The 55767-nt window shown below is 51.6% G+C and overlaps 5 non-coding genes across 5 annotated transcripts; all 5 read right to left on the bottom strand.

Annotated features, from left to right (window-relative positions):
* Nucleotides 1-18451: 18451 nt before the first annotated feature.
* TRNAT-AGU lies at nucleotides 18452-18528 on the bottom strand. The gene has a single exon. It is a non-coding gene; the product is annotated as a tRNA-Thr (tRNA).
* Nucleotides 18529-25851: 7323 nt separating this feature from the next.
* On the bottom strand, nucleotides 25852-25924 carry TRNAK-CUU. Its single transcript has one exon. It is a non-coding gene; the product is annotated as a tRNA-Lys (tRNA).
* A 12609-nt stretch (nucleotides 25925-38533) lies between these two features.
* TRNAD-GUC lies at nucleotides 38534-38605 on the bottom strand. The gene has a single exon. It is a non-coding gene; the product is annotated as a tRNA-Asp (tRNA).
* A 1172-nt stretch (nucleotides 38606-39777) lies between these two features.
* On the bottom strand, nucleotides 39778-39849 carry TRNAD-GUC. The gene has a single exon. It is a non-coding gene; the product is annotated as a tRNA-Asp (tRNA).
* Nucleotides 39850-51152: 11303 nt separating this feature from the next.
* Nucleotides 51153-51224, bottom strand: TRNAQ-UUG. The gene has a single exon. It is a non-coding gene; the product is annotated as a tRNA-Gln (tRNA).
* Nucleotides 51225-55767: the final 4543 nt, after the last annotated feature.

Here is a 55767-nt window from a genome sequence, read left to right on the forward strand (position 1 = left end):
GAGGGGGGCAGACAAGGGGCGGTAAGTGGGAGGGGGAGGATAGAGGGTGGGGCCTGGGTGTTTGGGGACCCCAATGTGGCCCTCGGGGTAGAAAGTTTGCCCATCCCAGCCCTTGATCCTTTCCATGGTCTCACTGTACAGCTGATGGGCCATCAAACAGCCTAGACAGCGCTGATGCCAATATGTCTCACCAGAAACACTGCACAAGTCTGGAAATACAGATCTACTCTACAAATCTATAACTCACAAAACAAAGGTGATATAAACATAGAAACAAAATTCTCATACTTGGAAAAGCAGAACATTTTCACTGACACTTTACATGGCATATCTAGCACGAGTCATTTCAATTGTATCAAATTGGTATTGATAATAAACAAAATAATATAAAATGTCTCACAATTCCATACAGTGTCACACTTGGTAAAGCAGTGAATTCCCAGGACCAGCTCCCCCGGTCCTTGAAGATGCTGAACACTGTACTTATGATGTATTGAAATACCCACATATCTGCTGGGAACACACACAGACAGACACTGTGTCAGTCTGTACCCCTATGTTCACTCTTCTAGAGAATTATGATCAATTTTGTACACAGAATGGCATTTTGAAAACACATAATCTACTGAATATTATCCTGTTAAAATATGTAGCAACACTGTATGTAAAGATGTGAGATTTTACTGTATGATATTACTGAAAAAGTTACAATTCCGGGGAACACCCACAGACCAGTTCCTCGGAGACAGCAAGACAAACAGTTGGTCAAACAGCCATTCTGCGGCAGGGGGAAGGTGTGAAGACATTTACATTCCATCAGAGGGACACTTGAAGCTCATATCAACAACAGACAGCCTGGCACCATGACTCAGCTGAGAACTGAAGTTGTTTCTAGTAGAAAAGGACTGAATTATAAAAAGAGGTGAGGAAAATACTTGAGATTCTCTCTCTCCCCTTCCCCTCTGCTCATGACAACTCCTGCAGAACTGAACTTGGGCAGCAGGGGCGGGTTAGGGGGGCAGCGGGGGCGAGGGGACCACAGGGGAGGGGGGAGCCTCCCCGGCCGGGAGCTCATGGGCCGGGCAGGCTGGGCCCATGGGTCGGAGGTGACCTGCGGGCCGTAGTTTACCCACCCCTGACTTACCGGTTAGTTTGTGTTTTATCTTGCATTTCTTTTGTAAACAATTCTGACTTTTATGCCTCGTTACCTGTAGTCACTTAAAATCTTTTTTTTGGTAATTAACAATTTCGTTTTATTGTTTTATCCAACTAATGTGTTTGGATTAAAGTGTGTTGGAAACTGCATTTGGGATGTAGCGGGATGGACCCCCGCTCCTGCCCTGAAGGGTTAAAAACAGCCCTGGGAGGAGGCTGTGGCTGGAGAAAGCAGCTTTTAGGCTGAGCTGATTGGGGGAAGTGGCTGCAGCTGGGGCCAGGCCCCAAACAGACTCAGCTGGCCCAATAAAGGCAGAGAAGCCAGGGGCAGATAGAGTCTCTCTCTGTTTGTAGAAGGAGATGGGCCTGGCTGCAGGGAGCTGGACACAGGGTACCTGAGTGGAGCAGGGCTGGGGAAAGGCAGAGGAGCTGGGGAGCTCCAGCTTGGAAAGCCCCAGGCTGTGGCCTAGCAGAAGGCAATAGGTACTGGGGGGTTGCAGAGGGCAGCCCAGCGGTAGGCAAAGGCAGCAGGTCCAAACCCTCCTTGCCAGTGATGAGGGGCTGATCCTGCAGCCTGCCCCAGGGGGTGGGGCTAGACGATGACTGGCCTTATACTGAGCCCAGGTGGGAATAGTGGGTGGGAGTTCCCTGGGGAGGGGAGACCCTAAGACTGAGGGGTTACTGCCAGAGGGCAGCACCCCAGGTAAAAGGGGCACCAGGTCCAGGGAGGGACACGGGGGGCCAGAGGACAGGCAGATCACCGGCCTGCAGAGGGTGCGCCGGAGCTGGAATGAGCTAATTCCCAGAAGTCACCAGCAGGGGGTGCCGCAGGGATGAGTCCACTCATCTACATGGGATAACAAGGCTGGCGCATGTCATTTTCCACTGATGAAATGACAGACTTCATATGAGCTTGCCTTGTTCAGTAGTGTGCTGGACAGGGAAAGATGCACATTTCTGGGGGAAGTCTGGGGTTTTCCTGTGCTGCACTGTAACTCATGAGTCGCTGACTAGCAGCACTAAATACTGTGTAGCTGGGAGCGAGTTACATGCTGGAGACTGTGTGTAAACTGCCCAGGAGTGGCTGCTCTCACAGTAAAACAGTGTAAAAGTCACCCCAGCTTGGGAAACTGAGGGGACACAGCTGTTCAACACTCCAGGTTGCACTGTGGTTAATGTCACAGACACTCAATTTCAAAGAGGCTCCCAAAACACAGAGAAAGTAAATCCATGTCCCAGAAATCCAAGACTCCAGAGAGAGGGCAAGTCTCCCTGGCACTGCTTCTTGCTGACGGAGAGGTCCAGAGACAATGAGAGAGTCCTGGGGAAGCTGGGGACAGTAACCATGGGCTGGTGGGGTTCAGTGGAGAAAGGGAACAGGAAGGGCAGGAATATCACTGAATGCAGGATCTCAGCAGTACTAGATGTCAGGATAGCACATAGTGCAGCCCATTGGAAAACATAATCCTAACTAGACATATAAAATGATGAGGTCTAAATTAGCTGTTTCCACTCAAGAGAGAGATCTTGGAGTCATGGATAGTTCTCTGAAAACATCCACTCAATGTGCAGCGGCAGTCAAAAAGCAAACGGAATGTTGGGAATCATTAAGCAAAGGATAGAAAAGACAGAAAATATCATATTGCCTGTATATAAATCTAAGGTATGCCCACATCTCGAATACGGCTGTAGGAGCTGGATTTTATAATGTACTGTGAGAATTTAATGTATGATTTGATTTCATCCTGTCAGCCACCCTGTTTGAATAGCATAAAGGAATGACGGACCAGAACAATCCTCCTGACTGATTGTGGTCACCTTTTGTTTTAGGATAAGTTACACTGTCTACTCTGGTTTCCTCTATGTATTACAAATTACGCACTCTAGTTAAATCTACATGTCTTTGTTTTAAGGTTTAGTAAATAAGAGACAGGATTCTCGATTGTGTCTATGTTAAGTAGATTAGAGAAACATTGAAGGCAAGGTTTCATTTGCAATGCCTTTTTGCTAGATATAAAATACTACTGTTTGTATTCTCAGTGGGTTTGTGTGAATGAGGATGTATGCATCAGGAAAAGAGAAGGTGTAAAGGCCATTGTTATAGCCAGAGATAAGGAAGAAGGAGTCAAGAGACTTAAAGGACATCAAAGAATCATCAACGCGCATCCATAATGAAGGGCAGATTGATGACCTGAGGTAAAGGCTGGCACCCCTGAGGACAATTGATTAAATCAGAACAAAGGACAGGCTGACCCTCTCGGAGGTGCACTGGAATGTTTACACCAGTTAAGAAGTAACCGATCACAAACTGACACGGCAAAATCCATAGACTTTAACAAAGGAAAAAACCCTATAAGAACCAGGGTGCTTGGCCATGGGAGTTTGGGTTCATCTTGCCACACTCCCGGAGGATTGGATTGCGACCGACAAGAGCCCAGCCCCACACTCGTGCTCAGTGTAATTGGCCATTAGATTGACTCGAGCTACAACAGACTGGTAACTATGAACATCCCTGGCAGAGAGAGAGAGATATATGCTAACTGTTGTATTCTCAATAAATGCTGTGTATTTACCTTCCTCTATAAAGATCCTGTGTGCTTTGTAGGAGCATAACACTGCATGCAGACGTGGTCGCCCCATCTCAAAGAAGTTTACTTATGCAAACAGGAGATATTTGACACTGTGCAATACTGATCCTGTGTACTGCAGCAGGGGAGGGTCTGTGGCAGTGTGTGGGTCATTGGCATATTGGGGTGATGCAGAGAGAGGACAGAGCAGAGGTGGCATTGTGGGGCTGGCGTGAACCGTATCTCTTAATTTCCCCTTGCAAGAACTGAGGGGACAGGAATCCTTACCCAGCGAGGTCACATTCTCATAGTTCTCCTGCATGACGTCTCTGTAGAGGGCTCTCTGAGCAGAGTCCAGCAGAGTCCACTCTTCCCTGGAGAAATACACAGCCACCTCCTCAAAGGTCACTGGCCCCTGAAAGAGCAAGGGTCCAATACTCAGTACATGATGCCCCACTCCCACTATTTGTGGGGGAGAGAAGCCAATCAAATGCAAGCTCTGGGTGGATCACAGTCAGAGTCCCACCTCCACCCCACTCAGAGCATCCTGGAAACACCAAGTTAAGGGGATGAAGCGAAAGCCCCTTGTCTCTCCCAGCAGATCCATCACATGCCTACTAGCCACAGACCGATACAGGAGATGGAGCCCCTAGCAGGGACCAGGGAGAGCTCCCTGGTAGGAAGCCCAACACCCTCCTCATTTGAGGAGCTGGATATGAAGGGAGGGGAAACTCCGCTAAACCTCACTGATGGGTGCTCCCTTCATATCTCACAGCAGCCGCTGGTTAGTCAGGTCAGGCTCCAGCACTGAGAGTCTGGTCAGTTTTTTTCTGTTTCACAAATTAGGGTATTTCCACCACCTAATCTCATGGGTCTGTTCCTAGAATCTAGGCCACTTATTAAACAACTCCCAGCAGGTTTATCTCAAGCTGTCCTCCTCCCTTCCCCACCCTGTGCATTTCCTGCCCGGCTCCAACCTCCAAACCAGACTGTGCAAACCTTCCCATCTCCAGTGTATTTGCTGTCCCTCTCCCTCCTGCAAGAACCCACCAGCAACCACCCAATAATCCCTACCTGAACAGGCTCCTCCACAGCCATTTCTCTCCCCTGTCCCATGGCAGGATGGGATGAGCTGGAGCGAAACATGGACGTCATTCTGCAGCCTGGGAGGGTGAGAAGGGCAGTTGTGGGGGTTTCAGAACAGGCTTTAGTTAATTTCACAGGATGATTCTCCCAGGCCCTTTCCCTGCACACAGACATCCTAGATTCTGCCATCCTGGGAAAATGCTCAATCTCTTTATTACAGTGTGGAGCTGGCCCCTCCTGCAGGGCTAAGCCCACAGAGAGATTTTTAACCTCCCTTCTCACCCTCCCAGGCTGCAGAATGACGTCCATGTTTCGCTCCAGCTCATCCCATCCTGCCATGGGACAGGGGAGAGAAATGGCTGCAGAGGAGGCTGTTCAGGTAGGGATTATCGGGGGGTTGCTGGTGGGTTCCTGCAGGAGGGAGAGGGACAGCAAATACACCGGAGATGGGAAGATTTGCACAGTCTGGTTTGGAGCGGGGCAGGAAATGCACAGGGTGGGGAAGGGAGGAGGACAGCTTGTGACATTCCTGCTGGGGGGAGTTTAATAAATGGCCCAGATTCTAGTAACAGACCCATGAGATTAGGAGGTGGAAATACCCCAATTTGTGAAACAGAAAATAACCCTCCTACATCGGGCTAGGAAAAATGACCAGACTCTCAGTGCTGTAGCCTGACCTGACTAACCAGCGGCTGCTGTGAGATATGATGGGGGCACCCACCAGTGAGGTTTAGGGGAGATTCCCCTGCCTTCATACCCTGGTCCTCACGATGAGGAGGGTGTTGGGTTTCCTACCAGGGAGCTCTCCCTGGTCCCTGCTAGGGGCTCCATCTCCTGTATCGGTCTGTGGCTAGTAGGCATGTGATGGATCTGCTGGGAGAGACAAGGGGCTTTCGCTTCATCCCCTTAACTTGGTGTTTCCAGGATGCTCTGAGTGGGGTGGAGGTGGGACTCTGACTGTGATCCACCCAGAGCTTGCATTTGATTGGCTTCTCTCCCCCACAAATAGTGGGAGTGGGGCATCATGTACTGAGTATTGGACCCTTGCTCTTTCAGGGGCCAGTGACCTTTGAGGAGGTGGCTGTGTATTTCTCCAGGGAAGAGTGGACTCTGCTGGACTCTGCTCAGAGAGCCCTCTACAGAGACGTCATGCAGGAGAACTATGAGAATGTGACCTCGCTGGGTAAGGATTCCTGTCCCCTCAGTTCTTGCAAGGGGAAATTAAGAGATACGGTTCACGCCAGCCCCACAATGCCACCTCTGCTCTGTCCTCTCTCTGCATCACCCCAATATGCCAATGACCCACACACTGCCACAGACCCTCCCCTGCTGCAGTACACAGGATCAGTATTGCACAGTGTCAAATATCTCCTGTTTGCATAAGTAAACTTCTTTGAGATGGGGCGACCACGTCTGCATGCAGTGTTATGCTCCTACAAAGCACACAGGATCTTTATAGCGGAAGGTAAATACACAGCATTTATTGAGAATACAGCAGTTAGCATATATCTCTCTCTCTCACACACACACACACACCCCTCCCTCTGCCAGAGCTGTTCATAGTTACCAGTCTGTTGTAGCTCGAGTCAATCTAATGGCCAATTACACTGAGCACGAGTGTGGGGCTGGGCTCTTGTCGGTCGCAATCCAATCCTCCGGGAGTGTGGCAAGATGAACCCAAACTCCCATGGCCAAGCACCCTGGTTCTTATAGGGTTTTTTCCTTTGTTAAAGTCTATGGATTTTGCCGTGTCAGTTTGTGATCGGTTACTTCTTAACTGGTGTAAACATTCCAGTGCACCTCCGAGAGGGTCAGCCTGTCCTTTGTTCTGATTTAATCAATTGTCCTCAGGGGTGCCAGCCTTTACCTCAGGTCATCAATCTGCCCTTCATTATGGATGCGCGTTGATGATTCTTTGATGTCCTTTAAGTCTCTTGACTCCTTCCTTGACTCTGGCTATAACAATGGCCTTTACACCTTCTCTTTTCCTGATGCAAACATCCTCATTCACACAAACCCACTGAGAATACAAACAGTAGTATTTTATATGGAGCAAAAAGGCATTGCAAATGAAACCTTGCCTTCAATGTTTCTCTAATCTACTTAACATAGACACAATAGAGAATCCTGTCTCTTATTTACTAAACCTTAAAACAAAGACATGTAGATTTAACTAGAGTGCGTAATTTGTAATACATAGAGGAAACCAGAGTAGACAGTGTAACTTATCCTAAAACAAAAGGTGACCATAATCAGTCAGAAGGATTGTTCTGGTCTGTCATTCCTTTCTGCTATTCAAACAGGGTGGCTGACAGGATGAAATCAAATCGTACATTAAATTCTCCCAGTACATTATAAAATCCAGCTCCTACAGCCTATTCGAGATGTGGGCGTACCATAGATTTATATACAGGCAATATGATATTTTCTGTCTTTTCTATCCCTTGCTTAATGATTCCCAACATTCCATTCACTTTTTGACTGCCGCTGCACATTGAGTGGATGTTTTCGGAGAACTATCCATAGTGACTCCAAGATCTCTCTCTTGAGTGGAAACAGCTAATTTAGACCCCATCATTTTATATGTCTAGTTGGGATGATGTTTTCCAATGGGCTGCACTATGTGCTATCCTGACATCTAGTACTGCTGAGATCCTGCATTCAGTACTATCCCTGCCCTTCCTGTTCCCTTTCTCCACTGAACCCCACCAGCCCATGGTTACCGTCCCCAGCTTCCCCAGGACTTTCTCATTGTCTCTGGACCTCTCCGTCAGCAAGAAGCAGTGGCAGGGAGACTTGCCCTCTCTCTGGAGTCTTGGATTTCTGGGACATGGATTTACTTTCTCTGTGTTTTGGGAGCCTCTTTGAAATTGAGTGTCTGTGACATTAACCACAGTGCATTCTGGAGTGTTGAACAGCTGTGTCCCCTCAGTTTCCCAAGCTGGGGTGACTTTTACACTGTTTTACTGTGAGAGCAGCCACTCCTGGGCAGTTATCACACAGTCTCCAGCATGTAACTCGCTCCCAGCTACACAGTATTGAGTGCTGCTAGTCAGCGACTCATGAGTTACAGTGCAGCACAGGAAAACCCCAGACTTCCCCCAGAAATGTGCATCTTTCCCTGTCCAGCACACTACTGAACAAAGCAAGCTCATATGAAGTCTGTCATTTCATCAGTGGAAAATGACATGCGCCAGCCTTGTTATCCCATGTAGATGAGTGGACTCATCCCTGCGGCACCCCCTGCTGGTGACTTCTGGGAATTAGCTCATTCCAGCTCCGGCGCACCCTCTGCAGGCCGGTGATCCGCCTGTCCTCTGGCCCCCCATGTCCCTCCCTGGACCTGGTGCCCCTTTTACCTGGGGTGCTGCCCTCTGGCAGTAACCCCTCAGTCTTAGGGTCTCCCCTCCCCAGGGAACTCCCACCCTCTGTTCCCACCTCGGCTCAGTATAAGGCCAGTCATCGTCTAGCCCCACACCCTGGGGCAGGCTGCAGTATCAGCCCCTCAACACTGGCAAGGAGGGTTTGGACCTGCTGCCTTTGCCTACCGCTGGGCTGCCCTCTGCAACCCCCCAGTGCCTATTGCCTTCTGCTAGGCCGCAGCCTGGGGCTTTCCAGGCTGGAGCTCCCCAGCTCCTCTGCCTTTCCCCAGCCCTGCTCCACTCAGGTACCCTGTGTCCAGCTCCCTGCAGCTGGGCCCATCTCCCACTACAAACAGAGAGACTCTATCTGCCCCTGGCTTCTCTGCCTTTATTGGGCCAGCTGAGTCTGTTTGGGGCCTGGCCCCAGCTGCAGCCACTTCCCCCAATCAGCCCAGCCTAAAAGCTGCTTTCTCCAGCCACAGCCCCCTCCCAGGGCTGTTTTTAACCCTTCAGGGCAGGAGCGGGGGTCCATCCCGCTACATCCCAAATGCAGTTTCCAACACACTTTAATCCAAACACACTAGTTGGATAAAACAGTAAAACAAGATTGTTAATTACCAAAAAAAAAGATTTTAAGTGACTACAGGTAACAAGTCATAAAAGTCAGAATTGTTTACAAAAGAAATGCAAGATAAACCACAAATAAATTTGTTAGTCTCTAAGGTGCCACAAGTACTCCTGTTCTTTTTACAAACTAACGTGTAAGTCAGGGGTGGGTAAACTACGGCCTGCAGGCCACATCCAGCCCGCAGGCCCAGCCTGCTCGGCCCCTGAGCTTCCGGCCGGGGAGGCTCCCCCGTCCCCTCCTCTCCCCTGCTGTCCCCTCGCCCCCGCTGTCCCCCTGCAGCCTCAACATGCCGCGCCACCAGCACTCTGGCCCACGGCTCCTGGGCAGTGCTGCAGCGGTGGGGCTGCGAGCTCCTACTGTTCTGAGTGACATGGTAAGGGGGCTGGTCTGCGCGCTCCTGAGGGACCTCGTGTCTAGCTCCGGCAGGCCGCGTGGCTGTGGTAAGGGGACCAGGGCCAGGGGGTTGGATAAGGGGCAGAGAGTCCTGGGGGGCAGTCAGGGGACAGGGAGCAGGGGACGGTTGGGCGGGCAGTCAGGGGATGGAGAACTGGGGGGTTTGATAGGCGTAGGAGTCCCTGGGTCTGTCAGGGGGCGGGGGTGTGGATATGGGTTCATATCCGGGACCCCACCCCCTACCCAACCCCGCTGCTATCTGTCTCTTGACTGCCCTGACCTCTATCCACCCCCCTGCCCACTGACAGACCCCTGGGACTCCCACACCTATCCAACCCCCGTCCCCCCAGAACCTCCGCCCCATTCAACTGTCCCCTGACTGCCCCCCGGGACTCCCTGCCCCTTATCCAATGCCCTCACCTCCTTACCATGCTGCTCAGAGCAGCGTGTCTGGCAGCCACGTGGACCATGCAGAGCCAGACACACTGCTCCGCAGGAGCGCACAGCCCCGCCCCGCAGGAGCGCTGCCCGCGCGGTGGCGTGGCTGCGGGGGAGAGGCTATCCTCCCCAGCCAGGAGCTCAGGCACTGGGTAGGACGGTCCTGTGGGCTGGATGTGGCCCGTGGGCTGTAATTTGCCCATCCCTGATCAAGGGCATAAACCTATTGAGTCAGCAAGACATGCAGGGGTATGTCTGTGTGCTGAGACTTCCGAGGCTTTTCCATGCCCTGTGCTGTGAAGCTTGTGTTTGGGACACAGGAAGTACAAGCCACATGGCAAAAGGAATATAAAGGGCAGCTGCATCATCTCCATTTTGTCTTCAATCCCTCTTCCTGCCTCTGGAGCAACTTCTCTACAACTTGAAGCCTTGAACAAAGGACTGAATGACCCATCCAACCTGTGGATGTGTTCCAGACAGACTTTCAAGCCAGCAACTCACCAATAGTGCTAAGAACCTGATATATAGATTTCTGAATGCATCTCACTGCTTTCCCATTTAACAACTTTTTTCGTGTCCTGTCTTGTCTTTCCATGCTAAAGGACTGGCTGGCAGTGTGGTCTTTTGGGTAAGATCCAAACCTATAGTGATCTTGTAATGTGGCTGACCCTTTGGGGTCAGAAAAACATTTTGTATATGAGCAGAGTTTTTAAATAACCTCTCACTGTACTGGACCTAGGTGCTGATTCGGAGTCGGAGAACTGGAATGCAATAAAAGGGGTTGTGTGATTTCTTTTTTCAGCTTCTCGATAACCCGTGTGTGGGATCAGAAGCACAGTTTGTTACTGGTCGGTGAGTTTAACTTCAGTGTTAACCACCAGTTTTGGGAGCATCTGCTCTCCCTTTTTCAGCCTGCCCTAACCCTGGCATTTTCAGTGTGGACTGCCCCAGGCACACCAGCTCACACTAAGTGCTGAAGTTAAATTAATAGTGTGGGTTTTTTTTATGACAGTCTTATGAAATCAAGTGACCTCCTTTGTTTTCTTTCATCTGAGCAGGGTTTCCAATTTCCCAACCTGATGTGATCTCCCAGCTGGAACAAAGGGAAGAGCCCTGGGTCCCAGACCTCCAGCGTTCAGAAGAAAGAGAGATCCTGAGAGCTCCCTGCACAGGTGAGGAAACATGAAACCAACTCAGAATCTGTAAGTGCCTGAAGGAAACATCTGGGATGCCCTACAATGCCCTTGGAAGGTGTCTCAGTTCAATATTGTCCCTAGCAGGGGTCGTATCCTTAGGGTAAATATAGCTCATGGCTTCCTGTAGACCCTAGCAGACACCAGACAGTAGCTTCCTCCTTTCCCCCCATGAATTTGGATGGGATGTGAAGCCTGAATTGATCCCCTCCTCTCTCCTGTTTGGGGGAAGAACTTGGGGGAGTTCAGTTCCTGATTTTTATTTGACCTCTCTCCAGTACTTGTATTGGTTTGGCCTTCCCCTTTCCATCCCTGTTTGAGGTTTCTGTCTCTATCACAGCAGGTGACGCAATGGTATGTGAGAAAGAGGAGCAGAATTCTCAGCAGGAAAATGTTGAGCAAGTGGATAAACACAGAGAATTATCACAAAGATCGAAAAGGAATGTGTCCTGGAGTCATAAGCAGAGAAAATCCTGTCAGATTCAGCACAGACCAGAAAGAGAGCAGGGAAAGCGGCCAGGGGAGAAAGTGGGTAAATGTATTTCCTGTCAGGAAACTCAGAAGGACCTCAAGGAAACCACAACACAACAGGAAATCCTCAGCAGAAAGAGAAAAAATACATGCACTGAGTTTGGGGAAGACGTATGTGATTACTCCATCCTTATAAAGCATCACAGAATCCACACAGGGAAGAGGCCCTATGAATGCACTGAGTGTGGAAAATGCTTCCCTAGCAGCTCAGGCCTTTCTAAACATCAGAGAATTCACACAGGGGAGAGGCCCTATGAATGCAGTGAGTGTGGGAAAAGCTTCAATTGCAGCTCAAACCTTTTTACCCATCAGAGAATCCACACAGGGGAGAGGCCATATGAATGCGGTGAGTGTGGAAAATGCTTCACTAGCAGCTCAGGCCTTTCTAAACATCAGAGAATCCACACAGGGGAGAGGCCCTATGAATGCAGTGAGTGTGGGAAAAACTTCAATTGCAGCTCAAACCTTCTTACCCATCAGAGAATCCACACAGGGAAGAGACCCTATGAATGCGGTGAGTGTGGAAAATGCTTCACTAGCAGCTCAGGCCTTTATCAACATAAGAGAATCCACATAGGGGAGAGGCCCTATGAATGCAGTGAGTGTGGGAAAACCTTCAGTCGCAGTTCAAACCTTCTTACCCATCAGAGAATCCACACAGGGGAGAGGCCCTATGAATGCAGTGAGTGTGGAAAATGTTTCACTAGCAGCTCAGCCCTTTCTCAACATCAGAGAATCCACACAGGGGAGAGGCCCTATGAATGCAGTGAGTGTGGGAAAAACTTCACTCGCAGCTCAAACCTTTCTAAACATCAGAGAATCCACACTGGTGGGGGACCCTATAAATGCAGTGAGTGCGGGAAAACCTTCTGTGGGCACTTCGCCCATGTTAGTCATCAGAGAATCTGCAAGGGAGATCAACAACATAAACACCTCTAGGGCTATCAATACTTTTTTTCTCTAATAATTTTCCTGATTCCCACATAGTAACTTTTAAAGCTGTTTGAACTGTTTGCAGCATGGTTATCCCTCAGTTTGACCAGATGAGGGACCCATTTTTGCCTTTTGCAGTTTTCCCTGTTTTGAGGTGGACCCATTTGTCCTTTCTATCAACTCCATTATCCCATGAGTAATTCAAGTGTGCCCTTCCTATCAGGAACCAGGGAGCATCACATTTATACTATTCTTCCTATTTCAAAGTTATTGTTAGTCACCAGTGATACAGATTGTATCATTGCCACTTGTTCTCACGTTGCTCTGGGTTGTGCTGAAGAGCAGATATAATGGGAATTTTTCAAATTATAGTTAAATGAAGAGGAGCAGGGGCAGGGAAAAAAAGTGTAATTTCAGCCTCTGTGACACTGGAAGGAGATGGGGAGACTCAGAGATTCCCTCCTTCCCCATCACTGCAGAACTGTTACCTTTTGTCTGAGCCACGCAGAGGTTATCATCACATTCTATCCATCCACTTCTCAAAGTGTCCTGTGAGGAACTGTTCTCAGCTGTCTGTGCTTGGAGATGATGCTTTTACTTCTTTAATCCTATATCAGAGTCGCTATGATTGAAGATGAAAGTGTTAAAGACCTCGAAGGGGAATTCAAATGGATCCCAAACACAGTGTGCTCATTGGGAGTTTAAATCCCAGGTTCCATCTATTGGTAAAGCCACTTCTGGCAAGGTGTGAGTGGTTTTGTCCCTAATTATAGCAATGCTTGGATACTAAAAATTTTGTAAATAACATAACTGGCTATTGAGACAGTGCTGAGTGAAGTATGTTTGAATGGATCAGAGGAGAATGTGATGGGAGAATCTCTTGTCCTGATTCTGAATAATCAGATGTAACCTGCTCTGGAATTTCACTTCACACTTTCATTGCCATGTATTCTAGCTCTCTGTGATGTGGGTTTCTATCTTTCCTGAAGGCTGTTTGGTCACTCAGTTGGATAGTAGTTCAGTTTGATAGGATGTAGTGCAGATTTATTGGAGAATTTAAGACAAATGACTATTTGCTAAAGTCATCATTTCTCACTTCAGCTTTGCTTTTTCCCCATCCCTGCATGATGTCATGGAGAAGGTTGAAGTGCAGTTCTGTCAGCATTAGAGAACTCTCCAATTTACTGGACAGGCTAACAAAGAAACAGCAGTGATTTAAAATCTCTACTCAGAAATGGTTAACAACAGCAGAACCCCAACTAACTGAAGGAAGTGCATATGATCACAGTGCAGTTCAATTGTTTAAGTCAATATTGTCCCAGATGTTCTGGGGAGAAAATTCCATGCTAAGTGATTTTTGAACTAGGCACAATGCCCAGGTATTTGGTTCCAAAGCCTTTGTAACCCAGGCCCTACAGAAGTTCTTTCCTAGCTAATCTTATTGTATCGGAGATGCTGCCCTTCATGATGCAGAAGTTCAGAAAATAGAAGTGGAGTTTTGTTGAATTTATCCTTTGTAGGTGCTAAAAATGTATATCGAATCAAATCAGTTTTGGAAATCTAATAGCTGCAGAAAAATAGCTATTTTTGAATAGAAACTCCAACTCTGGTCACTAATGAAGATTGTGATCCAGCCCTGTATCCAGTCCCTTGCCTGGAACTGTGCCACCAAATTAAAGAAAAGCTGGGCATGTTTTGGTAAGCCTCCATGTTTTGGTAAGCCTCACTAACACTGCTGAGATTTGGAGAGGTTTTGTAAAGGATTCTACTTCGGAGAAGTGTAAATTTACCCTAACCAAGACCAAGGATTTGGAAAGAGCTGGGGCTGAAAGAGTCCACATCCAGTTCTTGGTTTCCACCCCAGTAAAGGAAGCTATGGTGACCAATGACCCAAGGAAAATTGTTTGTACAACTCCATTTCCTAGTTCAGTGTCACTGATTACAGTTCCAAAGGATGCCAGGTTACATTGAGAACAATCATCCTTTACCATTTGGATCCAAAGAGAGAGAGCTTCAAAGGACATTCCTTCCCCGTGGATCCCAAACTGGCTACCTGATTGGGTAACAAGGACTTCAAGGCTGTAGAAATGATGGTAACCAATGAGGCAATGAATGTATCAGGCTCCAATTTCAGACTTCCGGATACTCGCATGTTGAGTTCTGATTCTATGGTTTTGTGTCTGATGCTATGGCTACACAATAAAGCTGATGTTGGTGCAGCTGCACCAATGTAGCTGCGCTGCTGTAGCGCTGTTATTACAGATGCTTTCAGCCAATGGGAGAGATTTCTCCCATCGGACTCGATTAGTCCAACCCTCGCAAGCTGCAGTGGCTCTTTTGGCAGGAGAAGTTCTGCTGCTGATGTATCACTATCTACACAGGGGGTTAGGGCTGTGTAACTACATTTCTCAGTGGTGTGGATTTTTCACACATCTGAGTAATATAGTTAACCGATAAATGTCTTTAGTGTAGACCAGACAGTTCTCTCTTGTGTTTTATGCATTTACATCACTTCTCCTCTATCTTCTCTCACTTTGAAAGATTAAAAGTGTGACACGAGAGGTATTTTTCCTCATGATGCAAAGATTCCCACATAGGAGACCCCTTCCACCAACACATACTGCAGAAGATCCTGAGATATATGAACTCACAGAAGTGGTTGGGACAAACCACAACTTGAGCCAAGGTTCAGTTGTTGGCAATGGGCATTAGAAGAAAACTAACATATATGATAAGAATTTGTGATGTTTGAATATGTTTTTATCATCTATTAAAATGAGATTATTGGTGAAGTTATTGGTTAAAGAAGAAGAGACTAAATGTGTGATAATCTGAAGTATTTTGGAAAACTGAAAGTTGTTTTGTTTTGTTAGTCGTACAGGAAATGGTGGCTAATCTTGAAAAGTTAATTTGATTTAATTTACCCCCTGTAGTATAAAGAGTTCTGGTAGAAAACCTCACTCCAAAGGTTGGGGTGGGAGAATGTGTGAGAAAGTGTGTATAAGAGAATATTGGCCCAGTATAGATTTTAGTATTTTGTGTTTTCAAATAGAATTTATTTTGTTTAGTTTCTAAGTCAATTTCTATTCAAAGGAAAGCTACTCGAGGTGACAAGTTGTATAAATTTTTACCAGCTTAGACTGTAAGGGTCACTGTCTTCCCCACTTCTCTAATTTGCAAAGGAAAGGCCTGACATCTGTCACAGGATGTGTCCAGCAGGTAGGACAGCTGCACTCATCAACCATCAATATAAAGAATAAGACTGAAATCCATTGCCTTTCAGGTCAATAAGCCAGCTAAAGGCTGGTCGATGTAGAAAAGCTCTGTTGGCAGAGCCACATCTCTCAGGGGTGTGAAAAGTCCTCTCCACTGAGAGAAGTCGTTAATGTGACCTGAGCCCCAGTGTAGACAGTGTTACGTTGTCAGAAGAATATTTCCAGTGTTTGAAGTGTAGACACAGCCTTAACATCAATTCCAATTTTGACCCATCTCCCTATGTGTGTGAGAGTTACTCGTATGGAGGGCTGAGCCAGCTGTCCGATCACCCGGTTCCTCAACTGTAGCTACAGCTCTGAGTGCCCATGAATGCAAAGACTGAGAGAAATTGAGAGTTCCAGCCATTGTCATTTTAGTATCTTATTGTTCCTCTCTCTGTTTTTTGTGCTGGCCTTTCTATTCTATCAGGGTGTGACTGTTTAGCTCAGAGCATCTGTGACAAAAGCTCATTGGTGCCAATTGGCAAAGGGTCACTGTTCTTCACAAGCAACTCCTGTGTCAGACCTGACAAACTCCCCACAGCTAAGACACTGCTTTTATAATATTTATCCAGGAAGCATAGCTGTGAGATCTCTACTGAAAGCTTGTAAATTATTGATACTCCTACTCACTGCGAGAGGTGTGTCCAAGTCATAGTTAAGGGGTAATGTAAGTACATGGAAAATTATGCCCATATGGTATTGTTGTGAAAGTGAGTCACCCCAATCATAGGTCTTGGTGGGGACGGCCCATTCCAGTGGGAGGGAATTGGCACCTCTCCCTTGCTAGCCAGTTATGTGATGTATTGCTCCATTTTCAGCCTTTGCACCAACCCAGAAAAGCCAATAGAAAACCATCAAAGACAAATTATAGACATCAAAACCCTGTGGAAGTGACAAGGACAATATGAGACTGAGGAGATCGTCCTTTCTGTGAATAAAGACAAAAGACTGATTCAGTTCATAACAGGGTGGAGAAAAACACTCTGGGTCCATTCACCAAGGAGATTCCTAATGACCAGTGGCGCTTCATGAAAGGCAGGGCGGTGGCGCCTAGGGACTAGCAATCAGTGAAATTGACTGAAGTGTGAGGTGAGAATCTACTTAGATAGGAAAGGTAACTATTAAAAAGTGTAGGTTGCATTTTCTGATTTTGTTTAGTTGGTAACAGTTGGTTTCCAGCACTCACATTTGTTAGAGATTTAAACAATCAGTTGTTAAATAAATTTCTGCTTGTTTGATAACTATACTCAAGTGCGGTGTGAGATACAGTAGCAGTGGTCCACAGTAAAACTAGTAACCTGGAATATACCATTGCTTTGGGCAGAGAGAATCTGGGATTTCTCTGAGTATCTGGTGATCCGGGCTGGACCCCAGCGGGGGACACATTGAAGGAAGTCAGGGGTTAGGGTGGCTGCTGTAGCTCAGAGGAGGGTCCTTGAGTGCCTGATGGGCTGGGTGAGTTTGGTCACTAACATCCAGCTGCCAAATGCAAAACTCCCTCTTCCTAGTGGAAGGTGGCAACAAGGAAACTCACAGCCCTCAGCTCCCTGAGAAGGGTCACAATGTGTCTCTATGTTGATTCACCTGTCAAATTCACACAGGGAAAGCTCCCTATAGTATAAAACTCTGCCATATGAAATCATGGAACATGTGCTCTTCACTCTGTGAAAGCATGTGAAGAATCCAAGCACTGGAGGACAGGGTTTGGGTCCAGAGTGACCTAGACAAATTGGAGGATTGGGCCAAAAGAAATCTGAGGAGGTTCAACAAGGAGAAGTGCAGAGTCTTGCACTTAGGAAGGAAGAATCCCCTGCACTGCTACAGCCTGGGGACCGACTGGCTAAGCAACAGTTCTGCAGAAAAGGACCTGGGGATTACAGTGGATGAGAAGCTGGATATGAGTCAACAGTCCCCTTGTTGCCAAGAAGGCTAATACCAGATTGGGCTGCATTAGTAGAAGCATTGCCAGCAGCTTGAGGGAAGTGTGTTCATTTCAAACCTGCAGCTTATTCATTTCATTTGGTGACCCCTCCTAGTTCTTGTGTTATGAGAAGGAGTAAATAATACTCCCTTCCTTGGTCCTTTAAAAGATATCATGTGACCCCCCTCCTCCTTGTGTCTCATGTCTTGGGACCAACATGGATACAACAACACCGCAAACAACAAGGTTCAAAGTCAATGCACATGGGAGAAGCATCTTGTGTTTCATTCCTTATGTCCTAGTCCCATCGTGTGACCATTTCCTTTTCTTCCTTTCTGGTAAAAGCTTTGGTGTTTTGCACAGAAACATTATTTCCCCAGGAGAGACCCAGGAGCGAGGGCTGCATTCCTGTACCAAACAGTCACTAGAAGGGGGCAGACAAAGGCCTTTAGGATGAGGCGTCCGTCACTGTCAAAAAATCATCTCCCTCCTGTGGTTCTGTGGGCAGCAGGAGCAGCCGCAGCACAGTGGCCCCCGGCAGCACTCCTGGGGCAGCAGCTGGAGTGGCAGCAGGTTGTTAGGGCTTCTCCCCTGGTAGCGGGTGCTCATTATCCATCAAGTAAATCAAAACCCTTCCACCTGCAAGTGGATTTAGCCCAGGACCCTCAGAGTCAGCAGCTCTTACACCCCCCACTGAGCTCTCTGGTCAGGTGTCCTAGCGCCGGAAGCCTCCTGTTTAGATCCTCAAATAGCATTTTTGCACCGGGGGGGGGGCTGAAATTTTGGACTGGACATTGTAGCTCCACCGTTATTTTATTGAATTGCTTCAAAACAGCAAGTCAAGGAAGTCCCCTAAGTGCCAGGCTCTCTGCCATGGAAACAGCTGCCCCTGATCTCCAGGAGTCTGTGCGTTCCACCCAACAAAGTACAAACCTCTGCACTGAAGGGGGGGTCAGACAGTGACGGTAACACAAATCTTCCAACTATTAATCCAACCACTGGGAGTTGAACCCAGGATCTCCTGTTTACTAGACAGGTGCTTTAACCAGCTAAGCCATAGTGCCTTCCCCACCAAGCCATTTGCAACCACTCCACTTGATGGTCCAAGACTACACCTTCAAATTCCAAAGTAAAAATGTTCCCCATTTCCCTCAAGACTTGCAGACCTCGAGCAGGCTCAGTGCACAGAAAGCCACAGCTGAGCTGACAGAGGGCTTCTGACATGCGCTTCTCCCACAAGCTGCTGTGATCAGATACTGATTAGTGCTCTGTGTTTCAGTCACAGCAGCTTCACCTCAACTCTGAGTCATGGTAACCTTTCCATCAGCTCCAGATTTACCACTTAACACTTTCCAAGACTAAGCTGCAAGGAAGGGTCTCTGTGTCTTGAACAAGCACTTACAAGGATTGTGCAGTGAGGTCTTTTCTTTTCATTAGAAGAAATAAAAGAGAGGAGCCTGACAGAAAAGCCAGGTTCAGCAAGGAAGAACTAGCAGGTCAAGCCAGGATCTCCTGGTGAGTAGGAAGGCTCTTCAGCCAGCTCTTCCCAAAGATCACTATCCAGAGGCCACTTCCCACAGAGTCCAGTTATGGTTACAGACCCATCCTGAAATTAGAGCAGGATATTTTAAAGCTTATTCTCACAGTACAGTAACACAATTCAGCCATGTCGGCACAGAGGAGAAAACACTCCTTCATTTCACAGTTATTGCTACTGATCTCACTGACAAACTTCCTTTTCTTGGGGCTGCTCCCAGCACTTAGGGAGTTTTTCCTCTTCTCCCTTCCAGCTGTGGTTATGGGACTGCAGCAGCTCCCCGGATGGCCAGCTTTGCTCTTTCACTTACATCCTTCACTTCTTTGGCTGAAGCTGTGTTTGCCACCAGTTTAATCCATGGCTGAGACCTCAGGTACCAGCAGCTAGTTACAAAGGCTCAATTCCCATCACCATCAGTGGGAGGTTATCCAGGGCTGCAGGATTTGGCCCATGGACAGTCAAGGTGCTACAGCAGCTACATTCTTACGTGGTGAGTCCTGCAGCCTATTACCAAACTGCTCTGCCATAGTCTGCAGGGGGCCTGACTTTTTGAGAATCTGGCAGAAGAGAGAACCTGGAGCAGAGAAGGAAAATGTCCTCAGCAGTCACAGCTGGCAGGAGCAGCAAAGACTGAGTATCAGACACACTTTTTCACCAGGACAATAAATGTGCACAACCCCCTGATATATTGTCAATTCACGCCCACACCCAAGGAAGCCCTATTCTGCTCTATTACACTCTCATGGGATGAGAGGGAAGGTCCTCTCATGGGTAAATAACTGATTACAAGGTAGGAATAAATGGTCAGTTTTCAAAATGCAGTGGTGCCCCCCAGGGGGTCTGGGACAAGTACTATTCAACATATTCATAAATGATCTGGAAAAAGGGATAAACAGCGAGGTGGCTAAATTTGCAGATGATCCAAAACTACTCAGGAAAGTTAAGTCCAAAGCAGCCTGCGAAGAGTTACTAAAAGAGCTCACAAAACTGGGTGAAAGGGCAACAAAATGACAGATTTGTTGATAAATGCAAAGTGATGCACATTGGAAAACATAATCCCAACTATACATATAAAATGACGAGGCCAAAAATAGCTGTTGCCACTCAAGTGAGGGATTTTGGAGTCACTGCGGATAGTTCTCTGAGAACATCCACTCAATGTGCAACGACGGTCAAAAAAGCAAAGAGAATCTTGGGAATCATTAAGAAAGGGATAGAGAATAAGACAGAAAATATCATATTGCTTATGGCCCTGTAATAGTCCGGTACGGGGGCCGGGCCCTCTCAGGGGCCTCCGGGAGCCAGGCCGCCTCACTACACAGCCCCAAATCAGTCCTCGGGTTCTGAAGGTCTCGGGTTCTGCCCCTCAGGCAGGGGCTAAACAAAGGCACACGGTCACTGCGATGCCCCAGCCCTCGGTCAGGGCTGGGCAGCAAACCAGTTCTAAGCTCCAGTTCTTGCAGCCGGAGCTGAGCAAACACCAAGTCAATAAGCCCTAACCCTAGCTCCGGGCGGGGCAGCACACCAGAGTCCAGGGGCTCAGATCCTGTCTGCAGGCTGAGCACCCATACAGTCAATACGCTAAGCCCCGGCCCTCAATCAGGGCGGGGCACCAAACACTTAGTGCTAGGTTTAGGGCTCCGGTCCTTGCCCCAGGGGTGGGGCAGTAGCACTAGTCTCAGAGCTCAGGTCCTTACTTTAGGAGCTGAGCAGTAATAACCAAATCAGGAAGCCCAGGCCCTTAGTCAGGGCGGGGCAACACACAAGAGTCCAGGGGGGCTCAGGTCCTTGCAGCAGGAGCTGAGCCCTAACAAAGTCAGGAAGCCCAGGCCCTTAGTCAGGGCGGGGCAGCAACACAGCAGTTCTAGGCTCAGGTCCTTACAGCAGGGGCTGAGCAGCAATGTTAGTTCAGGGCTCAGGTCCTTACAGCAGGGGCTGAGCAGCAATGATAGTTCAGGGCTCAGGTCCTTACAGCAGGGGCTGAGCAGCAATGATAGTTCAGGGCTCAGGTCCTTACAGCAGGGGCTGAGCAGCAATGATAGTCTGTAAGCCCAAGCCCTAGGTCAGGGCGGGGCAGCAACCAATAGTTCAAGGGGCTCAGGTCCTCGGGCAGGAGCTGAGCAACAGCAGGTGCGTGCAGGCTTCTATGCCTGAACGCTGGTGTGAAGGGGAGACTGCCACCCGTAAGTGGGGTGGCAGGGGGGACACAGGCCCACTCACTCCACTGTGTCCCAGCCCGGGGCCCTACCAGCGGCAGTCAGTCTGCTGCTGTGTCGGTGGGGTCCTGACCGAAACACACCGACATCGGCTCTTCCTCTGTCGTAGCCAGACTGGGGTCAGCTACCCCCGGGCTACTTCCCGTCTCCCCCTCCATGGGTACCTGCTCATCGCGGGGCTCGGCAGCGGGGTCCCACACCATGGGCTCCTCGGCGTGCTGAGGGCTGTCTAGGTCGGGCCGCTCCTCCGGACTCGGGTCAAGGGGCCGCTCGGGCCGCTCCTCGGGGTACCGGGCTCGGGGCAGGCTCGGCCAGTCCACCTCGGGGTACCTGGCTCGAGGGAGGCTCGGGCAGTCCACGTCCGGATACCTGGCTCGAGGGAGGCTCGGTCCGTCTGTGTCCGGGTACCTGGCTTGAGGGAGGCTCGGTCCGTCTGTGTCAGGGTACCTGGCTCGGGGCAGGCTCGGTCCGGCAGGAGCCCGAGTAGGAGCCTCTGTTCTCTCCGGCCGCTGGGCTCCAACTGAGCGCTGGGGCCGGGCTTTTATACTTCCTGTCCCGCCCCTTGGCTTCCGGGGGGCGGGAACAGGTGGCGGCAGCTCCGCCCACTGGGGTGGCTGCTCTGGTTCCTCTCTCTCAGGGGCCGCCGGGAGCCAGGCCGCCTCACTACAGGCCCCCCACATGCATTGGCCTCCCCTCAGGCAGGGGACTTATAGGCCCTTCTGCTAGTTGGCGTTGGCAGCAGCAAGGGCTGGGTTCAGTGTTTAGGGGAGGAGAGCAGCAGAGAGGGAGGAGGAGAAAGAGTCCCGAGAGGGAAGCAATGAGAGCAGAGTGCAAACCAACCAGCTTAGGGTCTCACAGGAGTCCTGAAATAACAGTAGCTCCAGGTCCCATCAGGGCTGCCCGGGGGGGGGAGTAAGTGGGGCAATTTGCCCTGGGTCCTGCAGGGGCCCCCACAAGAGTTTTTCAGGGCTCCTGGAGTGGGGTCCTTCACTAACTCCGGGGGCTCCAGAAAACTCTCGTGGGGCCCAGACCCCCAGAAATTCTTCCGCTCCAGGTCTTCGGTGGCAATTCAGCAGCGGGGAGTCCTTCCGCTCCGGGACCCACCACCGAAGTGCCCCAAAGTAATTTTATTCAAATTTCCTGAATCGAGGTCATACATTCAATGTTATGTCCCCACTAAAGCATGTGAATTCGGGGAAGTGCGTCCACAGTACCGAGGCTAGCATGGAGTGGCGGAGCATTGCACTGTGGTAGCTATCCCAGGGTTGGGGCAAAAATATTCTCGCAGATGTTTCTGGGTGTGTGCCGTCACTTGCTCCTCCCTCCGTGAAAGCTACGGCAGACGTCATGCTGCCAGCAGACGGTGCAGCACGGTGCACCACCTGTCTCCTGGTATGTTGAATCCACTTTGAATGTCCTCTCCTCTTTCTATCGACTCTTTCAACTAACCATTTCGCACCATTTCTCGGCCATCGTGAACAGAGCCGCACAGCTTCCGCCGCAAACTCTGCAGGTCCAAATAAAGTCTATGGAGTACATCCATAGCTGGGATGGGTCATTCAGTCCTTTGTATAGAGCTTCAGTTTGTAGCAAAGTCCCTCCAGCGGTATCTGCCTTCTCTCAATGGGTCGATTGTATAGCTGATGGTCCTTAATGGGCCACCAAGCAGGCTAGGCAGAACTGACACCAACTTGTCTGGCTGGAGTGTTCCCCGGAAGCAGAGCACAAGTTTGAAATACCGGCAGCATAGAGCCAATATTCATAACCTCAACTATAAAAATGATACACATCTAGAGATAGCATAATTCTAATCAGAACCTCTCCACAGACCCCTTACACGACAACCTTTCTACAATATTGGCTGCAAATATAGAATAGTGGTTGCAACGGTGATCTATACAGTTACAGATTATGTCAATAACATCACAGGAGGTGACATGGCATCAGTGAGACTGATATTGGAATAGCCTCCAGTTTTGGTGTCCTCATTTGAAAAAGATGTTGTGAAATTGGAGCTGGGTCAGCAAAGAGCCACCAAATGTTCTGAGGGCTGGAGAAAAATGCCTTCTAGTGAGCTATTGAAAGAGCTCAACGCGTTTAGCTTATCAAAAGAAGATTGGCAGGTGACTTCATTGAAGTCTTGAAGTGTCTTAATGGAGAGAAAAGATTGGGTATTAAAGGTCTCTTTAATCGAGCAGAGAAAGGCATAACAAGACCCAAAGGCTGGAAGGTGGAAAGACGTATTACATATTACAACTAAGGCACAAATATTCAACAGCGAGGATAATTCACCACAGGAACAAGCTACCAAGGAAAGTGGTGGATTCTCCATCTCCTGATGTCATTTAATGAAAACTAGATGCCTTTCTGGAATGTGTTTTCCCCAAAAGTAGCTATTGTGTCATACAGGAGGCCTGTGATATGCAGGGGGTCAGATTAGATGCTCTAATGGTCTCTTCTGGCCATAAAGTCGACTAATTTCTGAAAAACTGAGTGTAGCATTGGGAGCAGCGTCTGATGTTTTCCTGTCTAGCCGGCTTGCTTCTTAGAACGAACGCTCCTTGAGTGGGGTGATCCACAGGGACTAGTTCAAACCTCCCAAGTGCCTGGGCAGAGGCAGGACATTAGCACAGCAAAGGAGGGGTGCGGCAGTGACATCACAAAGGCTTTTTGCAGGACCTCAGACTATTGGTCAAAGGTGGTGTGGAGGTGGACACCTCACAGAGAGATGCTGACATCAGCCAGGCAGGACAGGGGCAAGAGGCCAGGGAAACCTCAGAGACCCCTGTGGCTTTGCTTCAGCAAGTCTCATTCTCCAGGTCTCTCTTTGAGGACTGAGAGAGTATTTGGGTTCACGGACGTGAGCGCCAGGAGGAACCTCTTTCGAGTTTTCGCCTTCCCTTTTAGTGATTTTACTAGAGACCAGCCATCCCTATTTAGAAGGTAAGAGCCTCCTCGAAGGAATGGGTGTCCTTGGGGGTGTCACAGTTCGGATGCCGGTGCCCTCCCAATGTAAGGAAGTTCCCACCACCCTGCTCTGTGTTCGCAGGGCGGGAGAGAGCAGCATCCACGGCAGTGATTTGCTCCTGGCTGCCGGAGCAGAGCAGCAGGCTCAGCTGTCAGAACTTCCCAGAGCTATGAAAGGGGAGGGGCCCATAGCTCTGTAGCAGGAATGCAGGGCAGGCGAGTTCACAGCAGGCATTGTGGGATACTGGCACAGGCCAGTTATGGTGATATAATGAACAGCAGCGTCAACACTGACACTCTGCCACTTTAAGTTTGCTGGCAAAAGCTTTAGGCTTCTCATTGAAGTGATTTTATTTTGTCACCAAAACAGGGCAGTTTTGTCGCCAGACATGGCATTGCAGTGTGTGCACCAGCCACAAGCTGCCGACCGAGGGAGCATAGTGTGTTTTTCACAAACCTGAGCAATATAATTCTGCTGAAATAACTTTGTAGTGCAGACCTGGCCAAAGATTCACACACACAGAGAGCTTGCAAGGAAAATGTCACCTGCTCCTCTGCTTTGCAGAATCCAAACACAAGCAAAGGTTGTCAGGCCCAGGTGGATATGTAAGGAGTCAGGTGTGAACAGACACTGTACCTTAGTCACAGGCAGGCACCATGGTTTAGCTGGTTAAAGTACCTGTTTTGTAAACAGGAGATGCTGGGTTCAACTCCCAGTGATGCCTTGTTGAGATGCTTTTAGAGCACCTGGTACTGGCTACTGTTAGAAGACAAAATACAGAGCTAGATGGACCTTTGGTCTAGCCCAGTGTGGTTTTTCTTATGGTTTAAATTACACTCACAGGTACTGATAATAGAGTTACTGAAAGTTTGGGAGTTAAGAGCTGATAAGTCAGTGGTCCAAGCCCCTCACAGATGACCCCCTCCCTCTGGGACAGGGGCAGGTCTGGGCTCTCGCACCAAATGCTCATTGTGGCTGCCAGAATCTGTGGGCAGCTCATTTAGTTTATACCCAGGGTTGAGTCCTTGATTCACACATCAAGGATAACAACCCTTTATTTCTCCTGCCCCTATAACAAGGAGACTGGGAATCCAACACCAGCCAAAAGTGATCATTTCAGCAACACAACCTATTTCCAACATACTGTAAAATCCACATGCAGACTCATACACGAAACCTTGCAAGAAAATCTTCCTGAGGGGGTCTGAAGCACCTGCTGCTGTGGGTTGGGATTGAGGGGCACTGGGAATAGGAGGGGGCTGTGGGTTGGGACAGAGGAGAAGGGTGAAGAGGAGCAGGCTCTGGTTGGGAGTGAGGAGCAGTGAGCATAGGAGGGACTGAGGGTTGGGTCTGAGGGGCACTGGGAGTAGAGGGGACATGGGCTTGGGCTGAAGAGCATCCTCATTTGAGGATCCAGCAGGACAGGGGAAGGCGCAGGTGATTCTAATTCCTTAGGGGTGTTTGTGTGTGCAGGGGAGGAACATGCTTTATGCCCAGAGGCCTTTATTCCTCCAGCCTGCAAGGACAAAGAGGATGTCAAGGAGTTGCTCCTTCAATCCCCCCTCCACAAGGCCCTTCTTAGGAAAAGCAAAATCCTGAAGAGAAAGAGTAACACCAAAGAAGGTGCCTGAAATTCAGACTTTTACAACCACAGTGAGAAGTTTATCACCTGACCAGGGACTTGAACCCTGGACCCTCAGATTAAGAGTCTGATGCTCTGCCAACTGAGCTAGCCAGGCTCACACAGGAAAAGTGCAAATTGGTGCAGAGGTGAAGCTAGTCAAGAAAAAGCAAGCAGGAAACAATAGGGGAAACCTGCTGCTCTCTCTCTCTTCCCAGCCCTGGCCTGGCCTGGTATTAGTGCTGGTTAAAAAGAGGGGAAAATATCGGCATCTACCAGCCTTTCATAGCTGTACAAGACTCAGGCACAATACAGAGTTGCCCATCTGTAAGTGCCAAATGGTTGGATTGGCTAATGCAACATGTAGATGTCCAGGGCACACTGGGATATCGAGCCAAGTGTCCATCACCATCATCATTTCAAAGGGATACTGATAATGATGGGAAGGTTCACAATTGACTCTGTAGTTGCATACAAAGGTGCACGTTTGGCAATTACATTGGGAAATTCTGGCTCCTTCTCAGGCTCAGGTTGGCCACCCTGGTCTAGATGTAGAAGTTACAACATTTAAACTTGAAAGAGGGGCCAATTTCCCCATCATTTCACACCTTTACATCCAAACATGATGACTTTCTGAATGAACCCTCCTCGTTCAGCCAAAAGATCTTGGGCTGGGTATAGGAGTCACTGGGTAAAATTCTCTGGACTCTGTTCTGAATCAGGTCAGAGCAGAGGTACCTAGTGATCTAGTCTGCCTATAAAATCTATATATCAACACCAAATATGGTGTGAAATTAATCCTCAGAAACGGCTGTTCCTCACCCAGACCCCAGCAAAGGGCACTCCAAGGAAGGGGGCTGTTGAGGAAGGAAAGATGAAAGATGTCCTCTCCCTGGAGGAACTGGGCTCTGCGCTTTGGACAGAAAGGAGGGGAAGGAAATGGCTACATGACAGCAGCAGAACCTAAGAAATAAAACACAACAGGCTTCTGAGCACGTTGCTTCCGAACGGTGAATGAACCTGACTCCCGTACCATGAAAAGCCAAAAAGCCGTTTCTTTCTATGCCCGGGAGAAAAGAGTTCCAATCATTCCTGCCCGTTTACTTTTGAATTATTTTACATTATAAAGAAAATTGTAACAAAATTAGTCTGAACTTGAGCTGCCTGTTATTAAAAGCTGGTTCCCAATTCAGTTCCAACTGCTCTGCTAGAAACACTCCCAGGTCCCTGCTCACCCCAGGAAGAGGAAAAATCGAAACCCCCACTGGGCACTGCCCTTGGCTCCAGGCTGCTGTCCCGGGGAGCGGGTGGGGACTGATTGTTTCCTGCTGAGGAGGGAGCCAGTAGAGGCCTCTGGTGCTCTGCTCCTAGCGTCTGCCCGGCCCAGGCTGTCCTCTGCCTCAGCTGCTGCTCCCAGCCTGCTCTAGAGTCAAACACGCAGGGCCCCCAGGGGAACAGAGGCTGGGACAGGGCAGCAGCCTGGGCTGGGCTGGGAAGATGCTGGGAGTTCTCGTTCCCTGAGAACTGGCCTGGCTCCCTTCTCAACAGCAAACAAATCAATTCCACGTCCCCTCCCCAGAAAAACCAGCCTGGAGCCAAGGGCAGCAGGGGACGATTCCCTCCAGTTCCCACCGAGGCAGGAGAGAACCCAGGGTGTTTCTAGCAGAGTTTATGGAACTGACGTGGGGAAACCAGCCTTTAACAACAGGCAGTTCCAGGTTAAGCTCAGTGGTTTTAACAATTTCTACAACATTAAATAACCCTTCAGTCCTAGTGTCACCATCCATAAAATTGCTTCAGCCTTATAGGTTCCCAAGTGCACAACTAAACATCTCTTCAAACACAAGGGAGTGGAGATCAGTCAGTGTTCAGAGTCATCCCACAGAAAAGAACCATGTTGTGGTACATACTGGCCCCATCATGTGGCCATCGCCTTTCCCTCCTCTCTGTTAAAAGTTTTAGTATTTTGCACAGAAACTTTCTTCCCTCAGGAGAGACCTGGGAACCAGGGCTGCCAGCCACACAAACACTTTTAGGAGGAGTCATAACCTGTCAAAAAATGATCTCCCTTCTTCAGTTCAGTGACAGCCTGAAATGCTACTTATCCTAGCAGAGCTGGAGGACTGAAAGCAGCTACGTCAAACCCCTGTGTAGCTAGCAGGAATGAACACAAACACTCCCTCGTATCTGAAGTGATGTGTAGTTTTACCCTTGGTAAACTACAAGACTAAAGGGAAAGGCAGTGGTGGTGTCAGATGTAAAGAGTGAAACATAAAACAATCATCATAGTTATACCTATAGTGACTGCAAAAATCTTTCTATATTCTTCTTAATAACATCAGTGTATTATTTTCTCTGGTATCTAGACATTGACTAGACCTTGACCAAGAAATTTGGCTCTTGATAAAATAATAACCTACCCCTTGTTAAAGTAATGGACATGACACCCACTCGGGTGTCTCCATGCAGGTTCAAGTACTAACAACAGGAAAATACACTGGATTACTCCTGCCCCAATAACAAAGAGACTGGGAATCCCACAGCAGCTGAAATCACCGTTTGGACAAGCACTCCCATCATGCAATCCGGGGTGGGTGTAACCATGCCAAATGATATCAGCCCCAAAAGGCCTTGACAACAGATCACCAACAGATGGCGGGGTAGAGTTCATACTGACCCTGCTTCAAGTAGATTGTGGCAAAGATTAAAAAACACTGGACGTCAAAAGTCACCAAACGCGGGTCAATCCATCCTCATCGTCGTAACCGCTCGTTATACTCCACTCCTGAACGTAGCCCTCACATGGACAACATACCCTCCTAACTCAGTGTCTGTACGTTAACCTTTTACCCCCAGTCCGGGCTATTGCAGATTATGTATTTCTTACGCCACCCGATCTAAAACCGAACTTCGCACCCCTTGGGTAAGCTGTACGTTGTTCCCTGAGCACCAGAAACTTCTACGCCTAAACTATGTACCGTACACTTTTTTTTTTCTTGGAATGTCATCTTAATAAAATGTTGACATTGGTTCGAGATCCCGGCTCCTGTTCCTTTGCAAGGCGTGTGCGTTTGCTCTGGGTTTTAGTCTGCTAATACAGGGGGGGGATTGAGCCAGACGCGCTTGCTTGCTGCAGACACAGATCCAAGGCTGAACCTCGTCCCCCACAAGCTGAAGGCTTAACTGAAAACAGTTTAAGAAGTGCTCCCGTCTCCGGGACTCAGCCACCCAGCTCCCAATGGGGTCCAAACCCCAAACAGATCCCTTTTACCCTGTAGAAGCTGTAAAATTCTGTGACCAGGGCAGCTGCCTAGCAGCCTGTGCATCTGCCTGCCAGTGCGAGAGCGCGTGAGGCACTAATCCGGATAGCGGCAGCTGGGTGGTAGGGGGAGGGCCTAAAGAACCAGCAGAGTGGTGCAGCAGGAGCATGCTGGGCCCATAACCCCAAGGTTGATAGATCAAAACCATCCTCTGCTATATGTGCACTTATTTCTTTACCCTCTGGGCCTTCAAGTGAGCCAGTGACCAGCAGAGCACCAAGAGCCTAGGCCATGAGGCAAGAGGTGGCTGAGGCGAAGCGGCAGCCTGCCAGGGAGCTCCCTGGTGCACCTCTGGCTGCCTGGGCTGAAGGCAAGAGGCAGGCCTGGGCGTGGCGAGGGCCTCCTGTCCTGGAATGAGGCTGCAGTGCTTCCTGGTCCCCTTTTCCCACCCACACCGGCAGGCAGCTGCTGCGGGAGAACACGAGGGAGGCTCTGGGGGCGCTAGGCAGCGCTGTGTGTGTGGCTGTCAGGGGAAAGAGCCGAGGCTCCCGACTCGACCTGCCATTGACTCGCGTGGCTCTGCGCGCTGTCAGCCGGGGCGGGGCGGGCCAGGCTGCGGACGTGACTCAGGCTTGGGCCGCATGGCCGCGCTTTCCTGACGAGGCATGAGGCAGGCCAAGAGCTTTGCACAGCGTACAGGGAAGTGGGAGGGAGGCGTCTTTGAGCCGGCCTGTCTCGTCCATTTCTCTCTCACCCTGCAGGGCTTCCTGCCAGTGCCAGAGCTCACCAGGCACTAGCCTGGAGCCAGGGCCGCTAGGCACTGCTGAAGAAAAGCCAGCAGAGGGACACAGTGGAAGCATCCTGTGCCCATAACACAGAGGTCGATTAATCAAAACCCTCTTCTGCCAGCACCGGGCCTTCTGCTTCCTTCACTGGGCCTGCAAGCGAGGGGGCGGCTGGCACAGCACCAAGAGTCTGACCTGTGTGTCAGGAGGCGGCTGACGCCCGCAGCCTGCTGGGGAGCTCCCAGAAGTTATTAATGGACAGAGACTCCTCAATGCCCTTAGTAACAAGGGTTTGGGGGTCACCGAGGCCAGTAAGGGGGTCACTATGTCGGCCCTATATCCCTGGGTGTCAGGTCACTGTGCAGCTTTGATCTAGAGCTCGGATCCCAACAACCAACCAGCAGCCCACAGCCTCCCCCTGGGTCTGCCCCACCTGGTTACTCCTTACAGGCCGACTTTACCCCCCTTCCAGCCCCGGATTCGCCCCCTAATCATCCTACTGCCACTCAGAGCCACAGCCGTGGAGGTGCTGAAGGAGGGAGGGGTGACTCCAGGGTGGGGTTCTTCTCTAAAGATGGCTGGCAGAAAGGTGGTGCTCAGCTCTGTCAGCGACCTGCCCAGTTGCCTCACTGCCAGGGGATGCAGACGTTTCTGTAAGGCGATTAAATGGGGTATTTGGCTTCGGAGTGAATGTGAGGAATGTGCAGTCCTAAGAGGAAATTTCCATCCCTCTTTCCCGGGCCCCAGTGGCCTAATGGATAAGGCATTGGCTTCTTAAGTCAAGGATTGTGGGTTCAAGGCTCATCTGGGGTGAAAAGTTCTATTCTTCTTGTATATTGCAAAGAAACCTTGGTCTTATTTTCACCAAGGAAGCTGGGAGATGTTTCAACACAAAGTACTGCAGCTTGGGAACAATCCCCCAGAAATGGCATCTTCCACTCCACAAATGCTTTCTAAACCCATCAGCAGCAAACAGTTCATACTAGTGTTTGTCTGAGAATAGAAGGAAGGGGAGTGTTTACTCCAAAACATCCATGAGTGAAACAGACAGAAAGAGCAAGGCCGTCCTGGAAGAGAATGGATCTGTCTGGAGACGAAGAAGAACCTGAGAATGAGCAACGGTGTGAAAAGAAGAGGTTCAAATGTTAGATGTTAGCTAGTGTTAGGGGGCTTATCCCTTCACCCTCCCATTCCCTGGTCCTTCTCGTGTAAACAGAGAGCAGCAATACCCAAAGTCCAAAGGTGCAAACAATTAGATGTTTATTGGGTTGAACTTCCAGCAAGCAACGATTACAGTTTCCTTCCTCAGTGTCCCAGTCCCAGCTCTGACACCACAGAGCCTTTCCTGTGTCCCTGTTCCCATTCCCCCCCTTAGCAAAACATGATGCCAATTCCCCCCCCCCCCCTTACATCCTGACTGACTGCAGACTATATAGCAAAACTGGAGTTCTGCTTAGCTAGACCTAACCACTCATTTTACTGAAATGTAACTAACCAACCCTAACACCATTATCTAACCAGTTATGTCCCACCACCTTAAATGGGTTACACCCAACAAAATTAATTCTACAGCTGACAGAAACAATCACAGACCCAGACAGCGATTATACAGACAAACAATAGGGAAGTGGGGACTACAGTGATAGAACAACACAGAAATGAGGGTGTCACAGCCCTGCTATTGATAGGTGAGTTCTTGCCAGACAGGACGCTACCAAACTAAGTTTTCTTTAACCATCTTTACCTGGTGGTGCTGGGCATTGTCAGGACAGGACTGTATTCCCAACATCCCAGTAGCACCTTATTTCAGTGTGACTGGTGAGGACGTGACCGTTCGCTTCCCAGCCTATGGCGGCCCCTGCGGCGTAGCCAAAGAGCAGGGCCTCAGACTGTCCCAGGAAGAGAAGCCCTTACACCGGCAAACAGTGATTGTGATTCTGTTTTCCCTACCTCTGTGACTAGCTACATGAGAATCATCTACCTCCATTGTTAATGTCTAGGCCTTTCCAGACAGGCGTGAAAATCCACATCCTAACAGCTGGCCCTGGGCTCCCCTTTGCCAGCTGCCTGCCATCTCCCCGCTGTTCACGCTGGCAAAGCCCCGAGCCAGCCCTGTGTGCCCTGCCTTCCCCTGCAAGCGCTCGCCCTCCGCGCCATGGGGAGCTGGGGCCATTGCGGGGTTTGCTGCTTTGTGCTCATGGAAGGAGCCTGTCACATCCCTGGACATGGATCCGTTTGGTGTCCCAGCGGCTCATCTTCCCACGGGGCGCCCTGGGTGCAAGGACTGTGGGCAGCACGAGGCTTCTTCTGTATATCTCTGGAGTAGCCTCTAGCCACCCTCCCCCCTGCCTGCACACAGCCCCTAGGTACTCCCTGCCTGCACCCTGACCTACAATCCTGCCTGCACACAGCCCCTAGCTACCCTCCTCCTGGCACCCTGAGCTCCATCCTGCCTGCACACAGCCCCTAGGTACTCCCTGCCTGCTCCCTGACCTACAATCCTGCCTGCACACAGCCCCTAGCTACCCTCCTCCTGGCACCCTGAGCTCCATCCTGCCTGCACACAGCCCCTAGGTACTCCCTGCCTGCTCCCTGACCTACAATCCTGCCTGCAAACAGCCCCTAGCTACCCTCCTCCCGGCACCCTGAGCTCCCCCCTGCCTGCACACAGCCCCTAGGTACTCCCTGCCTGCTCCCTGACCTACAATCCTGCCTGCAAACAGCCCCTAGCTACCCTCCTCCCAGCACCCTGAGCTCCATCCTGCCTACAAACAGCCCCTAACTACCCCCTGCCTGCACCCTGACCTACCCCTGCTTGCACACAGCCCCTAGCTCATGCCTGTATCAACCTAGGGGTCTCGGAGAAGCGTAATTGACAGGTGCTCCAGTGGCGCAATTGGTTAGCACACAGTACTTTTAGGGCAGTGCTGAGAGGAACTCTGCTGAGGTTGTGAGTTCAAGCCTCACCTAGAGCACTGGTTTTCATTAGCCAAGTGGTGTCACCCCCTCATTTGGCCCTGTGGAATGTAGAATTCCAGCCCAGGGGACACTGAGGATGAGTCAAAAATGCCCCCAGCACTTATTACCTCCTCTCCTGAGTGCAGGTCAGAATCTACAAACCTTTCTCCCTGCCAGGATCCCTCAAGCAGAGCCTGGAGTCCTGCCCATCCTTGAGCTTGGAGGGAGAGGAGCAAGGAGCCATTGTTAAAGGGCTTTCCCTTCCCCTGCCCACTTCCCTGGCTCTTGTCAGGCAGACAGCAAGCAGCAAAAGACCAGAAGTCGGAAGCACAGACAAAGGGATGTTTACTGGGGTTAGTTTCCAAGCAAGCAGATTCCGAAACCCTTCACACCAGTCGGGCTTATCTCTATACACCGACAGAGTCTGTTCCCCAGTGTCCCCTTCCCAGCTCTGACACCGCAGAGCCTTGCCTGTGTCCCTGTTCCCTATTCCCATCCCCCCTCCATTAGCATGATGCCAATTTCTCCTTCCACTTCCTGTTTGACCCGTTTATATAGTAATATTCTCAGCTAGACCTTAACCAATCATTTTACTGAAATGTGACTAACCAATCGTAACAGAATTCTCTAACCAATTATATCCCACTCCCCTAATTAACTTACACCCAGCAAAATTAATTCAGCAGCCCTGACTGATGCCCACTGGAGATAGGTCTTTGGTCCAGTTGGTTCAATGGACTGGCCACTATAGGTTGGGGTCCCAGAACTTAACAGTCTGGCTAGAGATTCCTGCGGTTTGACCGGATGGTTGTTTCTCGCTGCTTCACCTGATGTCCACAACTTTGGTCCCTGTACCTGCAGCTGCCACCCTCTTCCTCTTGCCCACATGGCACTTGAAGACAGGAGGGCCAGGGCCAGGCTTCATAGTCAGGCTAGGCAGGAGGGAGGCAGAGTCCCAGGCTGGAGCCCAGCACACCTTTCCTGCTCTGGGCACCTGGAGCAGAGGCGGCTGGTGCTGACAGCGCCAAGGGAAGGTTTAAAAGCCACAGAGCAACCAAGGGCAGGGCAAGAGGAGGGGAGAACCATGCCTATGTGTGGCCAGCAGACAGCCACAGAGACACCCAGCCAGGCTGCTCCCTGCAATGCCAAACACCCACTGAAAGCCACCCACAGGCCAGCTGCTGATGCTCTGTGGCCAACATCAGAAGATGGTAGGAAAGCAGGGCCAACCCCCCCGGTGGGGCCTCTGACCGTTCGTACTCCAGGTGCTCACTTTGGCAGTGGGGAAGGAGATTTTTCCCCAGCTGGCGAGAAGCAGAGAAACAACCAGGCTCCCAAGGCGCTATTTAGCAAACCCCCTCAAGCACAGGGACAGGTGCAAATTTTAACGAGGGAAACTGCTCTACACACTAGCCCGGGCAGCCGCCCATTTTCTTTGGCAAGTCAGGAATGGCAACGGCGAGACTGGAAGTATGTGGGGCTCATGCCCCAGCCTTTGTCACACCCAACCCCCAACTCCTTCCCGGGGCTCTAGCTGAAGCCAGAACATTGGCCTGAGCGGCCAAGAAGTTACAGCCCTGAAGGGAGCAGGACTTTCAGCACAAAGTTAAAACTGCACAAACACAACTGCCTGATCCGAGGTCAGACGCCTTATCCGTTAGGCCACACAGTTATAATGGAAAAGCCTCTCCAAGCCCTTCTGTGTTTCTTGGGTCATCTACTGAGGGGGGCTGAGACTCTCTAGGCACAAGAAGTCGAGTTCCCAGTGAGATGTGAGACTTAATTCTATGGAGCCAGGTGCAGGGCTTTGGCAGGGAGGCTCAGGTATGGGGGACTGGGGTGCAGCAGACAGGCCGGCTGTCTAGGTGGGGAGATTTAGTCTCACTGAGGAGGAGGAGGAATCCTGCTGACAGGCAGTGGCTGTGGAGAAAAGGGCTGTCCAGGCTCCTCAGGTCTTCTTCTTCCAGCTCCTCATCTGGCTGGGCTGCTCCACCGGCCTGGACAAGTCCTCTGCATGCACAGCAAATAGCCCAAGAGCCATTGCTGCCCAAATCTGTGCTGGGGGGTGAGCGTCTGTCTTCCCTGTCCCATCTGTGCTAGAGCAGACCACTAGACTGAGAGAGACAGTCAACAACGATTAAGGCTAAGATTATATAAAGGGGGTCACAGAATCACAGAATTCGTGACTGTCAGAGATCCACAGCTATCAGCCACCAGTGGCAGAAGGGGCTCCCACAGGCCCATGCCACCACAGATGGACCCCACAGCTCCCAGCTACTGAGAGCAGCGGGATGCCCCCAGAGCTCCCAGCTGCCATGGGTGGATCCCAGAGCTCCCAGGTACCACATGTGACAGGGGGACCCTGGAGCTCCCAGTGGGGTGACTGGGTTATAAAGTCCGGTCAGCGGTGCTGCGGGGCTCAGGCAGGCTGGTCCCTACGTGTCCTAGGGCACCGCGCTGTGCCCTGGAAGTGGCCAGTAGGTCCCCCCTGCTGCGCCGCTGACCAGGAGCCACCCGAGGTAAGTCTGCACCCCAACCCCCTGCCCCAGCCCTGAACCCCCCCCAAACCCAGAGCCCCCTCTTGCACCCCAGAGCCCTCACCCCTCTGCACTTCAACCTCCTGCCCCAGCCCAGAGCTTCCTCCCACACCTGGAACCCATCATCCCTGCCCCCACCCCAGAGCCATCACCCCGTCCTGGACCCCAACCCCCTGCCTCAACCCACAGCCCCCTCCTGCACTCTGAATCCCTCGGCCCCACCCTGCAGCCTGCAGCCCCCTCCTCCACCCCAAACCCCTCATCTCCCCACAGCTCCCACAGGCAGACCCTAGAGCTCCCAGCAGCCATGGGTGGCCGGGGAGCCCCCACAGCCCCACCCCACTGCGTGTGGACCCTGCAGCTCCTACGAGTGGACCCCAGAGCTCCCAGCTGCTGCGGATGGACCCAGGATTTCCGAATAGGCATTGATGGCGTGAGGACCCTGCAGCCCCATGTCATTGCTAATAGACCCTGCAGCGCCGAAGACCCTGGAGCTCCCAGCCGCCCCAGGCAGCCCTCAGCCGCCCGAGGCAAGAGAGGGAGCCCCCAGCGCTCAGACACTGCAGGCAGAGCCTGGCGTTCCCAGTCACTGGGGGGGGTGAGGAGAAGCCGCAGCCCCCGGCCATTGCAGATGGCCCCGTAGCTCCCAGCTGCCGCAGGTGGATGCCAGAGCCCCCAGCTGCCATCGGGACCCCGCGGCCCCCGGCCTCCATGGGGAGGAACCGTCACCCTGCGACCGGCAGAAAACAGCCGCGCGCGGAAGCCCATCGCGCCCTGTGACCCCCCCGGTGCTGCGGCTTCTCGCCAGGCAGGAGGCGGCGCCCAGTAGTTTCCCCAGGAATTGAAATTAGGGGGGGTGTTTGAATTCACAGGGGGGGTGTCAGGGCAAATGAGATATATAAAATAGATGTGAATAAAGTAAATGTTTTGTTAGGATAATGCAAATTTAACATAAGGATAATGCAAGTTACACGTAACAGGTCTAGATTTCTAAAAATATATATAATTTTTAAAAAATGTATTTAATTTAAATTGACTTTTGAAAAGTAAGCCATCATGGGATAAGAGGGAAGTCCTCTCATGGATCAGTAACTGGTTAAAATCTTGGAAACAAAGGGTAGGAATAAATTATCAGTTTTCAGAATGGAGAGAGATGGTATCCCAGAGGGGTCAGTACTGGGACCATTACTGTTCAACATACTCATAAATGATCTGGAAAAATGGGTAAACAGTGAGGTGACAAAATTTGCAGATGATACAAAACTGTTCAAGATAGTTAGTTAAGTCCCAGGCAGACTGCGAAGAGTTACAAAGGGATCTCACAAAACTGGGTGATTGGGCAACAAAATGGCAGCTGAAATTCAATGTTGATAAATGGCTTCATCGGATGCATAGAATGGAACATATAGTGAGGATATATGTATATGCACACACACATACACACAGAGAACATGAAAAGGTGGGAGTTGCCCAACCAACTCTAAGAGGAGGCTAATTAATTAAGATGAGCTATTCTTAGCAGGAGAAAAAAAACTTTTGTAGTGATAATCAAGATGACCCATTTAAGGTAGTTTGACAAGAAGGTGTGAGGATACTTAACATGGGGAAATAGATTCAATGTGTGTAATGGCTCAGCCATTTTCAGTCTCTATTTAAGCCTAAATTGATTGTAACTAGTTTGCATATTAATTCAAGTTCAGCAGTTTCTCGTTGGAGTCTGTTTTTGAAGCTTTCTGTTGCAAAATTGCCACCTTTAAATCTGTTACTGAACGGCCAGAGGTTGAAGTGTTCTCCTACTGGTGTTTGAATGTTATAATTCTTGACGTCTGCTTTACATCCCATTTATTTTTTTGCACAGAGACTGTCTGGTTTGGCCAATGTACATGGCAGAGGGGCATTGCTGGCACATAATGGCATATATCACATTGGTAGATGTGGAGGTGAACGAGCCCCTGATGGCATGGCTGATGTGATTAGGTCGTATTATGGTGTCACTTGAATAGATATGTGGACAGAGTTGGCATCGGGCTTTGTTGCAAGGATAGATTCCTGGGTTAGTGTTGTTGTTCTGTGGTTGCTGGTGAGGATTTGCTTCAGGTTTGGGGATTGTCTGTAAGCAAGGACTGGCCTGTCTCCCAAGATCTGGGAGAGTGAGGGATCATCTTTCAGGATAGGTTGTAGATCTTTGATGATTCGCTAGAGAGGTTTTAATTGGGGGATGAAGGTAAAGGCCAGTGGTGTTCTGTTACTTTCTATGTTGGGCCTGTCTTGTAGTAGGTGACTTCTGGGTACTCTTCTAGCTCTGTCAACCTGTTTTTTCACTTCAGCAGGTGGGTATTGTAGTTTTAAGAATGCTTGATAGAGATCTTGTAGGTGATTATCTCTATCTGAGGGATTGGAGCAAATACGGTTGTACCTTAGAGCTTGGCTATAGACAATGGATAAGGTGGTGTGTCCTGGATGGAAGCTGGAGGCATGTAGATAAGTATAGCGGTCAGTGGGTTTCCGGTATAGGGTTGTGTTTATGTGACCATCGCTTATCAGCAGAGTACTGTCAAGGAAATGGACCACTTGAGTGAATTGATCTAGGCTGAGGTTGATGGTGGGATGGAAAATGTTAAAATCATGGTGGAATTCCTCAAGGGCTTCTTTTCCATGAGTCCAGATGATGAAGATGTCTTCAGTGTAGTGCAAGTACAGTAGGGGCATTAGGAGACGAGAGCTAAGGAAGCGTTGTTTTAAGTCAGCCATAAAAAAATTGGCATACTGTGGGGCCATGTGGGTGCCCATAGCAGTGCCGCGGACTTGAAGATATATATTGTCCCCGAATGTGAAATAGTTGTGGGTGAGGACAAAGTCGCAAAGTTCAGCCACCAGGTTTGGCATGAAACTAGTTCACAAAACTGGGGGGGGGGTTGGGAAATCATTGCTTATGCCCCTGGCCTGCCTATTTCCCTTTGCTGCTCTAAAACGTGCCCCCACGTGCAGGCCCCGAAGCTGGGCCCGGGGGCGGAAGGCCAGGGAGAGGCTTTGGCTAGGGCCAGCATGTCCTTCTGAGGTAATTGTCTCTCTGGAGGTGAAAGTCATCAGTTCGGGGTGCGAAGGGAAGCGGCCATTGAAGGAGAATGCAAGGCATGTGGCGGGCAGGCCAGGGATTTCTTTGTTCCCCCCTTGAAAAGGGGTCACCCTCCCCATCGGGGAATCAAACCCCGGTCTCCCACGTGACAGGCGGGGATACTCACCACTATACTAACGAGGAAAGGGGCATGATGAGTGGCCCCAGCTCCCACAGACCAGCTATGGTCAGCGTACACCTACACCGTCGCATGGGCCCCAGCAGGCAACAGCACCCCTGGCCCTCTTCTGCTTCCCAAAGGCTTTGGCCGCAGCAACAGCCCTGGGAAAAGCCCTGGCCCTTCTCACCTGCCCTTGCCCAGCACGACGCCTTTTCGGGCCTACACAGCTCCTCACACAACACCCGCCTGGGACCTTGCCCTCCCCTACCAGCTCAGCAGCACCTTTTTTCCTCTCAAAACCTCCTCTTGACACCCTCCCCCTTCCACACTTCACACTCACCTCATCACAAACTCACCCACGGCCCCTTTGGCTTCTCAAGCGCCTCTGGAGGGACGCAGCTTCCCAGGCACGCAGATCCTTCCCTTCAACGCGCACTGGACGGACATTCCAAACACAGACCTTTCCAGGAGGGAATGCGCTGCTTTTGGACCCTGGCACCCAGCAAGAAGTCCTGGGACTCTTTTTCTGATGGATGGACCCCACTGACTTGCCTTTACCAAGCAGAAACTAAGGACCGGCTGATGGCTCTCTTTGCAAACGGACGCCATCAGACTGAGCCACGAGGCGTGCTGCAGGATAGCCCCTCCCCACCAAAAAGCAATGCCGTGACCCGAATTCGAACTGAGGCTGCTGCGGCCACGGCACAGAGTACTAACCACTATATGATCACGGCCAGGCACTGGGGGTGCAGGCAGCAGCCCCCTGGAAAATGCTCAGCTCTGCGCTCTCAGGGCGGCCACCTACCTCGCCGGCGGCCACAGGTATTTCTCAAGTCTCCCCATTACAGTCACAGGTCAAATGCTGAGCAAAGGAAAAAAACAGGAAGCCAATCCCATGCCTGTCCCTTTTTCTGTTTTCCTCCACCCCTGGACCAAGTCCCTCCCCGTTTGTCTGGGCCATTGTCCTCATGCCCCTGGCCAGCCTATTTCCCTTTGCCGCTCTGAAACGTGCCCCCACGTGCAGGCCCCGGGGGAGGCTTTGGCTAGGGCCAGCGTGTCCTTGCGAGGTAATTGTCTCTCTGGAGGTGAAAGTCATCAGTGCGGGGTGCGAAGGGAAGTGGCCGTCGAAGGAGAATGCAAGGCATGTGGCGGGCAGGCCAGGGATTTCTTTGTCCCCCCTTCAAAAGGGGTCACCCTCCCCGTCAGGGAATCGAACCCCGGTCTCCCGCGTGACAGGCGGGGATACTCACCACTATACTAACGAGGAAAGGGGCATGATGAGTGGCCCCAGCTCCCACAGACCAGCTACGGTCAGCGTACACCTACACCGTCGCATGGGCCCCAGCAGGCAACAACACCCCTAGCCCTCTTCTGCTTCCCAAAGGCTTTGGGCGCAGCAACAGCCCTGGGAAAAGCCCTGGCCCTCCTCACCTGCCCTTGCCCAGCAGGACGCCTTTCCGGGCCTACACAGCTCCTCACACAACACCCGCCTGGGACCTTGCCCTCACCTACCAGCTCAGCAGCACCGTTTTTCCTCTCAAAACCTCCTCTTGCCACCCTCCCCCTTCCACACTTCACACTCACCTCATCACAAACTCACCCACGGCCCCTTTGGCTTCCCAAGCGCCTCTGGAGGGACGCAGCTTCCCAGGCACGCGGATCCGGCTGATGGCTCCCAAGTGTGCAAGTCCGTCCCCGCAGAGCTGCGCCATAGGGTGACATTGAAGAAACTGTGGAAAACGGGACAGGGGTGGGGGGGTAATAGGCTCCTGTATAAGAAAAAGTCCAGCCAAACCGGCCTGTCCCTCTAAACACGGGACATCTGGTCACCCTGGAGCAGCCCCACACTCCTGCTCCCCGGTTGGTGCGTTTGTAACCCGGGGGCTGAAGCCGACGCGTGAAAGGGAAGGGAGCGAGCTCGGAGCTCTCCGGCGCCACCTGCTGGGAGCAGAGGGAAATGACTGAGCGACGTCCTGGCTAATTTAAATATCACCTGGTTCTCTGCCGGGTGGCTCCACAGCAGAGCTGGGGCGTGGCCTGAGTGTGGCAGCACCTTATTTGCATATTAAAAGCGGCAGTTTGGGGCCATTGGGGTAAAATATGAGTAAGTTTTGGGGTTGGGCCCCACATGTTTAGTGCAGGGTGTGGGGAGCCGGACTGAGCAGAGGCTGCCCCGACGGGGTGTGTGGTCACCCTGAGCTGGGAGCGTGTGGCCAGACATGGGGAAGGGGCTGCGGGGGGAAAGGGGGGAGGTTGTGGGAAGTAAGAAGTGGGGGTGTTCTCGTTACCTAACGAAGAGCGGGGGGAAGGGAATTGAGACTCTGCTTTGGGGATTGCTGTGGGGCACGACACGAGCCACCCGGCGCTGGCTGCTGCTGTGGGGGGTAGGAGAGGTGGGGGCGGGGCTGTCTGGATCCTCGAGGTGAGGGGCGGTTCCTGGTTGCCTGGTGCTGGCCTGCCTAGTGTTTTCTGACAGCTGATCTCCCATTGGTCCTCGTGCGGGGCGGGTCTCTGAAAGCTGGTCTCCCATTGGGCCCTCCCCAACTGACGTTTCTGACAGGATCAGCTCCCATTGGTGACGTTGTCTGACAGCGAGGCGGGGCAGAGCCGCCAGGGCCTTGTGCGCTCAGAGCTCAGCGCTGCCCGCGGGAAGCGGTGCGAGGCTGTGCGGGGCGGGTCCCGCTGCCGGGCGGAGGAACAGAGACCGCAGCAGCGGCGCCGCCTCCCGCCTGGCGAGAAGCCGCAGCACCGGGGGGGGGGGTCACAGGGCGCGAGGCGCTTCCGCGCACGGCTGTTTCCTGCCGGTCGCGGGGTGACAGGTCCTGCCCGGGGCGGCCGGGGGCCGCGGGGTCCCGATGGCAGCTGGGGGCTCTGGCATCCGCCCGCCCGCGGCGGCTGGGAGCTGCGGGGCCACCTGCACTGGCCGGGGGCTGCGGCTTCTCCTCACCCCCCCCCCCGGTGACTGGGAGCTCCCGGCTCTGCCTGCGGTGTCTGAGCGCTGGGGGCTCCGCTCCTGCCTGGGGCGGCCGGGAGCTCCCGGGGCTTCGGCGCTGCAGGGTCTGTGAGCAATGACGTGGGGCTGCGGGGTCCTCCCGCCATCAAGGCCTGTTGGGAAATCCTGGGTCCATCCGCAGCAGCTGGGAGCTCTGGGGTTCACTCGTAGGAGCTGCAGGGTCCATACGCAGTGGGGTGGGGCTGTGGGGGCTCCCCGCCACCCATGGCTGCTGGGAGCTCCAGGGTCTGCCTGTGGGAGCTGTGGGGAGATGAGGGGTTTGGGGTGGAGGAGGAGGCTGCAGTGTGGGGCTGAGGGATTCACAGTGCAGGAGGGGGCTGTGGGTTGAGGCAGGGGGTTAGGGTCCAGGATGTGGTGATGGCTCTGGGGTGAGGACAGGGATGAGGGGTTCCAGGTGTGGGAGGAAGCTCTGGGCTGGGGCAGGAGGTTGAAGTGCAGAGGGGTGAGGGCTCTGGGGTGCAAGAGGGGGCTCTGGGTTTCGGGGGGTTCAGGGCTGGGGCAAGGGGTTGGGGTGCAGACTTACCTCAGGTGGCTCCTGGTCAGCGGCGCAGCAGGGGGGACCTACTGGCCACTTCCAGGGCACAGTGCGGTGCCCTAGGACAGGTAGGGACCAGCCTGCCTGAGCCCCGCAGCACCGCTGACCGGACTTTATAACCCAGTCACCCCACTGGGAGCTCCAGGGTCCCCCTGTCCCATGTGGTGGCTGGGAGCTCTGGGATCCACCCACAGCAGCTGGGAGCTGTGGGGTCCATCCGTGGTGGCATGGGCCTGTGGGAGCCCCTTCCGACACTGGTGCCTGATAGCTGTGAGGCCCCCACCGGCCAACAGCTCCAGTCTTGCTGCCCCAGGGCTGAGGTGGAAAATGTCACTGAGATCTCTGAAAGTCACAGTTTCTGTGACGCCATTTATATAATCTTAGCCTTAATAGTTGTTGACTGTCTCTCTCAATCTAGTGGTCTGCTCTAGCGCAGACGGGACAGGGAAGACAGAAGCTCACCCCCCAGCACAGGTTTGGGCAGAAATGGCTCTTGGGCTATTTGCTGTGCATGCAGAGGACTTGTCCAGGCTGGTGGAGCAGCTCAGCCAGATGAGGAGCTGGAAGAAGGAGACCGGAGCAGCCTGGACATCCCACTTTTTCTCCACAGCCACTGCCTGTCAGCAGGATTCCTCCTTCTCCTCAGTGAGACCAAATCTCCGCACCTAGACAGCTGGTCTGTCCGCTGCACCCCAATCCCTCATGCCTGAGCCTCCCTGCCAAGTCCTGTACCTGGCTCCAGAGAATTGTCTCACATCTCGCTGGGAACTCGACTTCTTGTGCCCAGAGAGTCTCGGCCCCCCTCAGTAGAGGACCTGCGAAACACAGTGTCTGCCTTTTCCAAATAAGTACTTGGAAAGGTTTTGTTCCTTGGACCACATGGCCTAATGGATAAGTTGTCTGACTTTGGATCAGGCGATTGAGGGTTCAAGTCTCTTCATGGTTGTGTTGGTGTAGTTTTACCTTTGTGCTGAAAGTCCTGCTCCCTTCAGGGCTGGAACCTCTTTTTGGCCGCTCAGGCCAATCCTCTGGCTTCAGCTAGAGCCCCGGGAAGGAGTTGGGGGTTGGGTGTCACAAAGGCTGGGGCATGAGCCCCAGGTGCTTCCAGTCTCACCTTTGCCCTTCCTGACTTGCCAAAGAAAATGGGCAGCTGCCCGGGCTAGAGTGTGGAGCAGTTTCCCTCTTCCAAATGTGCGCCTGTCCCTGTGCTGGACGGTACTTGCTAAATAGCACCTTGGGAGCCTGGGTGTTTCTCTGCTTCTCGCCAGCTGGGGAAAAGCCTCTTGGGGTAAAATCTCCTGCCCCACTGCCAAAGTCAGCACCGTGAGTGGGAACGGTCAGAGGCCCCACCAGGGGGGCTGGCCCTGCTTTCCTACCATCTTCTGATGTTGGCCACAAAGCAGCAGCAGCTGGCTGTGGGTGGTTTTCAGTGGGTGTTCGGCATGCCAGGGAGCAGGGAGCAGCCTGGCTGGGTGTCTCTGTGGCTGTCTGCTGGCCACGCATTGGCATGGTTCTCCCCTCCTCTTGCCCTGCCCTTGGTTGCTCTGTGGCTTTTAAGCCGTCCCTTGGAGCTGTCAGCACCAGCCGCCTCTGTCCTAGGTGCCCAGAGGAGGAGAGGTGCTGGGCTCCAGCCTGGGACTCTTCCTCCCTCCTGCCTTTTCCTGACTATGAAACCTGACCCTGACACCCCTTTCTTCAAGCGCCATGTGGGCAAGAGAAAAAGTGTGGTAGAAAGCACAAGGGCCAAACGTGTGGGCATCAAAAATCCCAAACACCCAGTCAAACCATAGCCACTTCTAGACCCCATTCCAACCAAAGACCTGGCTCCAGGGGGTATGAGTCACTCAGCACAAGGTAAACAACTCATTTTCATACAGCTGGAGATAGGAAAGCACTTGGATCTCCAGGGATTTACCACAAGGTCCCACTGAGATTTGAACTCAGATTTCAGCATGCCAACCATTACACCATGGGCCCAGCCTGTGCTAGTTTCTCTGAACAGTGGTGACCCTATCATAGAATACCAGGGTTGAAAGAAACCTCAGGAGGTATCTAGTCCAACCCCCTACTCAAAGCAGGGCCAATCCACAGACAGATTGTTATCCTAGATCCCTACATGGCCCTCTCAGGGACTGAGCTCACACACCTGGGTTTAGCAGGCCAATACTCAAACCACTGAGCTCTCCCTCCCTCACAGGCCCAGGTTGTGTAAGGGGACTGTTGGCCCTTTACTAAAACTGAGTGGGGTTTTTTGGTTGGCTAGTTCCCAGTCCCAATAGAAGGGGGAAGGGCCAATGGGAAATCAGGACCTGGAGACTGACAGGCCCCTGGGGCGATGGTCACCAACTGGTAGGGAACAAGTGAGAATTTGTTAATGAGTAAAATTCCTGGTGAAAATTGGCAAAGCTGTGGAGAGTTTGAAATGTTCCAGTGAATTTACACATGAAGATACAAACAGAGAGACAAACAGAGAGAAAGAGACCATCACAGACTGCACAGGCCCACACAGACATAAACAAAAACCAAACCCACCCAGCACACAGAGCCATAGACACACAAGGGAAAGCCACACAAAACATAGAACAAATCCACACCAAAAAATACAGCAAAAGCCCACAACAGGAAAGCACAAAAACCACATACCAGAATACATAGCAAAAAACAATCTGCATGCAAAAGTCATACACCCACACACAAAACTATATGGCATCCACAAAAATCATACAGGACCCACATGCAAATCAACATGACAGACAACAAAAAACCCCCAACATACAGAAAGCCAGGCAGGGTTTGAGTCTCACAGCGAAGAGGGTGAGCCCACAGGTGGTTTGGGGAGCAAAGACTGAGGGGGAGTCGGGGGCAGTGCTCTGGGCTCTGCTCGACCCCTCCTGACACAGGCGGCTGGTGGAGAGCAGAGCCTGGGAGATCTGTGGAATCTGCCCTGCTCTCTGTAAAGCAAGGGGACCTCGGTGTCTTCTGAGCTGCAATTGTATTTTCTGCAGGGCAAAATGATTGGCAGAAGCTATTTGCTTAAAGGAAACTAGTGCTGTAGATGAAGTTTGAACTCACAACCTCAGCATGACTCCTCTCAGCACTGCTCTGTAAGTACTGGACACTAACTCATTGCACCCTTGGACCCTGCTTTCAGGAGCTTGTCTCCATGTTTCATGGATGGATTAGCGGAGGGGGTGGGGGTTGCATTAGCTAAAACAAATCCATATTAAAGGCTGCAGGATGGCAGCAGCAGAGGTGGGGAGCCTCCTTCCATGTGATAGAGCTGGTTCCCCCTTCCGTTGCTGAGGGGAAGGTTGGTGCTTTGAGCCCACCCGGTGCTGGAATGTCTCATGGGTGAGATTAACGGGACTGAAGGGAGGGGAAGTCTTTTCTATCCCTGCCTAGCTCCATTGGCCTCCTGTGGCCCTTTCGGCTCTCTGCTCCCCTGTTGGGGAGATGCATAGACAAGCCCCCATCTGGGTGAGTCACCGAGAGGCTGTGTCCCATGGCGTGTGTGGGGGAGAGGGGGAGGGATGGGATGGGATGGGGCTCAAGGGGAGAAGGTTGTGTGTGACAAGGGGGGGAGGGTGTGTTCCTTAGGATAGAAATGATGGAAAACACAGGGGCCAGTGACAGTGGAGCCCCGTGTCTGAGTGTTATGACCCTGTGTGGTGCTGCTGTTCACCTTCCCCTCCTATGGTCTCAGCTTTCATTGAATCCAGCATTTTTTCACCTGTCCTCACCACAGAGGTGTCCCACATGCCTCAGCTACCGAGTGTCCCTCCTAGAGATGCCGAGGACTGGAACTGATTTCAGCTGCTGGACAGCTCTGCTAGGTCTTTATTCATTTGCACAGGAAAATGCTGAGTGTTTAAATTCATTTCAAGCCCCCTGCCCCCATTCAGAGAACTCCTGAACATACTGGAGATGGCTCTTTCATTCGAAAAGGTTTTTAAAGGGAATCACTTGGATTGGAACTAGGAACCCATTACCCTGCAGGGAAACATTCACCCACTGAGCTACCCTCACAACAGAGAGTGTCCTGTATAGCCCAGAGCAGGGACAGTTTTTAACCTGGGGGTTAGTAAACTTTATCTCTATACAAACACCACAGTTTACAAACTCCCCACCCCCGCTCTGTGTCACCAGAGCACAACAACAACTCTCCTTGGGGCACACACAGCTCCCCAGCTCCCTGCCCGTCAGTCTCTCCAGCGTTGCTCCAATCCCTTAAAGCAGGGTCTCAACCACAATTTACCTTAGGGCCAGGGCCAGTCCTCCAGTCCTCCCAGTGGGCCAATAATGTCACTCATACCGCCCAGAACCCGCCCCCCAAAACTCCGCCCCTCACCTGCCTAAGGCTCTGGGAGGGAGTTTGGGTGGGGGGAGGAGGTCTAGGGTGCAGGCCCTGGGCTGCGGCTGGGGATTGGGGTGCAGGCTCTGGGAGGGAGTTTGGGTTGGGGAGGGGTTCTGGGCTGCAGGCTCTGGGATGGAGTTTGGGTGCTGGTGCAGGCTCTGGGCTGGGGCAGGAGGAAGGGGGAACAGGAGTAAGGGTGGGGTTGAGGGCTGTGGGAGGAAGATTGCGGGTAGGCAGGAGGGGGTGTGTGGGAAGGGGGAGGGGTGCAGGCTCTGGGAGGGGGTTTGGGGACTTGGGGTGTGGAGGGAGGGGGTGCAGGCTCTCGGAGGGAGTTTGGGGGCTGGGGAGTGTGGAGGGAGGGGGTGCAGTCTCTGGGAGAGAGTTTAGGGGTGGGAGGGAGTATGTGAGGAGGAGGTGGGGGTGCAGGCTCAGGAAGGGGGTCAGGAGTGTGGCGCTTACCTGGGGCTCCAAGGCAGGGTGGGCTGCATCACCCCCACAGCGTCCCATTGGCCACAGGGGTGAAAAGGCAGGGGCAGCACGTGGAGGCACCGACCCACCCTGCCCTGTCATGGGGAGGGGCCGGCAGCCACTGGAGCGAGCAGGCAGACGCTGCTCAGCTCCGCTGCACTGCCGGGGCCCCTGGGGGGGAGCGCCTGGGGGCAGCAGGTGGGGCCAAGGGGGTGACCCGGTCCCAAAACTGCTGGAGCCCTACGGGCGAGACCTGGGAACCAGGACTGCCAGCCAGACAAACACCTTTAAGAGGAGGCGTCCCTCTCCCTGTCAAAAACTGATCTTCCTCCTTTAGTTCAGTGACAGCCTGAATTGTTTCTTATCCCGGCAGAGCCAGAGGACTGAAAGCAGCAACATCAAACCCCTGTGTAGCTGCTATCTGAAGAGATGTTCAGCTTTGCCCTTGGTCAACTACAAGGCTAAAGGGAAAGGAGGTGGCGCCAGGTATAAAGAGTGAAACACGACACATCATAGTTATGCCCATGGTGGCTGCAAAATCTTTTTATGCACTTTTTCTTATCAGCAGTGTATTGTTTTCTCTGGAGCCTAGGCCTTCGCCAAGAAATTTGTACCTTGATAAAATAATCCACTGCCCCTGGTGAAGGCAATGGACTTGACACCCACTGGGGTGTCCCTACACAGGTACAACTACTAACAACATGTCTGCCTTTTAGCCATAGATTTTAATCAGGACAATGAATTGATACAAACCCCTGTTAAATCATTTCTCAGCCCGAGTCCTTCACCCACATTCCCTAGAGCATTGGGCCACCATGTGGACGTTTCATTTCCGACCTCAGTTTCACACAAAGACAAAATTTCCTTTGCACAGATCCATGAACAGCAAAATCTTCCTGTGTCTCTGGTCTGAGCCAGGGCATTCGATTCCAGTGAACCCTTCTCTCCTGCAATGGCGATAGTCAGACAGAGGAGACGTGGCACCTGCATCCCTGCCAGGGAGATACTGGCGTGGCTCTTTCTTTCTTCTGCTGTTGTTAGTCCATGAAACATCAAGGGTGGAATGCAATGCTGAATTCACGCACCAGCCCCCAGTGCCCCAGAGAAATCCTGCCCCCTGCTATTGGAACGATGTGCTGGAGATTTGAATAGGAAAGGGACTGTCTGAATTGTCAGAGTGGGGAATGAACAACAATCTACAGCAATGTCGTTCACACAAACACACTCTAATCCTGCTCCAACTGGAAGGGAAATGGGCAGGAATTCTCACTGTTCAGCCAAGGACACACTTACGCTAATGCAGCCATGAGTGTGCTGGGGAAGCTGGCCTGAGCAATTTCAAATGACAATTCAGTGAGAACAGAATCATCATGTAATAGAGCACCTGTACATTGAGTAGTTGTGGCCAAGCGCTTAAGGTAACAGTTTAGAAATCCATTGGAGTTTCCCTGCACAGGTTCAAATCCTGACAACTATGCAAGTATTGTGCTGTTATTGTTGCTGTAGTCTTAGTCCCTGGGCATCCACAGTGCAAACTGGAGCCAGATCAAGTTTCACTCCATCTACACTTAAAATGCTGCTGTGGCACTGCTATAGCACTTTGGAGTAGACAGTGACTGGAGGGGTTTTCTCATCCCTGTAATAGCTACATGGACAGAACAATTCTTCCTTTTCTTTAGCACTATCTAACCAGGGCTTAGGTCACCTTAACTCTATGGGTTTGGGGTGCAGGTTTTTCACACCCTGAGAGACGTCGCTCTGTCAGTTCAGTGCCCAGTGTACACCAGCCCTTAGATCCCTCTTGGTATTTCAATGCAGGCACTGACCTGTGAGAGGAAAACATCAGCTCACAAACACAGAGACTGAATTTCCCACATTTAATCTCGCTGCACTTTCCAGAAAGTCACAAAATTCAATTCATTCTTGCTAGGACAGAGAAAAAATAAGTGATACTAAGTTTTTGGCTTGATTAAATAAAATTAAGTGTTTAATTAATATAGTAAAAATCTGTACTGATTCCTCTAACTAACACCATAGCGTGAAATAGGAACAGAGACAAATCTTGTCAGTGACGACTAATTTCACAAATGATCTTCCCATTATTAATTTCCACATTGCCCCTATTGGAGGTCTGGGCATCTCCAGTGTCATTGCTCTGCGTTCACCTTCCCCTAGAATTGTTCTCGGACATTCGACTTCCTCTGCGGCATGGGGCTCGGGTCACTTGCTGGAGGATTCCCTGCACCTTGAGGTCTTTAAGCCACAATTTGAGGACTTCAGTAATTCAGACATAGGTTAGGGGTTTGTTACAGGAGTGGGTGAGTGAGATTCTGTGGCCTGCATTGGGCAGGAGGTCAGACTAGATGATCATAATGGTCCCTTCTGACCTTAAGTCTATGAATCTATGAATCTAGTCCCAAATTTGGAAAACTGTGCAGTTCAGAATGAGAATAGTGAACTCGTCTCCTTCCTGCACCTGCTCTACATTGCTCCACAGCAGCTTCTCCACCTGCAGTCACCCCAGCACTGCAGTGCAGCCGCCCAGGGTTCAGCAGGGGCCCCTGGCAAGGACAGTGGGTGCAGCTAACAGCCCAGTGTGCCTGGCCCTGAGGCAGCTGTAAAAAAGCAACCCACCCCCCCAGAAGTACAGAGACTGAATTCCTTAACTTTAACATCATGACCCCCTGTAGAAAGCCACACGTCAGTTGTATTTTCACAGGGAGATGCAAAAATCAAGTGACCAGTTTTTAAGCTGAGTAAATAAAGTTGAGGAGATAGTTATTAACCTCACAAAAATATACTAAAGATCCCTCAACATAACACCTGAAGGTGAAATATGAACAGAGACAAACCTTGTCAGCAAAGGCTCATTTTCCAAACAATCCTCAAAATGTTACTAATTCCCACCCCTCCTCCACAGGAGCTCTGTGCAATGTAACTGTTCTGCAGGCAGCTTCCCATTAAATGCTGTTGTGGGACATTCCCAGACCTGGAAATGTACGAACGACAGAATTTGAAGCGCAAACCTGGCTCCCCGCACCAGGCGGGATTTGAGTGTTTTGTCCCTGTCACTTAGTCTTTGTCAATAGTACAGACGCCAGGGGCAGGACTCCAGGCTCTGCTTGAGGGATCCTGGCACAGGGTCTGGGAGGGAGAAAGGATTGTAGATTCTGAGCTGTGCTCTGGAGAGGAGGTAATAAGTGAAGGGGGCATTTTTGTGTCCTCCCCTTCTCAGTGTCCCCAGGGCTGGAATTCTACATTCCACAGGGCCAAATAAGGGGGTGATGCCACTTGGTTAATGAAAACCAGTGCTCCAGCTGAGGTTTGAACTCATAACCTCAGCATAGCTCCTCTCAGCACTGCCCTATAAGTACTGTGTGCTAACCAATTGCGCCACTAGAGCACCTGTTAATTAGGATTCTCTGAGACTCCTAGGTTGATACAGGCGACGGGTGACCCCCAAAACATTCTCAGTGGAACTGAGAGCAGGTAGCGACAAGTGTTGTACTCGGTGGGGTGGATTCTTCTTAAGGCTTCCAGGCCCCATTTGACCCTTTTGTTCTTCCCTGTGTAATAGCAGAGCTGGTTAAGACTCAATGGAGAGTCTTCCTGCAGACCAACAGAGCTGAAATCACTGAGAACCAGCTCTAAGCATTAGTCCTGCTTTGGGACAGTGTCTCTCATGCAACAAACTGCCCAGTCTGCGCTAGCAGTGAGGCTCCCTCACTAACAGCTGAAATCAGGGAGAGCTGTGTGAAGTGCAGGGCCCCAGGGGGGCCTGAACAGGGGGGAACAACACCCCAGGTGCCCAGAGGAGGAGAGGTGTGTTGGGCTCCCGCCTGGGACTCTGCCTCCCTCCTGCCTAGCCCTGACTATGAAGCCTGGCCCTGGCCCTCCTTCCTTTAAATGCCATGTGGGCAAGAGGAAGAGTGTGGCAGCTGCAGGGACCAAAGTTGTGGGCATCAGGTGAAGCAGCGAGAAACAACCATCCGGTCACCCCACAGGAATCTCTAGCCAGACCGTTAAGTTCTGGGACCACCAACCAATAGCCGCCCATTGTACCAGCCAGACCAGAGACCTATCTCCAGTGGCCATCAGTCACCCAGCAGGAGAGAAAAACCTCACTCTAGTTGACCCTGAAAGAAGGTAGCCAAACACATTGAGCTCCAGGGCTTTGTAGCAAAGCAACATGTCACCACGAGGTCCCACTGAGATTTGAACTCAGATTCCAGGATTCAAAGTCTTGAGTGCTGCCCATTACACCATGGGACCTGCTGCTGTTTCATTTTCTAGACCCCTGTGACTCTTGGCTGGTTTGCACTCTGCACTTATTGCTTCCCACCATCAGCTTCCTCTCGCGGGACTCTCTCTCCTCCTCCAGTGACTGTGGTCCTGCACTACCGGATCCGTGGGTCCTGCCCTGAGTCCCTGCATCCCCCTGCTTTGTCTCCATTCCCTGCAGGCTGCAAAAATGTCAGGGGAGTCTGGTCCTCCCTTCACTCGATGCTCCCGCTCATATCAGCCAACTGCAGCCTCATCTCCTGGAACTCGGGCAGCTGTCGCTTGATCTGATCGTACAGTCACACGCTGACTGGCTCCCCTGCCTGGATGCTCTTGTGGAAATCCCACAGGTGACACTGCAGGACTTTGCACTGTTGGTTTCTTTAATGTTGTGGTGTTTCCATGACTGCTGGAACAAAGCCGCCAACTCCTCCCTCACCGACTCCCACCAATCCCCCTGGTAACCACAGAACCCTCTGATGCTTTCCCATTCTGCCAACACCTCCAGGCCTCGCCCCCCTGCTCCTTTATCTTGCAAGCTTTGGATGTTCAGCTTCCAATATCCTCTGCCCTGGGTCAGGGAATTGCCCACATTGAGCACACGGTGAGAGCTGCGTGATCTGAACAGTCCATTGGCTCCACCTTGCACTGGGCTGTCGACGTGCTCTCCTTCACGTAAATCTGGTCAATGCGACTCCTGGCCTGTCCCCGCAGAAAGGTGTATCCCCTCTGCGGCTGGTGTGAGCTCGGGTCAGAGGAATAGGAGGCTACCGCCCGCCCTCCACTGGTTCCACTGTGGAGAAACACGTTCTCTAAGCCAACCTCACTACAGACCTGCACCAGGTAGTGCTCATCATAGAAGAGTTTCCTCTGACGGTCGGGAAAACAGCACCAGCAGTCCTCAGGCCAGCTGCAACAATTGAAATCCCCCCCAACACCAAACACCGTGCGGTCCAGAGGAAGGGAGTCAGTTCCTTCATAGAACTTTCCTTTCATGCCTTAACTGGGAACTATACACACTCATATAGCCATAACCAGTGCTGCAGAACACAAAGTCCACCAGTAATGCTCTCCCTGGTGGGAGCTCCAGCGCTTTCTGTACTCGCACCATGAATGTGAAGAACAAGACTCCAACCCCATCATTCTTCACTTGCCAGGAGGACCAGAGAGATGGGCCCTTCCACCAATCACCCTCTGCCCATCAAGCTACCCTAGAGTTGTTAACGTGCATTTCCTGAACACCCACCATGTCCAAGTCCAGCAGCTCAAAGGCACTGAACATCAAGCATCTCCTCCTGGGCCCCCAAATCCCTTCCACCTTCCACATGGCCACATTCACAGATGCCAGTTCCAGGGCACTGCCCTTGCTCAGCTGCACAGAGGAGTTTTCCATCCCCTGTTCCTGCCTGTCACTGCCCAGCAGCCCTCTGGCACCATTCCTGAGGGCCACCCTGCCTCACTCTCTTCCTGCCATATTGGGTCCACCAATAACTCATGTAGGGAAGTAAGCTCCTGTCCCTGATTGTTAAAGGTCAGGCCAGCCAACTAGGGGCAGAAAACAAGCCACCACTGTACAAAGAGGGATAAAGGAACCTGCCAAAGCCTGCGATTGATCCAGGAACCTTTAAATCTTCAGTCTAATGCTCTCCCAACTGAGCTACTTTGGCAGCTGCATGGAAGTGTTTTGGCCTGTTGCTTCTCTGCCCGGGAGGTTTTTGCAGCAGTTGCACACAAAAAGGACGTCATTGGGAGCGGCCCATGAAGACAAGACTCGCTTTTCCCTGCCTTGATCAGCTTGACTTGCTGCCTCACCCTGTTCCTGCCCTAGTGCCCAGGTTGACCTGGTGGTGGAAGGGGACTGGGGGCCAGTGGCGCGGGGAGGAGGTTGAGCTGGACCCTGAGCTAGACTAGACCCTGGCAGTGAGAGTCTGGCCACCACTTGCCGCCCACCCTGTTGTCCTGGCTTCCCCCACTGGGCGTCATGTCGGGAGGGAAGTGGGGCTTCTGCCTCCCCTCCCCGATTTTCACACCGCAGAGGAGTGTGAACAGGAGAACGAACGGCTGCTCCACACCCCCACCGGAGGAACCCGACGCCCTTAGCTGCTCCCCTGCTCCCCCCCCCAGCAGTGCTACTGAGTGGAAGTGTCCTGTGCCCATAACACAGAGGTCGATTAATCAAAACCCTCTTCAGCCAGCACCAGGCCTCCTGCTTCTTACACTGGGCCTGCAAGCGAGGGGGCGGCTGGCACAGCGCCAGGAGTCTAACCTGTGAGGCAGGAGGCGGCTGACGCCCGCAGCCTGCTGGGGAGCTCCCAGAAGTTATTAAGGGACAGAGACTCCTCAATGCCCTTAGTAACAAGGGTTTGGGGGTCACCGAGGCCAGTAAGGGGGTCACTGTGTCGGCCCTATAACCCTGGGGTCAGGTCACTGTGCAGCTTTGATCTAGAGCTTGGATCCCAACAACCAACCAGCAGCCCACAGCCTCCCCCTGGGTCTGCCCCACCTGGTCACTCCTTACAGGCCAACCTTACCCCCCTTCCAGCCCCGGATTCGCCCCCTAATCATCCTACTGCCACTCAGAGCCACAGCCGTGGAGGTGCTGAAGGAGGGAGGGGTGACTCTAGGGTGGGGTTCTTCTCTAACGATGGCTGGCAGAAAGGTGGTGCTCAGCTCTGTCAGCGACCTGCCCAGGTGCCTCACTGCCAGGGGATGCAGACGTTTCTGTAAGGTGATTAAATGGGTATTTGGCTTCTGAGTGAATGTACAATTATGAGAGGGAATTTCCATCCCACTTTCATACCCAGTTAAGAGATCCAGTGCCTTAATGGATAAGGCATTGGCTTCCTAAACTAAAGAATGTGGGTTTAAGTCCCATCCGGGGTAAAAAACTCCTTTCTTCTTGTATATTGCAAAGAAATCTTGGTGTTATTTTCACCAAGGATGCTGGGAGATGTTGGAACACAAAGTACTGCATCTTGGGAACAATCCCCCAGAAATGGCATCTTCCACTCCACAAATGCTTTCTAAACCCATCAGTAGCAAACACTTAATACTAGTGTTTGTCTGAGAATAGAGGGAAGGGGAGTGTTTACTCCAACACCTCAGTGAGTGAAACAGACAGAAAGAGCAAGGCTGTCCTGAAAGAGAATGGATCTGCCTGGAGACAAAGCAGACCCTGAGAATGAGCAACAGTGTGAAAAGAGGTTCAAATGTGTGTTAGGTGTTAGTTAGATTGGTCTGGCAAATATCAAGAAAATACCAATGCTCGTAGACTGATGCGGACACTGGCTGTTTCTGATCTTTTACTGAGAGTTCATTGAGAAATATTTTCCTTAACTAGGTTATGGAATATTGGGTGGGCTATGAAGGCACCATTCTTCCTGCTTTCGCCCTTGGAGACAACACAGCTACATGGCATGGGGCCAATTCTCACCTTCCAGTCAACTGCTAGAGAAGACAACACAGACAGGGACGGCAGCAGGGCAGCCTGGAGCTCCGCGGAGATGGTGGGACCAGGTCTCATCAATGGGGAGGTGGCCACCCCACCATGCACAAGGCTGAGCCAGCAAGTGTGGTGTGTGCTCCATGGTGCCCCTACTCATTGCACATGGTGGTTTAGGGCAGTTACTGAGTTTGGTTGGTCTGGCAAATTTAGGGCTTTGCTACACTTGCAGATGTAGAGCACTGGGAGTGAAACCAGCCCTCGGAGACCGCAGCAGGGAAACCGCTGCCGTGTGTTCACACTGACAGCTGCAAGCGCACTGGAGTGGCCACATTAGCAGCTCTGGCAATGCCACAGAGAGCAGTGCACTGTGGTAGCTATCCCAGTGTGCAAGTGGCTGCAACATGCTTTTCAAATGGGGGACGGGAGTGGAGTGTGACAGGGAGTGTGTTGTGTGTACGTGGGGGAGCGACAGTGTGTTTGGGGGGCTGAGAGTGTGTCAGCATGCTGTCTTGTGTGTTCGGACAGCAGCAGACCCCCACCTCCCCTCATACACACTCACAACAGCAGCATTCCACACTAATGGTTGCTTTGGCCTTGTCTACACTACAGGACTATTTCGAATCTACTTAAGTCGAATTTGTGGATTCGACCTTATGAAGTCGAATTTGTGTATCCATACTAAATACACAAATTCGAACTTCTGAGTCCACATTCACGGGGCCAGCGTCGACTTTGGAAGGGGTGCACTGTGGGAAGCTATCCCACAGTTCCCGCACTCCCCGCTGCCCATTGGAATGCTGGGTAGAGCTCGCAATGCCTGCTGGGTGAAAAAATGTGTCAAGGGTGGTTTTGGGTAACTGTCATCATTCAACCGTCACTCACAACAGCCCTCCCTCACTGAAAGCGCCGGCGGGAAATCTGATCGCGCCCTTCTCTGGTCAGTTACAGCGCGGACGCCACAGCACTGCGAGCATGGAGCCCGCTGCGATCATCGCTGCACTTATGGCCGTTGTCAACTCCTCGCACCTTATCGTCCACCTCTTCCACAGCCAGCTGATGAGAAATCGGGCGAGGAGGCTCCGGCAGTGC

This window comes from Mauremys mutica, unplaced genomic scaffold (assembly GCF_020497125.1).
Source record: "Mauremys mutica isolate MM-2020 ecotype Southern unplaced genomic scaffold, ASM2049712v1 001330F_np12_obj, whole genome shotgun sequence".
Classification (NCBI taxonomy): Eukaryota; Metazoa; Chordata; order Testudines; family Geoemydidae; genus Mauremys; species Mauremys mutica.